The sequence below is a fragment of the Marmota flaviventris genome, chromosome 1, assembly GCF_047511675.1.
Source record: "Marmota flaviventris isolate mMarFla1 chromosome 1, mMarFla1.hap1, whole genome shotgun sequence".
Taxonomy (NCBI): Eukaryota; Metazoa; Chordata; class Mammalia; order Rodentia; family Sciuridae; genus Marmota; species Marmota flaviventris.
In genome coordinates, this window is record NC_092498.1 from 147,329,707 (window position 1) to 147,394,237 (window position 64,531).

The 64,531-nt window shown below is 45.9% G+C and overlaps 3 protein-coding genes and 1 long non-coding RNA gene across 7 annotated transcripts; 3 read left to right on the forward strand and 1 right to left on the reverse strand.

Moving 5' to 3' along the window:
• The first annotated feature begins 7,601 nt into the window (after window positions 1-7,601).
• Mlec (malectin) lies at window positions 7,602-22,432 on the forward strand. 2 transcript variants are annotated; one of them, XM_027923323.3, is made up of 5 exons: window positions 7,608-8,003; window positions 14,611-14,789; window positions 15,520-15,696; window positions 15,800-15,857; window positions 16,995-22,432. In XM_027923323.3, the coding sequence occupies exons 1-5, from the start codon at window positions 7,778-7,780 to the stop codon at window positions 17,222-17,224; spliced, it is 870 nt and encodes a 289-aa protein (XP_027779124.1). In that variant the 5' UTR covers window positions 7,608-7,777; the 3' UTR covers window positions 17,225-22,432. The 2 variants fall into 2 exon arrangements, with proteins under 2 accessions (XP_027779125.1, XP_027779124.1); XM_027923324.3 differs by lacking the exons at window positions 15,520-15,696; window positions 15,800-15,857 and having other exon boundaries at window positions 7,602-8,003.
• A 1-nt stretch (window position 22,433) lies between these two features.
• On the reverse strand, window positions 22,434-29,616 carry LOC114081840 (uncharacterized). 2 transcript variants are annotated; one of them, XR_003580858.3, is made up of 4 exons: window positions 29,438-29,616; window positions 25,933-26,119; window positions 22,712-22,824; window positions 22,434-22,576 (listed from the first exon to the last, which is right to left on the reverse strand). It is a non-coding gene; the product is annotated as an uncharacterized lncRNA (long non-coding RNA). The 2 variants fall into 2 exon arrangements; XR_003580859.3 differs by lacking the exon at window positions 25,933-26,119.
• Window positions 29,019-43,269, forward strand: Unc119b (unc-119 lipid binding chaperone B). 2 transcript variants are annotated; one of them, XM_027923327.2, is made up of 6 exons: window positions 29,019-29,304; window positions 32,213-32,326; window positions 35,489-35,563; window positions 36,103-36,214; window positions 36,334-36,506; window positions 39,756-43,269. In XM_027923327.2, exons 1-6 carry the CDS (start codon window positions 29,061-29,063, stop codon window positions 39,866-39,868), a joined length of 831 nt encoding a protein of 276 aa, XP_027779128.2. In that variant the 5' UTR covers window positions 29,019-29,060; the 3' UTR covers window positions 39,869-43,269. The 2 variants fall into 2 exon arrangements, with proteins under 2 accessions (XP_027779128.2, XP_027779129.1); XM_027923328.2 differs by lacking the exon at window positions 35,489-35,563.
• A 3,399-nt stretch (window positions 43,270-46,668) lies between these two features.
• On the forward strand, window positions 46,669-60,244 carry Acads (acyl-CoA dehydrogenase short chain). The gene is made up of 10 exons (XM_027923333.2): window positions 46,669-46,802; window positions 48,684-48,847; window positions 57,494-57,643; window positions 57,864-57,975; window positions 58,224-58,375; window positions 58,581-58,751; window positions 58,834-58,971; window positions 59,117-59,212; window positions 59,412-59,468; window positions 59,550-60,244. Exons 1-10 carry the CDS (start codon window positions 46,757-46,759, stop codon window positions 59,700-59,702), a joined length of 1,239 nt encoding a protein of 412 aa, XP_027779134.1. The 5' UTR covers window positions 46,669-46,756; the 3' UTR covers window positions 59,703-60,244.
• The last annotated feature ends 4,287 nt before the right edge of the window (window positions 60,245-64,531 follow it).

The window sequence follows — 64,531 nt, forward strand, 5'->3', positions numbered from 1 at the left end:
CAAAATGGTTAGAAACTGAACAATGACTTTGAGGCATTGTTGGTGATCTTGAGAGAACAAGCCAGGACATTCATGCACACCATTATGGTGGTATGGAATGATGGTACAAAGAGCCATTTCAATACATGTCTACCTGCTTAGTGTTTGATAGCCCCTGCTCCTCACTAGAATGTAAACTTCATGTTGGTGGCAACCATTTGTATCTTGTTCTCTGCAGTATCTCCTTGTCTAGTAGACATTTCCCAATTGCTTATTGGCTGAATGAACACAATCCATGAAAACACAAATATATATGTATACATTTGTCCACTTTCCTATCATCTGCCGTCCCTGGCTGAGGAACAGGTTCAGAGGGGACATGACTCTCCAAGCTTATGCATCTAGTAGATGATAAAGATTATCCTGGTGTTTCGGACTCCCATGAATTGTGTCCTGAACACATGGAAAAAGTCTGGGAGATGACTTTTCAGGTGACATATAAAGAGTGCTGCAATGTGGTGAAGTCTGCTGTCTGGTTTAAAGATTTTCATTCCCTTGTCACAGATGAGGAAACCAAGGTGCAGAAGGGAAGTGACTTGCCTACCCAGATGGGAAAGTGCTTGCTTTTTCTGTCCTCATGCTTAGCCACCATAGGCCTGGCTGGCTCTGTGACTCACATCCTTCTGGGGGAAGCAAAGACATGCCAAGTCCATTCTTCTTCCCCTGAAGTTGGAGACCCAGCCAGATTGCCCACTGGGGGCAGGGCCAGGAGACACCATGCGTAGGCTCCCTCCCTCTCTGGGTGGCTCTGATCTCCCTGTGGTTTAACTTCCAGAGGCCAGGAAACTTGGCTTTGGGACGAGACCACCCACCTTAGAGTCTCGGGGCTACAGGGCAGGCTGTGTAGACTGTCGGGCTGGCCCCCACTGCTTCTCTGTGTTTACCTTTTGAACTTTTATTGTAAGCTTATCCTTAAGGGGGAAAAATATCCCATTAGCTTAAAATAGGAAAGACTTAATTAATAGCATGCTTTGTTCTTTAGATTCTTATCTATACAGGAAGACACACCCCTTTTGAGTTTTGTGGGTCAAGGTGAATTTGCCTCTAAGGGCTCATAAACAGCTGCTCCATTTTCCACTTTTGAACTTTAGATCTTTTTGCCTTTTCCCTCCCTCGAATGAAAGGGTTTTCCCCAACTCTTTAGCCTTTGCTTTTATTACATTGTTTGTATTACATGTTAAAATTATTTCTTCCCATGTGATTAACAGCTACTGTGCCCTATGGACCTACTACAAGCCAGGTACTGTGTAAAGGGCTTCTTACAGAAGCCCACACACAGGATTAGTCTTTGAATTATATTTATTCTACAGATGAGGAAGCTAAAGCCCAAAGAGGAGAAATGACTTTCCAGAGGCCATACAGCTCTAAGAAGTACAACTAGGCTAGCTGGGTGCCCTGGCTCACACCCATAATCCCAATGGTTCAAGAGGCAAGTTCCAGGCCAGTCTCAGCAACTTCCTGAGGACCTTGTTTCAGAATGAAAAATAAAAAGGACTGGGGGGTGTATCTCAGTGGTAAAGCACCCCTGGTCTAGAACTCTAGTACAGGGGCAGGGGGTGTTGGGGGTGGTTGGGGGTGGACAACTTAGAACTAGGCTATAAATCTAGGTCTCTATGCCCCCAAACACCTATGACTATTATCTATTGAGCACTTAACTCTGTGCTCAATGGTTCCATAATGCTCATTTTAAAAAAAATATGTTCTTTTAGTTGAGCATGATGGCACACATCTGTAATCCCAGCAACTAGGGAGGCTGAGGCTGGAGAATTGCAATTTTGAGGCCAGCCTCAGCAATTTTGTAAGACTCTCAGGAGCTTAGTGAGACCCTGTCTTAAAATGACAAATAAAGGGCTGGGGGTGTGTAGCTCAGAAGCAAAGCACTTGCCTAGGATGTGTGAGGCACTGGGTTTGATCCTCAGCACCACATAAAAATAGGGATGTGGCTCAGTGGTCAAATGCCCCTGAGTTCAATCCCTAGTACCCTGCCACCCCCCAAAAAAGAACTAGGGGTATAGTGGTTCAGTGATAGAGCACCTCTGGGTTCAATGCCAGCACACAAGAAAATAAATAAATAAGCCAAAAAACTTCTCAGTGTGTGACTTTGGACAAATTTTACTCTCCTGAGCTTTAGTTTCTTATCTGCAAAATAGGGGCACTACCTGTCTTTCCAGCTTTTGCGGGGGAGGGATACTGGGGATTGAACCTAGGGGCACTTAACCACTGAGTCACATTCCTGGTCTTTTTTTTGCTGGGGAGGTACTGGGGATTGAACTCAGGGGCACTCGACCGACAACTGAGCCACATCCCTAGCCCTATTTTGTATTTTATTTAGAGACAGGGCTCACTGAGTTGCTTAGCACTTCACTTTTGCTGACGCTGGCTTTGAACTTGCGATCCTCCTGCCTCAGCCTCCAGAGCCAATGTGATTACAGGTGTGCACCCTTGCCCCCAGCCCTAGTCCTTTTTTATTTTGAGACAGGGTCTCAGTAAATTACACAGGGCCTCACTAAGCTGCTGAAACTGGCTTTGAACTTGCAATCCTCCTGCCTCGGTCTCCTGAGCCACTGGAATTACAGGTGTACATCCTTCCAGCTTCTTGAGGTGGCTATGAAAATCATATGGTTGAGAGCCAGTGGTTATAGAGAACCTGCTGTCAGAGCCTGCCTGGATTTATAAGTCTTATCTCAGTTTTGGGTGGAATTATGGTGAATTTTATCTTTTCAAAGTTCCTTTCAATACTGTCTGCATTTTTTACAAAAAATGTGTCTTGTGAGGTGGACCATCCCATTTGCATTTTATTTTATTTTGTTACTATTTATTTTTCAGTTGTAGTTGGACACAATACTTTTATTTTACTTATTTTATTTTTATGTGGTGCAGAGGATTGAGCTAGGCGAGTGCTCCGTCGCTGAGCCACAACCCTAGCCCCCATTTGCATTTTAAGTGAGAGGAAACTCAGAGAAAGGGAGTAATGTGGCTGGGAAGCCACTGAGAAAGAAACTGAATGCATTTGTTTCACCCCAAAACTGTATTTTCTATCATTCTGCGGAGAGCAAGTACTCCAACCTGACAGGGTGCTGGAGGAGTTGAAGAAAATGAAATTTTTGCATAAAACCAGCCCCAGCTGAAGGCGTTGAAAATACAGCTAATCAAAGTGATCAAAGTAATTTTTTTTTTTTTTTTTTTTGTATCAGGGATTGAACCCAGGGGTACTTGACCACGGAGCCACATCCCCAGCCTTTTTATTTTTAAAAAACATTTCTAAAGTTGTTGATAGACCTTTTTTATTTATATATGGTGCTGAGAATAGAATCCAGTGCCTCACACATGCCAGGCAAGTGTGCTACTGCTGAGCCCCAGCCCCCACTTTTTATTTTTGAGACAGGGTCTCACTAAGTTGCTTAGGGTCTCACTAAATTGCTAAGGCTGTCCTTGAACTTGTGATCCTCCTGCCTCAGCCTCCTAAATTACCAGGATTACAAGTGTGGACCACTATGCTTGGCTTCAAAGTGTTCTTGAACTCTCAGATGGAGATGACCTATAGCAGGCAGGAAACACTGTAAGCTGGCGTCCAAGGTGGTCATCATCTGTAAAATAATTGCCTGGGCCAAGGGCCACCTGGATACTAACATTCTTCTTAGCTTTCCCAGGGCCCAGACTTCTTGTATTCTGAACAATCAGTCCAGAGGAGGTCTGGGGCTATTTGAGGACCCCTTTGGGTTGGTGTTTTAGGAGATAATCCTGCTCTGAAGTCAGACCTTCCAGTCTGGCTTGGCAGCTGAGACCATAACCCTTTTGTCTTCTCCCCCAACCTCATCTTGGGCCTGATGCTTCTGCTACTAGAAATTTGACTACCCCACCCAGCACCCTTTATTCCCTAGAGATTGCCCTTGAACCAGGCTCTCTCAGATGAGACCATGTTCCGCAAACAGCTGGCCTCTACACTTCTGGGCTTCAATTTCCTTAATTATAAAATGCAGATAGTAAACTATGGGGCTTTCATATGATGTGAGAATCTTACACGATAAGGAAAGAGAAAGATTTGGTGAGTGGGGGGGCCCAATACTTCTGTCAGTAAATCCCACAAATTTTACTAGCCTCATGACAATTGTGTCTAGTCTACAGGAGAAACTGTCTCCTTCAAAGAACACAGGGTTCTTTAGGAGACAGGGGTTTGAGGAAGTTGGTAATTTTGGAAATTTTACTTATCAAAAGCTCTGGGTGCCAAGTGTGGTGGCACATGCCTGTAAACCCAGCTATTTGAGAGGCTAAGGCGGAAGCTTGTCAAGTTCGAAGACAGCCTGGGCAACTGAGTGGGACCTGTCTCAAAATTAAAAAAATAATAATAAAAAGGGTTGGGGATGTCACTCAGTGACAGTGTGCCCCTGGGTTCAATCCCTAGTGCTGGGGAAAAAAGAAAAAAAGGGGGGGCTGGGCAGCAGACATACCTAAAAGCACAGATCTAGCAACCTTTTATAGTATAAGATGAAGGACAATGAGGTCCAAGTCAAGTAAGCAGGAACTCCAGAGAACTTTTTATTTTCAGGATAATAACTGGTTGATTGCTTGGTTTATTATGCAAGGCACTATTGTTAAAAATAAAATCAAATCAAGTTAAAATGTTAAGAGTTTATTGTGCATACAAAAGAACAGTCCATGAATCTGTACACTGCAAATCAAGATTGACAAGTTTCAATTTATAGCAGCTAAAACAGTTTATAAAGCATAAAAGAGGAAGTATTTTTGACCTTTTGCTAGATTAACTGTCATATATTTTTTCTAAGACAAACAGAACTGTTTAAAGTGACTTGTCTGTAGCTTATTGGTTTAATTTCATCGACTCCTGCTATTAAGGACAAAAATCTTTATGCATTTTATTTTAAAAAATATATATATTTTTGGTTGTAGTTTGGCACAATACCTTTATTTTGTTTATTTATTTTATGTGGTGCTAAGGATCAAACCCAGGGCCTCACATGTGCTAGGCTAGCACTCTACCACTGAGCCACAACCCCAGCCCTATTTTTAAAATTTTTAAAATAATTTTTTAGTTGTTGATGGACTTTTATTTCATTTATTTATTTATATGTGGTGCTGAGGATGGAACCCACTGCCTCACACATGCTAGGCAAGCACTCTACTACTGAGCCATAACCCAACCCCAGCCCATATGCATTTTATTTTTAGAGTTATCATTTCTGGGGGAAAATCAGGATGACTTAAGTTTCAGCTCTGGGGCTAGAAGTGGCTGATCTTGAGGTATCTAAATTGTAGCCTGCATTTTTATTTAACAATTCTAACAACTTTATTATGTACATTGCTCCCTGGTCCTCCTCCTCTTCCTCCTTTGGTCTCATTATCTTCTTTAATCCTCACACCTGCACTTGGAATAGGAACAATTATTACCTCTGTTTCACAATTGAGGAAACAAACTCAGAGAACTATCATTTGCTCAAGGCCACACAGTGGGTAAATGTAGACCTAGATGTGAAACCCAGGAAGCTTGAGATCCCATGCTCATCCTGCCTCCAGGGTCTTATAATTTATGTTTTACAGAAAAGACAGCCTAATTCATGAGTGACTGGTTCTCAAAAAGGGGGCCAGGCTCCTTGGCATCAGGGTAGCCCAACCAGGAATGGAATTTGAAGAGCTCATTAAGGGGTAGTCACACATCTTACTTACCTTCTGAGGTGACTGAATATTTAGAGGACTGAGAGAAGGCTGAAGTTTAGAACTTTTGAGGCTTTCTCAAATGTTTAGCCCATTTTTGTGACTGCTTCTCTGGATGAGACTGCCTGGAAATAACATAAGCATGAGCTCCTGCAGGTAGTGTAGTATACAGCTAGAACAGTGGCTCTGTTAGCCCCTGCCTGGAGGGGTAACTGCATCACTTCTGTAACTCTGTTCCCTATTTGCATCATGCCCCTACTCTAAGGACTATTCAAGACTCTGTGTTGACAGGTTCCTCCAAAAATAACATTTTTAATTTTTTTAATTGAGAGAGGAGAATGGAATTAGAAATTCAAGTGCAGGACTCTAGAGGAAACAAGTCTATTCAGGAAGAATCAAGGGCAGATACTAGAATGAGACTAGGAGGTAATACATTCAAAAATTACCCCTGGGGCTGGGAATATTGCTCAGTGATGGAGAGCTTGCTTAGCACGCAGAGGCCCTGGGTTCTAGCCCCACCCCACTGCAACACACACAACAATCTCCCAAAAGTTATACCTGTGGAGTCTGAGAAAAGAATTCTGATGCATTTAAATTTCCCCTTATATTGTTCATTGGCACCCTTTTCTAACTAATTGGGTCATGGGTTGCTTAAACATCTATGATTCTCATGTGGGGCCCCAGGTGTGTTTTTGCAGCACTAAGCTCATTGCCTAGCGCATAACAGGTAGGGTCGTCAGATAAAATGCAAAGCGTACAGTTGTTTGAATTTTAGAAAATTGGTTTTTAATATGAGTATGTTCCGTTTGTTTATCTAAAATTCAAATTAAGCGGGGTTTCCTGTGTTTTATCCGCTAAATCTGACAACCTTATTAGTAGGGACTGGATAAGTACTTGTGGACGAAATTGTTAAATAGTTTTCTGCCTTGGTTTTGCACCTGTGGTGAGACCCCTTGTTGGCAACACAGCTTCTCTCTGCGCCTGTCTTCCTATTGGAGAAGTGGGAGTTTGGAGCAGTCACTGAAGTGCAGGGATCACCAGTGTAGGAAAGCGCCGGGTTAACTGCCAGAGTAGGAAGAGAAGTGGGGTCATGCCTGTGCCAGGTAACCCAGGTCCTCAAACTGGGAACTGGCGACTTCTACTCCGGCCAGGGCCGAGGAAGCCCCCGCCCAGTCTCCAGGTTCAGAGTCAGGCCAGAGGCTGTCGCCATGGAGACGCGGGCAGCCCGGACCCCTCCTTCACCTAGCCACGCGTTTCCGCTGCGTTGGAGCCTTCTGATTGGACGGCCGCTTGGACTCTACCACCCGCCCAGAGCCCGCTAAGGGGTGGGGGCGGGACCCTATCCTCGTGGGACTCGTGTGCTTCAGTCGTGTTCCTGTGGCCTCGTTGGCAAAGGCTGGGTCCTTTGTCTCACACGGAGAAAAGGCTGAGTCTCTTAGGTCAGGAGAGTGTCCACGGCTTCTCCTACTTGAGCTTATGCTCATGCCTCTCCCTGAGAAAAAAAGGGGGGAAAGACAGCAACGCCCCCTCCAGAGCTTATTCGGTCCCAAGATTTGTAGCACCGGAAGTGCTGGCGACGTGTCAGTGCGCCCTATACTAAACCTTCCCCCCCACCCCCCCAGGCCACCTTTCCCATTCAGCTGTGGGATTCCGGGGCCGCCTGGGCGCTGCACCCGCCACTTCCGCATCGGACCGCTGCTTCAACCGAACTCCCTCCCTCTGCGCGCGCTCCATCTCGTGCCCGATGGTTGGACCGGAGCCTGGGAGTGGCCACGCCTTTTCTCGCGTCTGATAGCCAATGGGCGGGCGGCTCCCGGCGGGGTGGTGGGTAATTAATAAGGAATCGGCGCTGATTGGCTACAGGGTCTTGGCTGGGAGGCTGGGCGGCGGGGTAGGTTGTTCCTGAGGTGGGAGGCGGCACCCGTGGCTGAGAAAAAGGCCTGAGAGCGACATGTCCCCGGCGGCTGAGGCAGAGCGGCCAGTGGCACTGTTTTACTGAGTCGGGGGCGGCCTGGCGGCCGGCCAAACACGAAGGTCGGCGGGGGCTGCCCCCGCAGTGGTGGCCGCCATGCTGGGGCCCCGGGTGGTTGAAGGAGCCGCTGGGGCGCTTCTGCGACTGCTGCTACTGATGCTCCTGCCGTCGCTCCGGGAGCCGAGACTCGGCGTGGCCGGCGTGGTTGGTGCCGGGCTGCCTGAGAGCGTCATTTGGGCGGTCAACGCGGGCGGAGAGGCTCATGTGGACGTACACGGGATCCACTTCCGCAAGGACCCTTTGGAAGGCCGGGTGGGCCGAGGTGAGAGCCCTTCGCCCGCGCTGCGGGATTCCAGGCCTGCGGTGCTGGGCGCAGCTGGTGGACGGCTGCGGGCCCTGATCCCGTTCCTCGACTAGGGGCCACGTCTCTGGAGTGAAGTTTCTTTGCAGTTTCCTCAAGGACCTGGTCATACGCCCAGGGCCTAGCACTGGCTCGAAGCTACCAAGAGCTATGGAGGCAGAGAGTTGGCGAGAAGTTATATTTGGACCTCGCATCCTGGATTTTCTCAGCCCCTCACCCCCACCCAAACTGGGAAAGTAAAGACCAGAGATGCCTCTTGCCCTTCGAGGCCAGGCGAGTTATAACTCATCAGTACTCCTGCTGTCTTATCGAGACAGTTCTTGGTAGATTCTTGCGACCCAGATATCTGCTGCTTTTCCTCCCCTTCTAAAGGAGCCGTGCTTGATTCTTAGCCAGAATAGCAAGGAATCTTTGAAGGGGATGGGCCAGGAAAGTTTGATTGTAGCCTTCTCCCCCGCCCTCCCTTGGAGCAAATATGTGTACTTCAAAGGTAGAAGTAGTTATATTGAAGCCATCTTGCACGTGAGTCTGGGGGCAATGTGTCAACTGTGTCATCCTGGGTAAGATCTGAATATCTATAGTGTGGTACCACCTACCCGGGGTGATCCTAAGAGGTTTGACTCCTGCTTTTAGGAAAAGTGTGTCTAAACTGGTTGAGCAACAGTGGCTTTTACAGAGCTGCAGAGTTCTCAGAGTGAGTGTAAGAATTGCTAGGAGAGGTAGTTAAAAATGAAGATTCCTGGTCCTCACTCCAGATCAAATAGATTGATCTCCCGCTGCTGAGATCTAGGTTTCTGTATCAGTTGCTGTGAGATACTTCATTTGCAGACCACTCTTTGGGGGAAATCTGCTCTCAGATTTCTTTATTTCTTCTGTAAGTAGAATTGGAAAACAGGCTTAAGAAGGAAGTTCCTTGCTTCATGTGTTGGAAGGAGATTTATACTATCTGCTGGGTTAAGAGGCTGCCCAACTGGCAATATGCCACTCTAGACAACCTAGGAGACAGACTTTTCTTTTTCCACGATGTCCATATCTGGCTCTTGCCTTTACTAAAGGATTGCATTTAGTTTCTACAAGTTAATTGCAGTTTCCTGGAAGTTTATTATATTAGAAGTTTATTGCTTTCATACATCTGAGGATCTTGGGACACAGGGCTTCTTTCTGAAGTTCTGTGTTTGTCTTGGAATTTGTTTAGCCCTGGCATGTAGATCCCAGTAGCCTGGGTTGAGCTGAGTCAGGGCTTCAGTCCTGCACAGCCAAAGCCAGACTTCATAGCAGGAGGTCATTGCTATCTCTATCCTGGACCCTTCCTCTTTCCCTGTGGTCTGGATGGGGAGGAAGGAGGTCTGAGGAAACTACAAACAGTTTGTGGACTTTGCCTCTTGAGATAACTGTAGTGAGGACAGTGAGTAAGTGGTTTCTCTCACTTAGCAGATACCAGGCTCTACATTGGTTACATTGTTCTAATAGGTCTCTTGGGCAGTGGATAAAGCTGACCAACACCACATAGGTTTAATCCCCAGGTACTGATCTTATTCAGAAATTCTGGCTTTAGTTTGCTGGTGCAGGTGTTTTTTTGTCTTTGTTTCGGTCTGGTCAGCAGTGAGCCAGGCTCGCTGTCCTTGGGTTATTGGCTCATGGTTGCAGTTCTTTTGGAGTTTATTGTAGCAGGTGAAATTACATGAGACCTACCAAAGCTCATGCATATTGGAGTCCTGTTTCCGATGTGAACCTTTGGACATTTTTTCTTTTTTTCAAATGGAGGTTCCCTGTCTTCCAGTCTGGGTATGAATTGAACAGTTTTAAGGAATGGATGGGGAAAAGGGTTAGAGTTGGACCACCTTGTTGCAACTTTGGGCTTACCAGATTCCTGAGAGTAGCATTTTTCTGGCATTAGGTCTGGGACTGAGATGTGTTTAAGCTTCCACTCAGGAATCATCTTTCTAATTTCTTCTTTACTTAGGAGTCAGCCCCACAAGGGAAGTGCAGCTGTTCACTCTGCCTTTCCTTCTTTGGCCCTGTTTGGATAAGGGTGTGCCAGGTATTTGGAGACCCTTGCCTTGTGCAGCTATTTACACTAATTGCTGTAGGAGCCGAAGGCCCTATTTCTTTTCCCACTTGCTTGTGATATTGTTTTCACCATGCTGAGGAAAGTTCATTTTGTGTAAAATGAATTCAGGTACTTGTTGCCAAGTTTGTCCAGATAAGGGTTTGGCCTGCTTTTGAATTTGCTGTTTCTCTGTAATTTCTTTGTAGTTTAGCATTCTTGTAACTGAGTGGCCCAGGGCACCTGGTGCCTTATGCATTCAAAGGCACTTTATAATGTTTATTGAATTTCATTTCTGCCTTGAGGATAACTAGTGCTCATAGCCTGGGAAAGGCATTTCAATCTGTGTGCTTCAACAGATAGAAGTATAGAAAGTAGTTCAGCAGTGCTTACCTTGGGGTTTTGGCATGCTACACGATACGGGTTCTTCTTGGTTATTCTGGATCCCTTTTGACTCTGACTAGGGAAAGACCTGATTATTTGGCCTAAGGGCCCAGAACTTGGCTTGGTTATAGAGGGAGGCTATTTCCGCTTCATAGAAAGATACTTACTAAACTTGTATGACCTTGAGGAACTTACTTTACCTCTCTGAGCTTTGTTTTCCCTCTTAATAATACTTCTCATACCTTAGAAATCTCTGACATGACTCTACAAACCCTCCTGTAGTAGGGTAAACTGTCACTATTTTTTTTTTTTCCTGCTTGATGACCTTTTACATGGAATTAAAAATAGGGCAGAACATGGCTGGAGGGCGGGGGATGCTGGCTGAGGATCTGAGCTTATCAAATTACCAATTCTGTTTTCCTAAGGAAGACCCTTTCCTGGACTGGGGAAGGATTTGGCCTTGGGAAGATAGGAGCTTGAAAGTTAGGGTGAGAGAGAGACAGACCGCTGTCTTTGATTTGCTTAGAATTCTCTCTTGTAGAATGTGTTTAGAATTGTCTCCCTATACTGTTACCTAACAGGCATGCTTCATCTGCAGGCCCTCTGAGTGCTGGAAGTTTACAGGTAGAGAATTAAGTCCCTGAATCACTGAGTTCCTTGCTTCTGACCATTGAGACGAATTCTTGAGGGACTAGTCTTACTTGACAAAGAAAGTGATTCAAAAGAATCTAGTGGTCAGGAGTCCTAGTGTTGAGGTGCTGAGAGATTTTTGCAGCACCAAGAAGTGCTTCATGGTGGTGGTCTCATGTAGAACAGGTTTCTGCTCATTCTGGCTTTTAATTCCTGTGCTTCCCAGCTGCAGTTTTCCAATTAGTTTGATTGCTTCTTTTTTCCTTTTAGTCCATTTTCTAAATTCTCTATAGAGCAGAGACATTTATTTAGGGCATATTGGGTGCATATCCTTTCCTGGCTCGTGTACCTTCTTGTCTGTCTATGCTTTTCTTTGTGTGAGGCACTGTATTAAACTCTTTACAGGTATTTTTTACTTTATTTATTTTAATGGTACAAGTGCTTTTATTCTTACCAAAACTCTGTTTTATAGGTGAGGAAACAGACCTAGAAAAAACAACTTGTTCAGCTTCTCTTAGGTGGCAGAGCCAGGGTTCAAATCCAGGCCTGCCTTATTCTAAAACCTGAGCTGAATTTGCCAAGGAGCCTGGCTGCTCTATTTTGTAGAACTAAGAAGCAGCAGACATAATGTAGGCCCTTTGGCCTCCTTCCTTTTTGGTTAACTGTCTTAAGCTGTATTCTGTCAACTTTAGCAGTGTGCTGACTGTACACTCCATTGTATTTTAGAGAAATCTATTTAGCTATGAAGACATGAAGGCTAAGGAGGGAAGACATTTCCTTTTTGCTGTTGCATCTCTTGGGACTTAGGCAAATGCAACTTTGCATGTGGCAAATCTCTTAGGACAGTCACTTGGGCTTTAAAGGGAAAACACTTAAAGGTAATTCCAAGGTTATTAAATAATTTTTGTTCACATAGCAATTTTTTTAACTGTGAGACTGAGACTGCCACAGATTACATTACTGTTGGTTTCTCACTTTTTCTGTTTGGCAAAGGAAAAAAAAAAGATTCCCCACACATGCACAAATTTTTCTGTGCATGAATAAGTCAAATCTAGTTAATGTTCCAAATTTGTAAGGATCACAGTCCTCATGGAAGAGGACATTCTTAGTTGGAAGAGAAATAGCAGTCTTTCAGTCTTTATAGGTTTGTGTCCTGGGGTAATGTGCTTTGAGGCTGAGAAGCATTTGGGGCTTTCTCTTTTTTTTTTTTTTTTGTTTATTGTAGTACTGGGGATTGAACCCAGGGGCACTGTACCACTGAGTGACTTTTATTTTTCCCAGGCTGGCCTCGAACTTGTGATCCTCCTGTCTCAGCCTCCCAAGTCACTGAGATAACAGGCGTGTGCCACCCAGCCAGCCCCTTCTTTAATTTCTTGAGGAGAAATAGGAAGAAAAATGTCTGAAGACAAAAATGCAATGAGTTTCCTGTTCCATTGTCTCATCAGTTCTTTTGATTTCATGGCTAATGTCATTTACAGGAATTGTTACAGTTATGTTTATTTTTTTAAGAGCTTGACCTCATCCACTAGGTCTTTTGGTTAATCTTTTACCTTTTGCCAGGTCTTCTTCCTTGAAATTTTGGTAATTCAGCTCTAGGGATGACACTTGGCATCTCCCAAAGGATCTAGTTGGCAGATGACTTCAGGGTCACCATGTGAGATTGGAAGGCAGTCTTGAAGTCTTTTTTTTTTTTTTTTTAAAGATGATTCTGTTTTGTTTTTTTTTTTAATGTCTTTATTTATTTATTTTTATGTGGTGTGGAGGATCGAACCCAGGGCCTCGCCCGTGCTAGGCGAACGCTCTATCACTGAGCCACAACCCCAGCCCCAGTCTTGAAGTCTTAATTCCATGCTGGAGGAAAAATTACCCTACCCTACTATCTGTCTGTAGTTGGGAAAGTAAACTATGGGACACTGGAAAGTATCTGTAGGATAAAGGAATCAGGCTGCTCTCTGAAGGAGGAAACAGAAGTATTATCTTTGGGGGCTGGAAGGTGATATTTTGTGGAATAGTTTAGTTTGTTGTGTGTGGGAAAAACGCGAATACACAACTTATCTTCTACTGAGGTTGGGAGAGACCTGGGGACAATAGAGGTTTTTGACTTTTCTGATACTGACCCCAAGGTAAACTTTGTACTTTTACTCTACCTTGTTCCTTGTTCTTTTTGTGAAATGGAAATGGTGTCTCCCCAGGACTTGGACATCTTAAGCCAGAGGTATCAGTAGGACCTTGGCAGATTGACTTCCCTGCAGATGCTCTAGACTCCTGGTGAGCAGGGCATGACTTCTCTGCTTTGTAGGTACTTCCTTTGTTGCCATTTGTTCATTCAGCAAACAACACTGAGTTTATAGGTGAGGAAACAGACCTATATTGGTCTGAGTGGCTACTATGTCAGGTGCTGTGGTAGGTGCTGGAGCTTTGGTAGAACTGTTTTCTTCTGTTGGTTTAATTTAGGAAATGTTTAAGAGTTGGAGTTTTATGAGTCTGTGGGTAGCAAGGTGCTTGAACCTATTGGAAATTAGAGAGTTCCATCCTTCTTTTTTGTGAGTCTTTTTTTTTTTTTTTTTTTTTTTTGCCAGCATTAAAACTTTTTGAATGAAAATTTGGGAAAAAACAAGTAAAGCTGGGATATTATTCATAGTAAAGATGATAAAAAAGTGACTTTTATAACCAGATAGCCCACAGTTTTATTTATTTATTTATTTTTAAAATTCTGTCTTTTTTTAACATTTATTTTTTAGTTGGACACTATCTTTATTTATTTATTTTTATGTGGTGCTGCGGGTTGAACCCAGGGCCTTGCACATGCTAGGCAAGTGATCTACTGCTGAGCCACAACCCCAGCCCGTCCAGTTTGTTTTAGATGCTTAGTTTTTCTTTTCTTTTTTTTTGAACCAGAGATGGAACTCAGGGACGCTTAGCCACTGAGTCACATCCCCAGCCCTTTAGAGACAGGGTCCCACTGAGTTCCTTAGGGCCTCAATAAGTTGCTGAAGCTGGCTTTAAACTCACAATCTTCCTGCCTCAGCCTCCAGAGCCACTGGGATTACAGGTGTACTCCACCGCACCCAGCCAGATGATTAATTTTTCTGATTAAGAAAAAACATTTGAACTCAGTCACCTTGATTAGAGTTCCTGGCCATCCCCTGGTTTCAGGGGGTTTTTCTGAAACTCTCCCTCTTCCGGAACCAGGCACCTCCAGCATAGCATTTTTCTTCACATAATGAGTTAGACTTGTTCTCATTCTCCAGATAGCCAGGGGAAACCTTCCCCTGTGAAGGTTAGAGGGGCTATTGGAATGAGTATTGAGTTTCTTTCATGTGCTCTTCCTTGGCAATGGCTATCTGATTCTTGCTTTTGTGTGAGCTCTGTTTGGAGCCAGGTGCAGAGGAGGTGGCTCCTCCTACTGAAAGGGTTATTAGCATTACCCCAGAAATGCCTCTGACAGTTCTGGGGTCTCTACTCTTTTATATCTTGCCTCTGATGTGCTTTCTGTCTGGTTCCCAGCTTCAGACTATGGCATGAAACTACCAATTCTGCGTTCCAACCCAGAGGACCAGATCCTGTATCAAACAGAGCGGTACAATGAAGAGACCTTTGGCTATGAAGTGCCCATCAAGGAGGAGGGGGACTATGTGCTGGTCTTGAAATTTGCAGAGGTCTACTTTGCACAGTCCCAGCAGAAGGTAAGGTCTTGACTTAGTGAGACATTGATACTCTTGGACATTCCTTTGCTATAGGGCCACAGTGTCAGAGCCTCCCAGAAGGGAGGAACAGATGAACTTTGAGGAAAAGCCGGATTCTTTCTGCATCTGAGAAAGCTGTGTCCCATTGCCTGTGTGACCACACTTGCCTTAGGGGTTGGTGACAGAGAGCATTGCTAGAATCCTAGTTCTTGGCAACTGACTGATCCTGTTAAGGTCCTCCTGGTTACTTCTCTTTTTTTTTTTTTTAATATTTATTTATTTTTAGTTGAACACAATACTTCACTCATTTATTTCTATGTGGTGCTGAGGAACGAACCCAGGGTCTCGCACATGTGAGGCAAGTGCTCTACCACTGAGCCACAACCCCAGCCCATCCTGGTTACTTCTCTTCCCTTGATTTTCAGTGCCTTCTTGTTTTTAGCCTTTTCCTTTTCCTCTGTGTTTTCCTGTGAATTTCCTTCTTTGCATGCTGAGATTTTTGTTTTTATTCTTTGTTTCTTGAGGCAAATATGCTACTGCCATGGCAATGACGGAACATAGTTTTGGCTTGGTTTGGGTAAAGGACTCTAGCCACCCCAGAGTATATCCAGACCCATCATTTTTTAAATTAATTTTGAACTTGAAGCCCAGGCAGGTGCATAATGTCCGATTCCTTGAAGAGGTACAAAGCTGATGGTTTTGACATAGTCTCTTTTTCTAATCCTTGAAGGTATTTGATGTACGATTAAATGGCCACGTCGTGGTGAAGGATTTGGATATCTTTGATCGTGTTGGACACAGCACAGCTCACGATGAAATCATCCCTATGAGCATTAGAAAGGGGAAGCTGAGTGTACAGGGGGAAGTGTCCACCTTCACAGGGAAACTCTACATTGAGTTTGTCAAGGTAATGCCCCATTCTGTCTCATGGTTGAGGAATGGCTCAGAAGAGTGGGTGAGGATAACATATTGGCTGCTGTGTGGATTGACCATTCTTCCCCATTTCCTAGGGGTATTATGACAATCCCAAAGTCTGTGCACTCTACATCATGGCTGGAACAGTGGATGGTAAGTTGTGCTTTTGATTTGCTTTCTGACTCTGGCTGAAAGATATGGTTCAGGAAACCCTCAGGAGATAATTTAGCTGATCATTATTTGTAAACACTTAAAGCCAGATTGTGGGGAATTCAGAGTCACAAGGATGAGGATGAAGTATTTCATGGTACTAGCCACAAGCTTTGAAATAAGATCTGTGTTCTTATGTTTACTATTTAATCAGCTGTTTGACCTTAGACAAATTCTTTTAAGTTTCCTATAAATTGGGATTAATAATGGTTCCCATTGAGGTGCCTGACCCCAATTTGCTATTGCCTTAAACTTGTCCTCATTTCAATTCGTGTTGACATTTATTTCTTAGGAGAAAAAGGCAAAAGGAAGACTTTGTTAGGATTTTGGTATGTTCTGAAGAACTCCAGTGTTGCTGGAGTACACTGGGACCAAAGTCCATTTATTCATATCTCTTTGTCTTTGGGATTCAGACTCTTGCTTAGGGTTTCGATTATCCTGGCTGCCAGCTTCCCAACTGATGTTTGCAGAGAAAACTTGTATCTTAGTGATTTTTCTTCCCTATCCTATCTCTGTGCCTTTACCCAAGTTGTCTTGAGTACACATCTTATCATCTTGTCTTGGTGTCCCCTCCCAAATTCTGATGTGATGGCATCTAGGAAGATGATATCTTACACCAGACAGCTTTGTGCTTGAGTCCCTGAGGAAGAGGTAGGACAGAGGGGAAGTGTGAGCTAGAACCCAGAACGCTGTAGATCAGCTTTTTTCTTTAGTCTTTGTGTGAATCTACAGGAAATGTGGGCTTGTGCAAAGGAGGAGGGATTTGAAAGGTTAAATTTTGGGTGTGAGATCATTGTCTCTGACCAGTCTAAACTTCTTGGGGCTCTGAAGATGTGGGACAGGAAGGGAGATAGTGAGCTTCTCTGTGAGCAGGGCTTTTCCAACTTTTTAGTTAAATCTGAAGACTAGTGTTATTGACACTCTGTTGTTCTTTAGGCTGGAGATCATCTGTGTTACTTCTCCTTCCTGTGGACCCTAGTTAGGTCACAGGAGTTTCTTTATTGTGGCTCATTTGCTGTTCTTAGGGTCTTACTTCATGCTATGGGTCTCACTTAATAGGCATTTTCTTTCTTGTGTTAGATGTACCAAAGCTACAGCCTCATCCAGGATTGGAGAAGAAAGAAGAGGAAGAAGAAGAAGAAGAATATGATGAAGGGTCTAATCTCAAAAGACAGACCAATAAGAACCGGGTGCAGTCTGGTCCTCGCACACCCAACCCCTATGCCTCAGACAACAGCAGCCTCATGTTTCCCATCCTGGTGGCCTTTGGAGTCTTCATTCCAACCCTCTTCTGCCTCTGCCGGTTGTGAGAACAAATGACCATCCTGAGCAGGGTGGAGGGGAGTGGGAAACCAAACATGTTGATTTTGGTTTCTGTATTTTTCATAATGATATAAAAAACAAAAAAACAAAATGAAACAAATCCAACAAACAAACAAAGCCCCCACACACAAAAAGTAAAGGTGATAAAAAGAGGCAGAGTGAGTGGAGAGCAGCCCTCATCCACTACTTGGTCCCAGGCCTGCTTCAGTCCTAGTCCTCTCTTTGTGGCTGGCCCCAGCTGTCACTTTTCTCTCTGGGGTACTTGGGGCAAACGGGTCCTTCCTGTCCAGGATCCTTATTTGTATAACGAGTGAAAAGGACTCTGAACTCAGAGTAGTTTTTTAGGTTAGAAATTAACAAATAGGGAAATGTCATCTAATTACCTGAGAAGACCAGCACTGGGAGTTGGGTATGTTCTGAAGTCATGTCCAGATAAGTTTTCATATGTCCTGGGATTGAAAGAATGTGTGTGTGAAGGTGTATAAATCAGATGGTAAAGGCAAAAAATGGGGGAATTGAAAAAGAAAGAAAAGTAAACGCTTCCTTACTTGGAAGCCTTTCTGGATTAATCCAATGATGGTTCCTTCTCAAATATTTGAGTTTGTCATTGCTTATCTCCCTGACATGTGCCAGTTAGAGGACTGTCTGGTATCCAAGACAATTAGTTCATATCAGGTCCTCAAATTGCCTCTGACTTGTCACCACAGCAAATCATTTTGATTTCAGTGCCTGTTGGGGACTTGATCTTTCAAATTTTTTTTTTTTCTTAATCTGGCTCATTTGGAATCTCTTCTCCCTTTCAACCATCCTCACTAAATTATTGCCAAGAAGGGAAGGAGACATGGGGATTTGGATTCTCTGTGCTTGAATGTCTTATCTTCTACCACCTCACCTTGTTGGTACCTCCCTCCCTGGATCTCTGAGCCAGCAGCCAGGAGGACCTGACCCAGCAGTTCTTTACTGGCCCCTTTGTAGGGTCTTGCTGCCAGGGGACAGGGATGCTTTCCAGCCTGCAGCAACTGAACACTTGACCTTAAAAGTCTCTTCTGGTCTTTGGATTAGAAAAGGCTTATGTTAGCATAACTTAAGAGCAACCTCAGAGACTTGAGCCCTACTAAGTGATTGACCACTGTTTAGAGTGTTTAGTATTTTGTGTTCATTTATCCCCATGTCCTCTGCCCAGAGCTGCCTCAAGGAACTAAATGGATTCACCATATTGGCCTAGTGATTTTTCTCATGAATCTTAATATTATGCCCCTCCATCTTCATTTCCCTATCCAAGTTGTAGTCAGGTTCTTGGTGTGATGGGGCTAAAAGAGTCTCAGTCAGCTTAGTCCTGGCAGCTCTGAGGTTAACCTTAACATCTAAAGTGTCTGTCTGGAATTCCCTAGAAAAATGTCTGCAGAAAATGAAATTTCCCTTTTCTCCTCCTTTCTGATCACTGTCATTCATTTCTCTGTTAGGGCAACAATGAGGGAGGACCCAGCTAAGCTAAAAGAAATTTTGTGGGTGGGAGGCAGCAGGATTAGCTTCAGCTTGAGCTGGAGCAGTACAGAATCTCAGGCCAGGCCCATCTTTTTAGAATATGTTTGATTTTCAGTTTGCCTTACTAGATGTTTTTTAAGAGTTTCGTATATTTGAACTGTTCCTTATGTGACAAAAGTAAGTGGTTCTTGGGTTCATGTCCTGACTTTGGCTCTTAATGATTACTCCAGGCCAGCGTTTAGTCATTTGAGAATTATAGCCCTTTATTTTCATTGTGACTTGGGCCTCAGTCTTAGGGTACTGAGTCAGGCAGCTGGATGGCTGGGGCCTGAGGTTGCAATCAGAGGAGCAAGGAGGTCCTGGAGTGCACCTGAAGCCCCCTTCTAAAGGTTGAGGTACTGTAGCCTTGGTCTTGGGGACCAACTTCCTGGACAGTGGATGTCCTTACTAATTGGGCTTCTGACAGTGGTGTTGGTTTCTGTTCTTTCACAATTCCTAAAGGTGTGAGCCACTGCCAATTGATTAGACAAGATGAAGGAGGACTTGTTGCCTCTATTTTGCCTTGTTTGTTAGTTTGCTTGGGTCTCCGAGGAAGGAGGGGTCCTGCCTCCTCACCTCAGCCCATCTCTTTAGTGACTCATTGTCTCAGAAGGAAACCCTGACTCCTGGGGCCATTTCCTAATGGTACTGTAAGCCAAGCAGCTTTGCTCTGCCTGTTTCCAGAAGCCTACTCCTTCCCCCAGGGACAGAATGGGTGCTTTCCTCTCTGGTTGTATCCAAAAGGAAGGAACATCTTTCTATGGCTGACAAAATTAAAGGGGAAGTGAGGAAACGGGGAGAATTATGGCAGGGGCTGGGATAGACTCCCCTGAAACCAAGCCCACCCAGCTAAAAGATAGCTGCCTAGTGCTAGCAACAGCTGGCTCATGTTGCTGAACTTGAAAGCTTTTTTTTTTTTTTGGCTCCTCCAAGGGATAAAGGTACATGAAGTTTAGGTTAAAGGGATGGAATGGGGCATGCTTTATTTTTATTTTTGTATTGTACATGTCAAGAATTACTCTGTTCATCTTTTGCTTTTTGCACTGTTTGTTCTCCATCTGTATTTTGAACTAGTGTAGGACTGAGGCTGGGCTGTACTGTAGGGAGTCTGCCTGGGGCTGATTGGGGAGGAGAAGCCAGGCTCTTCTATTCCATCACATGCCGTCCCAGGGTTTTAGGGTCCATAGAGCCCTACTGGCTAAAGAGCAGATAGCCAGGGTGAAACTCCTTTTGCCAGAAGCATGGCTCTAGTGCAGTTTGTAGAAAACCATGCAAAGATGACTGCTGGAAACAGGCTGAATCTGTAGTCTGGTCTGATTTGGGTCAGTGATCCACAGTCTCTAATTGGACTATTTTGGATCTTACTCATGCTGAGTGAAAAATTAAGAAACTGTGGGGTCCATATCCTGTAAATCAAATCCATTGTTTTTTCTGAAAAATCTTCCTTCCTAAGGAGAAGCTGCTCAGTGGATACCCTGAGTTCTGATGATTTAAAAGGTAACTTTTAAGCTTCCGTGGTATCAGACTCCCAGGAGGACCAGCTGTGACCTGCAGGGCCACCTTGTTGTTGAAAGGTGTGATCGAGTTCTCTTGCTCTCTCTGAGGGGATACAGTCACGCTAGAGGTCATGTGGGCTTTGATGAGGTGGGATAAAATTTGCATTAGGCTTACCTCCCCCTTTCTGTGCCTGGGAACTGTTGGATCCAGTTTTAGAAGTGTGGTTTGACTTTTGTCTTTTTTGGAGAAGCTTCTGTTTTAAGGAATTTCTCTTCCTTTTTGTTTTGCCCCTAGCCTCTCCTAGGGAGACCTGGCCCTGACTTCTAGAATCTCAGCTGAGAATTTCAGAAAACAGCAGCAGTATTTTCCTTGTCCTAGCACTTAGATCCCTTTCCCTAGAAATTGGTTCACCTCGGGAAGCCCAAGGAAAGAATCAGCAGGTTCTCTACCCTCCCTGGGGATTGAGGATGAACCTACCCCGGTCAGCACAGTGCCTTTTCCTCTCCTGCTCTGAGCCAGGGTGGGCATTCCCTCTAGATTCAGGTCAGGGCAGGGGTCTTACAGTCCCTGCCATGGGGCTGCTTCCCCATCCCTCCCCTCCCCTTTGCTGGCCTACTTTTCAAGTGTCTTCTTGCCTTGAGGAGCCTTAATGGCATCAAGCGACAACATGTAACATTGTCCTTCCTGCCTCTCCAAAAGGATATAGGAGAGTAGGTGAGCTTTCCCAAGTGAGAAACTTATAAATGGTCCTGTTTTTTTTAAAAAAAGACTGGGCCAGGGGAAGTATGCTTTGGGCCGCCTTCTGCTGTGGCCTCTGAGGAAGGAGACTGGGGTAAGGCTAAGTGAGAGTGTACTGAAGCAGAACCAGAAACACTCAGGATCTGTTCAGAATCTCAGAAGAAATCTTCCTCTCTTGTAGGGAAAGATATAATTAGGGATCAAAGAGCTCTAAGAAAATTGCAAAGAAGCCTTAATGTTCATGCTTCAGAGAGATCAGGGCAATTTTCTTTTTCAGTCTGAGCTAGGCTCTTTCTGTATTTGGACCTCTTCTGAAGCAAGAGGGTTAGATTTCCCCACGTTGTAAGCTTGGCATCAGTGGGTCAGCTGCCTAGTGAGGGTGGGTTTCTTTTGCACATGTGTGGTTTGCTGTTGATCTGGTTTGTCGTCCTCAAGCTGCCTTTGTCTCACTTGCTTTGGGTGGCCAAATCATCTTGATAAGAGCAGATGAGTTGGGGACTGGCTGGGTTGGCAGGAAAAGAGCAGGATGGATCTCTTGGGACGAGTTCCTCCCAGGAGTATAAAAACAAGGAGCCAGGATTGTGCTGGCAGCCAGGGAAACAGTAGTGCCTGTTCGAGTTGGCAGAGAGGGCCTTGGCACCACTCATATCCAGGCAGTCTTGTGAGATGGGAGCACATAGCACTGGGAAAAGAAGAACTCCATTCTCACCTCTATTTTGAGCTTCAGTGCTTTATTTCAGTATGAGGAAAAACAACAACAAACTGAAGTGCGCTTTCCGTCCTTTCAAAGGACAACTGTCGGGAAAGGAGAGCCGAGTTGCCAGGTGGGAGGGGAGAATTGGCAGGGAGAGACAATATGGCAAAACCAGTAAAGAGACTTTCTTGACAACTCTGTTTGGTGTGTCATGATCCAGGGAATGAAAAGAAATTTGACCCTGGGTTAGCTCCCTCCTTGGATTTAAAGAACATTACCTTTCCCTTCCATCAGTTTCTCCCAGGCTACCATCAGGTACCCATTCTGAGCTCATGACAGCCTCTTCAACCATTATTGGCCTAAGCTGTCTTACCTGACCCTCCAAATTAGGCCTGGCTGCTCTCTTTGGTACCAAGTATCGGAGAAAATGTGTCAGTTTTTAGTAGCCCTTGTAGCTTCTACTCTGATTTTCCATCCTCTCCCTGCAGATGCCAAACCAACTCTTTGCCTGTAGCCACAGTATGTACTTAACAGCAGCAGCACAGTGAGATGTACTTGAGGGGCTTTCAACCTGGCTGGCCAGGGAAGCAGTAGGGGTAGATAGAGCTGTCTTTCCTTCTGGGCTGTCTCCATCTGTCCCTGCCCCTTCCGTGCCCCACCCCACTCCCACCAAAAAGTAAAAAATCAGGATGTTTTTTCACTGTCCATTGCTTTGTGTTTTAATAAACAATTTGCAGTGACACTCGGGGTTGAATTTGAGCTTTATTGCAAAGAAGCGATATGATGGGAAAAAGGAGGCCTGGGGGCTTCACTGGCTGTGAAGACATCTGTGGTGAGGCTGGGAGCTGTTGTCCATGTAATCAGGTATCTCTTGCTTTTCTTCTTTCTGGGATGTTTGGTTAAAGGGAAAGATATGTAAAACCTTGCTTGGCCATTTCAACCAGGAAAAATAAAAATTATTTTGTTCCTACTTCCACTGAAACACCAGCCAGCCCCTTACCATCCCAATCCCAAGGCATACCAGGCCCATAGCTGCCTCCTTTATTGTTCCCTTAGCCTCTGGATGAGCTAAGCCACGGGATACTTTTCTCTTCGTCCCCTTTTCTGGTGTGTTGGCAGTGTTTTAGTATACATCTGGAATGCAGAATGCAGGAAGAATTTTTTTCCCTGTAATTTATAAGCCACGTTTTATATCTACAGAATATGAAGCTCAAAAAAGTTTAGTAATTTGCCCCAGGCTGGTCAGTAAACAATCAAGCCAGGGTTCAAAACTAGTCTATTTGCTATGAAAGCCCATGCTCATTCTAGGCTGTAAAAATAATTATAACTCTCCTGTAGTGAACCCTTGAAATGGGCCAGGCACAGTGCCGAACACTTTACAGACATTACCTATTTACTCTTCGTATCTGTGGACTCTTCTGCAAACCAGTTGATATTACTCTTTTTAAGAGGTGAGTGACTTGCCCAGGGCTACACAGCCAGCAAAGGCAGAGCTGGAATTTTAAGTCAAGTCTCTTGCTCTTAATAATTACTCTGCACTGCTTCCCACTTCCTCAGGATGCTATGTGACATGGCTCTAGACCCTACTGGCTGGCTATATTTCAAGCTGGAATGAAGGCTGCTTATTTAGGATTGGGGGTGGGGTGGGAATGCTGGTCTACCTCCCTCAGTTATCCCTTGAAGGACAGAATTCATTGCTCGATCCAAGAATGATGGAGTCTTTCCAGGGCCTGAATAAGCCACAAGGCCCACAGAGTGTCTTTCTTAGGTTGAGTCCACCTATGTAGCTGGAGTTCTTTACTAATTAAGACTTAAACTGTTGCTATTTCAGGTAGCTTTGCACAAGTTGCCAAATGGGGAAGAGACTTGAAGAAGCCCTGCTCTAGGGAGTTGCAGGGAGGGAAATTGTCTTGACAGAAAATCCCTGGGCCAAGTGCTGGGGGTTGGGTTGGACCACTCCATGGGTCCAGATCTTAATCTTACTAAGGAAATCAGGCTCCCGGTTGGCTGGAGCCGGTGTGTCAGACCTTTCTCCAGATTTAATACCCCCACATCCCCCATGGAGGAAGAGAGTTGGGATTTTCCAACATTTACTGGAAAGCTTGCTGTAGCAGTGAGGGGTCGGAAAAGAGGGTGGAGCACGGAGGACCTAGAACTAGTAAGTTCAAGAGTCTTCGTTTTGTTTGTTCCTAACTACTTAATGTTAGTAAAAAGTAACCCCACTTGCTTTTTGGCTCAGGCCTGATATTAAAGAGTTGATGTTCTGGGCTTCCTCACTGCTTCCACTTGAATCTCTGTTGCTTCTTCAAGTCGGTCCCCAACTTGCCTCCTCTCAGCCCTGACTTGATAGTACTCTCCCATCTAGCTCTGTGGTTTCTTCCTGCCCAGGGTGCCTGCAGAAGGGTCCTGGAAAAAGAGGTCACTTACAGATATTGCCATAGTGACTGTTCACTAGATACACTGGCCTCAGCATAGTACACAACAACCCTAGGAAAGGTGATGACTAGCCTGACTTAAAATGAGAAAACTGGCTCAGAGATCACCTGCCCAAAGTCACATAGCTGGTAAGTGGCCAAAGCAATGACCAGAATCTGACCCTGTCTGACCCCCAAACCTGTATTCCTATGCCATGATTTTTAAAATTTTTTGTTTTTTTGATACTGGGGTTTGAACCCAGAGGTGCTTTACCTCTGGGCTACATGCCCAGCCCTTTTTTATTTTGAGACAAGGTCTTGCTAAGTTGCTTAGGACCTCAGTTGCCGAGACTGACTTCCAACTTGAGATCTTCTTGCCTCGGCCTCCCCAGTTGCTAGATGAGAGGTATACACCACCATGCCCAGCATGATATACTCTTTAAAAGGAACTTTCCAAGGCTCAGTGTAGAATGTTGATAACCGATGAAGCGATGAAGCGGTGGTTACATGGGGGTTTATTATATTTGTCTTCACAAAAAGAAAGTAACCTTTTAAGATTTAGTGATACAAAACTATATATAATAATAATATATTTGTAATATGTACATAAATATTTTTTAAAAATTATATGGGGTATAAATTGTGAAAATCCTTTTTATCTTTACCCCTCTAGTCCTTACGAAGATAATGCAGGTGATACGTATCTCATTTTCTACGTATTTACATATACATGTACATATAGTGTTTTTAAACAAACGGGATTATGCTATACATAACCATAAGACTTAATATGTCTTAGAGAATTTATACATATAGATAGGTTGGTACATAGAGATTATCTTTAAAGGACTGCATAGTATTTTATGGTTAGATTGTAATTTACGTTACCATTTCCCTATTGTTGAACATTAAAAGAGTGCTCATTTTTTTGTTAGTACAAATTGCTGTGGTGAACATCTCATACTTGCATCTTTGTGCACATGTATAAGTGTTTCTTTAGAATTCCTTAAAGGAATTACTAGGTCAAATAATACATGCATTTAAAAATTTGAAAGTATTCCACTTCACAAGGCTATATGAATTTTTATTCCCCAATATTTTACTATACGACTTTGGAATATGCTAGAAATCTTTTCTCGGAACAGGTGGGATATAAATAATAAATTAGTGTCCTTTTTAAAGTTTTTTTTTTTTTTTTTTTTTTTTTGTGTGTGTGTGTGTGTGTGTGTGAGAGAGAGAGAGATACTGGCCTTGCACATGCTAGGCAAGTGCTCTAGTATATCTCCAGCCTTTTTTTTTTTTTTTTTGGAACCAGGGATTGAACTCAGGTGCACTTAACCACTGAACCACATCTCTAGCTCCCTTTTTTGGTATTTTATTTAGAGACAGGGTCTCACTGATTGCTTAGCAACTCACTAAATTGCTGGGGCTGGCTTTGAACTCCCAGTCCTCCTCTCTCAGCCTCCCAAGCCACTGGGATTATAGGCATGTACCACCGTACCCAGCTTTTAAATTGTATTTTGAGATAGGCTCTTGCTAAGGTGCCCAGGCTGGCCTCAAACTTTCGAATTCCTGTCTCAGCCCTCTGAGTAGCTGGAACCATAGGTATATGTTGCCAAATTAGTGCTTTTTAAAAAACAGTCCTTATCCAGGGAGTGAAGTGACTTGGGTATTGGGGAAATTACTAGCTTTCAGTCCCAGACCACAAGGCGTGCCTGCTATCCCAGCCATGACTTGCTGATTTGATACATGCCACCTTTAGAGAGGCAGCAGAAAGGACTTCACTTCTCAGTCTCCAAAGAGAAAAGCCCTCTGATGTCTTGCTTACCTTGGCTGCACCATCTCTGGCCCCACCTGCATGGCCTGATTCGAGGCAGACTGCCTGGCTACCTTGGGACTGTCCTGGAAAACAGCCGTTGTCACACCTTTTACTGTGGCTGGAGGGACTCAGACAGAGGGCCAGTCTGGGGTGAAAGGGAGGCCAGCCTACTGCTTCAGGTTTCCTGTGTCCAGCCCTGGAAAACCTTGGTGTTAATATTTAATGCAATAATGTTCTATTTTCCTTTTTTCCCCAGACTGTTAGTATATGTAATTAAAAAAAAATTTTTAACCAGGGGTACTATACCACTGAACTACATCCCTATCCTTTTTTATTTCAGACAGTCTTGCTAAGTTGCCCAGGCTGGCCTCCAACTTGCCATCCTCCTGCTTCAGCCTCCCTGTCAGCTAGAATTATGGGTGTGCACTACCACACATGGCTAAATAGAGCCTTTTTACGTACCTTAGGAAAATTTGGTGAAGAAAGGTAAATTGAGCATTAACAGCTCTAATTCTTCCTACCCCTTTAAAAAGTGAAATTGTTTTTTCTTCTGTGTGTGTTTTTTAGCCTTTTGATCTTTTATTACTCAAAGAAGCTTCATTTTTAAAATTTCACTTTATGACTTTGCTGTGCCTTCAACATTTCACAATAATTTTCTGCTCCTCAATAATGAAGACACACTTGTCACCAACACATGTAGCACACATGGAACCACCATAGGCCCTGCTGATATAGTTTTGTTTTAGAAAATTTTATCAGAACTTTAGGTCTCAAAGCACAAACCCCTTGAAGTCTGCCTGGATACACATCATATGCAGATTTTAATGCTTTCCCAACCTTCTTGGTATGAAGGTTAACAATTACCAGGGACTCAGGACAGACTATTTTGTTAGAGATTATATTGTCTGTCAATTACTAGACCATCTCTGAATGATCTTGCATTCCTGAGAGCTTCCTGCATTCAACTCCTTGGATGGCAGCCAATTTTACCTTTTTTTTTTTTTTTGGTATGCTTTCTATTCTAAATACATACTCTAATCCTTCTAATCATACTTCATAGTCACCAGAGAGAGTATAGGCCCCAACTCCCTCATATGACAGTATTTCGTTTTTTGGGTTTTTTTTCAGTTGAAGTCCCCCCCCCCCTTCCCTTCCTGCAGTGCTGGTGATCAAACCCAGGGCCGCCTTGTATATGCTGTGCAAGCACTCTATCACTGAGCTACACCCCCAGCCTTGAGGTTGCCTTTAAATTTTAAGAGAAAATAAATCTACTTTGACGTAAAGTCTGCCTTCTAGATACAGAACCTAAGATACTTTCTTATTTTTAAGAACTACACAAGCAGCCCATGAGCATATGCTTGTGATAAAAAAAGTACAGAAGTAGCTCTAAATAGTGTAAAAAGGAAATATATTCTCTTTAGTTCCTTCCAGTACTCTCCTCCCTAAAGGTAATCAAAGTTGACATTTTAATGTATATCCAGACCTCTTCCTTTACAATTACAAATACATCTACATATTCACATGCTTTTTATTTTAATCGAATAGATTCTGTGCCTTGCTTTTTTCTCAGTATCTCTGAGATCTTCCCATCAGTCTCATTCTTTTTAACAGCTGTATAACATAGACTCCACTGTAATTTGTCAATGTAACAAATAATCCTGCAGTAAACATCTTTTGTATACACTTAGGCAAAATTCCTGGATTGGACTTGTAGATGAAGGACTTAGTACTTTTGTCATGATCCCTAGAAAGAAAAAAACTAGAATCCAGGTAATTGTCGTTCCGGTGCTCTGAAATAAATGTGAGCTTGTGGGGAATGACCACATGCTAAACCACCCTCTTGGCAATTCACAATCAAATAGCATATTAAAAGTTCTGGAAACTCTTCAGTAGCCACTCACTGTTGAGTGGTTTAAAAAGATTATTTACAAAAGGAAAGGTTTTAATTTCTCTTATATTTATTAAAATCTAGAAGGGTTTGTAAGTGTCACCTGATGCTAATTTCTCAAAAGTTAGGAAGTTGGCCACATACTATCTCACTCAACTGGGCAGCTGGGGAGGGGGGTCAGGTTTGGACTTTGTCCAGGAACTAGGTGAGTCCTGGCAGCCCCTCCCAAACCCCTTACATCAAGTGAGAGGGACCCAGCAAATCCCGGTGTAAGTCAGGTCTAGAAGCCAGTCATTGACAGAGGATTGGGATTTCACTCTGGCCCAAGTTTGGCTAGTAGACACTTCACATGAGTCAAGTCCAGGCCTCCTGTACATCCAGAGTTTTGAGAGAAGGAACCACGTGGGGTATAAGAAGGCAGCCTCTCTCCTACCCACTTCCTTCACTAATGAAATAGTGGTTAACTGCCTAGGCTCAGAAATGTCACCTCTGTGAGGCCTTTCCCTGACACCCACTTCCACCCCCGCCCTCCTAACCCGACAGAATAAACCACTTCTGGGTGCTCTGGTATCACTTTTGTTGCACCTGTTACAGCCGGTGCCAGGCAGTTATCTTCTAGTTCCGAGTTTCCCGGCCTGTCAGAGGAAGTATGCCACAGTCTTTCTTGACAAAGTGGGGACTCCTTCATGGAGGGTGTTGTGAGACACTCTTCAGGCTTTCACTCATTTATTCAATCGTTGTGCACCTACCATGTGTCAGGCATTTGCTTAATTGCCAAAATACAATGATAAGGCATATCCACTCCCTCATCTTTATAGTTCCTGCAGTCTCGCTCAAGATCAGGCACAGCAGGGGTTGGCATGGCAATCTAGTTAGAAAGCTTGTCTTGAAGCTGCCTCTTTGCACAGCAAACACCATTTTAACTTACACTCAATAATAAAAACATTAACATTTTCTCAAGATGCTTTATCTACAGTTTCTAAGACAGAAATTCACTTGTAATATATATATGTGTATACATATATACACACACATATATATAACATCTGGGATGACTTTGGGGGACCTGAAAGAGTGTGTGGGAGTTCTAAGGCCCCACCCACCGCCGGACAGGACCAAAGTTGGAGAGTCTTCACTGCTCCCCGCAGACCCCGCCTCCAGGGCCCCGCCCCCAGGTGCCGCCTGGCCCCGCCCCCGCTCTCCATAGTTACGGCGCTGTGGAGGCGGCGGCCATCTTGGCTGTGGAGCTATGAACGGGTCGAACCCCAAGGCTATGGCCGCGGGGTCGGCTGCGGGGCCCGGGGGGCTGGTGGCTGGCAAGGAGGAGAAGAAGAAAGCGGGCGGTGGCGTCCTGAACCGGCTCAAAGTGCGGCGGCAGGCGCCCCCCCACGCGGCCGACGACGGCATCGGGGCAGCGGTCACAGAGCAGGAGCTGCTGGCCCTGGACACCATCCGCCCTGAGCACGTCTTGCGCCTCAGCCGGGTCACTGAAAGTGAGTGTCGCGAGGGCCGCGCCCTCCCCGCGCGACGGGCCCCCGGCGGGTCGGTCCGCTTGGCCCGCGCGGGGTCCGCCCAGGCCCGGACAGTCATGCAGGCCGCGCTGCTCTCTGTCCTGGCCGCGCTCACCTAGACCTGGTGGAGAAGGGCTCTCCTTGAGCTTCACTGCGTCTGGCCGAGTCCAGCGCCGCCAGGCTGCCCCTGGGTTGTCCTGGTTGAGGAAGGGTCTTCGTTCAGCTATCCGCTCCTTCTCAGCTGCTCCTTCTTATCGGACCCGGGCGGAGGTGCGGAGGTCCCCTTTGCTGGAACCTCGCCGCATCAGCGAAATTCCCGCCTAGCCCGCCCCCCCTCCCTCGCAATGAGTCTACCCCCTAGCTTCCGCAGTCCTCTGCCAGGCCAGAGCCCCTACCTGCTTTCTCCGCCTGTCCCTCCTCTCCGGCCCCCTGACAGCCCTTCCCCCATTCCAGCCTGTCTTGGCCCCCTTCTCCTCTAGGTCCCAAGCGTTCCCCTTTGTGTGCAGGTGCGCTTTTCCTTGGTATTTCATATAAATTTAAAAACTGCCACAGAAAAATAAAGTTTCAGTATATGTGCAGACTCCTATATGTGAATCTTACTCTTTTTTAAAAACAAAATTATTTTTTTTAGTTGTAGTTGGACACAATACCTTTATTTATTTTTATGTGGTGCTGAGGCTCGACCCAGGGCCTCGCACATGCAAGGAGATCGCTCTGTCGCTGAGCCACAACTCCAGCCCCGTTAATCTTAATCTTGATTTTTTTTTCCAGTGAATTAAGAATTGTCAAGATTTCAGAATTTACGTGCGGCCCAGGTTCGACCCTCAGCACCGCAATACAAAGATGTTGTGTCCGCCGAAAACTAAAAAATAAATATTAAAGATTTCAGAATTTTAAAAAAAATTTTTTTTGCATAAGGTATTTTCATTCATATAAGAAAGAGTGGGAAGAAATAGAATTGTTCCTCTCTCCCTCCATCTCTGTCAAGCCAAGCTATGACTTGACACCTTTTCCCTTGCTGTTGTTTTCCCCAGGAGTTTACAGTCACCTGGTTAGGCCTTATTTGCCCTGCCCACCGCCATCCCCCCCTCTCCCCCCACCGAAGCTGACTTGTAACCTTGCTGCCAGGAAGGATGCCCTGGTAGACACTGATTGCTGTGGTCAGCTCAGGGCTGCCCAGGAGTACCTCAGGTTGCTACTGGAGCTCCAGTGTTTCGGGAATGGGAGTTTGGGGAAGGTGGTCTTGATCCAGTATGAAAGGAAATCCTCAACTCCCTACATAGTTTTAACTTGGGTATTTTGATGTCCCCATTTTCTATCACAGTTGGAGTTGGAACTGTCCTTTACATGCCTCTACAGTATGGCTGTTTGGTTTCATTGAAACAATGAAAAAGCTGCTTCTGTTCTATGTCTTCATTTGAGGTTTTAAAAGTACAGAAATGCTCAGCACCTGATCACTTTAACCTCACATTTGCTCCTGACACCAAAGGTGACTTTGGCCATTCTAATGCCTGGCCCTAAGCAGTATTCACTGGGCACACAGGTCCCATTTGGGGGCTTGGGAATTTTGGTGTCATTGCCCAAAAACCTGTGTCTACTGCTCCTTGGAGAAAGTCACAGATCAGAGCTTGGTGACCTCTGAATTCTGTTCCTCTTCTTAGAGTCTCATCTGTTCTGTCTTGCAAGTTATTTATTGAGTACCCCCTAAAAGCACAGAACCAATGTCAGCCTGTTTGGGAGTTAGAGAATCATCAGTAGCTCTCAAGTTTGCATTCTACTGGAGACAGCTTATTAAATGTGAAACAATAACAAGCAATCTACAATAAAGTCATAATGAGTTGAAATGAGTCACAGAGAAGATGCTGTCAGGAGTTGTAGAAACAAATCAATGAAATTTTCTGTGACCAAAACTCTTGGTTAAATCCTCAGGTCATTGTAGGCTATGCTTCACTTTGACTAGTGCTGTCATTGCCAAATTTATCCTACTCTGCCAACAGAGTATATAGCCTGCTGTGTGATGTTGTGTAGTCCAAGAATTGAGAACAATTTTTACATTTTTAAAGTGGTTGAAATATATTTTAAAAATCTAGAAAATTTGTCAGTATCCATAGGTACAGTTTTAATAGATGCATACTCCTTCATTTGCTTATTGTCCATGGATGTTTTTGTACAGAGTTGAGTAGTTATGGCAGAGTCCATGTGAATATAAACCCTAAATTATTTATAATGTGTCCCTTTACGGGAAAGTTTACTGATCCCTGCCTTCTCACACTCATGGTTGACAAACATGCATTGTATTGTCTGTTAAAGCAGTATAAATATTTTCAATTTTTTTTCTAAAAATGGTTTCTAAAAAAATATTTTCTAATGTTGTGGTATCCAAGCTGATAAATATGGCAGAGTTATAGGTGTTTCCAAAGAAAACCATTCTTTCTATCCCTCTTCCTAGAAGTTTCATCCAAACTGAGTCCTGCTCTTTTTTTATTGGGTCTCCTGATTCTGTCCATACAACTTTTGCTTATGATAATATAAGAGGATGTTTGGGGAAGTATTTTAAGTAAATTACATAGGAAAAAATTCCTGAGTTTAAGCTAAGCACAATGGTGTACGCCTGTAATCCCAGTGGCTGGGGAGGCTGAGGCAGGAGGATCTGGAGTTCAAAGCCAGCCTTAGCAAAGGCAAGTTGCTAAGCAACTCAATGAGACCCTGTCTCTAAATAAAATACAATATAGGGCTGAAAATAGGCTCAGTGGTCGCGCCCCTGAGTGCCCCTAAGTTCAATCCCCGGTACAAAAAAAAAAAAAAATCCCTGATTTGCTTCAAAACTTGAGAAATAAGTGGTAGTTTTGGATGATTATTTAATAGCATTGGTCTCTTTCTCATTTTTTAGATTACTTGTGTAAACCTGAAGACAACATCTACAGTATTGATTTCACCCGCTTCAAAATTCGAGATTTGGAGACGGGGACAGTGCTTTTTGAAATTGCCAAACCTTGCGTTTCAGGTAGGCTTCAAAATTGTAGGGATCCCTTGACAGTTTGAAGAAAAGCTTAAAACAGAAGTTTGAACAGAAATTTGAAAAGTTGAATATTTGTGTGCCTTTGCTTCCTGTGTCTTGGACTCCAGTGTTCCACTTTTGGGACCTCTTCAGTCATGCCAGTTGAAGCTGCATTAGGAGGCTAATGTTTGAGTATCAACTCTTGGTCACTGCCACATTTTTCTGTACATCACCTTATCTAGTCCTCACGCCTCTGTGAGGAGTTCTTACCATCCCTATTTTACAGAAAAGGATCTGAGACCCAGAATTTTCTGGGACACTTTACTAAGGTCCTATACTCTTTCATTATATCACTTCTGATTAGGAAAGAAATCCTTGAAATTAAACTCTAATGAGGAAAATTCATTGAACCTTGAGGCCCCTTGAAGGAGGATACTGAGGATTCCAGTCTAGACCACAAGGCAGTTTCACCCCAGTCTTCTCATTTGTCTTTATAAATAGTACCTTGCATTTCTCAGGACTTTCTCATTTGGATTTTTTTTTCCCCTTTTCTTTTTGGTGCTGATGCTAGGAATCAAAACCTTGCATCACACACACTAGGCAAGCACTTTACTGCTGAGGTATTCCCCCAACCCTTGGATTTGTGTGTATGTGTGATTTTGGGGATCGAACCTGGTGCTCTACAACTGAGCTACACCACTAACTCTTTTTTATTTTTATTTTGAGACAGGAATTTGCTATGTTGCTGAGGCTTGCCTTGAATTTGTGATTCTTCTGCTTCAGCCTCCCAAGTGGCTGGGATTACAGACTTATACTACTATGCTCGAGATATATATAAAACCAGGGATTGAACTCAGGGGTGCTTAACACTGAGACACACCCCAGCCTTTTAAAAAATTTTTAAATTTTGAGACAGGGTCTCACTGAGAGGACCTCTCTAAGTTGCTGAGGCTGGCTTTGAACTTGTGATCCTTCTGCTTCAGCCTCCTGAGTAGCTGGGATTTCAGGGATTTGCCACCACACCCGGCAAGACTTTTTTTAAACACAAGTTTATTCTTAAATTTATAACAAGCTCTAAGATAACACTTCATCCTAGTAATAGGTGGCAAAATATGTTATGGAAGAGAATCCAGATGTTTAAATAGGAAGAAACCAAGGGTCATCACTTCAGGCCCAAGGAACAGCTTACTTTTGCTGTATTTCTTCATTCTATCTGTGGCCAGAGGCTCCTGCTTTTAGCTGCTTGAGTTTCCTCTGCTCCTCTTTTTATTTCTTTTTGAAGGCCTTGTTTTTCTCATCTCTGTCTGCATCTTGGGCTGTGACAGGCTTCATGCCACCTTCATAGACAGATGTAGCACCTGCCACTTCTCCCCCATATCCTGCCATTAGCAATCTTAGTTTGAGTTTTAATCTTCATCATTTTTTGAAAGAACAGACCCATGAACTCATCCACTTGAGATTCTTTAAATTAGCCTTCAATAAACCTTTCCTGTGCTTGTGATGCAGTTCTAGGGTGATTCATTTCTGGTCAGGGGACCACATAAGCCTTCAGAGCACATTACTGGAGATTTAGCGCCCTCTGGAGTTTGTTGTTTATTAGAACATGGTCACACATACTATATAGTATCAACCATGATCTGTAATTATAACTTGTTTTGCAAGGTTTTTCTCATTTGATTGATTTGCTAGTTGAAAAAAACTGCGAACTTAGTAAGGCAAATATTAGTATCCCAGAGTCAAGAGACTTTCCTGGGCTGACTTTCCAGTCACCTGATCTCATAATAGAGTGTTTGCCAAGTATAGAGGAGGCCCTAGGTTTGATCCCCAGCACTGGAAAAAAAAAACAAAAAAAAAACAAGATTTTCCTGAGAAAGTCTCAGCTTGGATTAGTTACAAAGCCACAAGTTTGAGGCCAGCCTGAGAAACTTACAGAGACCTTGATTCAAAATAAAGTAAAAAGGACTGGGGATTTAGATCAATGGCAGAGCATTCCTGGTTCAATCCCCAGTAACAACAATAACAAAAACTGATTAGTGGTAGTCACTGTTAATTGCATTTATTCTCCAGTATGGTTAAAGAGGGCTGGGGATGTGGCTCAGTAGTAGAGTGCTTGCCTAGCATATATGAGGCCTTTGGTTCCATCCACAGTATCACAAAAAAAGAAAAAAGAAAAACTGTACCCCAATGGCCAAATCCAATCAGTATGGTTAAAGAAGTCTGGACAATTGTCTGAACGAATGGAAGGTGTAAATTTAGATCCCCAAGGTAGGCACACCTCTGGCTAGTTCCCTTGCAAATTGAACCCTGGCTCACTCCTATCAGAATCTAATGCTGACCAGGGCAACTGAAAGTTCAAACTTGTAACTTCTGTCTTCCTGGGTCTGTGGTGTTGTCATCCCTAAGGCACATGTCCCAATACTTAGGACATTTCAGGAATCCCAGGATTATTACAGGTGTGTGGATCTGGATTAGATGGGGCTCAGAGTAGTGATTTCCATACAAAACTCAATTGTCTCAAAAAGGTGAATTGCAGCCGGGTGCACACCTATAATCCCAGCAGCTGGGGAGGCTGAGACAGGAGAAGTGTGAGTACAAAGCCAGCATCAGCAACAGCAAGGTGCTAAGCAACTCTGTAAGACCCTGTCTCTAAATCAAATACAAAATAGGGCTGGGGATGTGGCTCAGTGGTCAAGCGTCCCTGAGTTTAATCCCTGGTACCAAAAAAAAAAAAAAAGATGAATTGCAAAGTATCTGGATTTCCAACCTCCCTAGTCTTTACATTTAAGAATCTTGATTCACTTAGAATATCCTCATACTGAATCAGGGCTTTCCTATAACACTTGTTCTGATGAATTCGAATCCCTGAGATTTGGCTTGACTCTTTGAATCATATAAAAACAGCCAGGGTTCTTACCCTAGACACGAATTCCTGCTCAGCCTGGTTGCTCAGTGCTCTCGGGATGTCACAGAGATGTTTGATGCTAAAAGAACCCAAGGTCAATGTAGACTGGAGAAAATATCCTTATTGGACACTGGAGGCACTAACTCCTTATTCTCCAATTTGTTTTACAAATCTTCTCTTCGGGAATGTACTAGGCCAGAGACCAGCATTAACTTTGTGAGGTCTCACACATTGGTTCATTGCCCATATGCTTCACCCTTTCCTAGGTGGTCAGAGGGTTGGGTCTGGAATGGCCTGGAGTAGACATCAGTCCAAGGAAGTGCAGTACCTCAAGGCTGTAGGTCAGTGTCTTCCATTCAAATAACAATTATTTGTAGTGGTTTGTCTTTGCTGCCTGTCAGAAATGTTTGTATTGTTTAAAGGAAATCTTATCTATTTTCATCTTTTGCAGTATTATCCTTTTGGTTAGTGACTAGAAGTTCAACTTGGTCAACAGCAGACCTGGGTGCATAATATAGCCTGTATCAGGGGCCTGGTACCCAGCCTGTGTTTACTCTCAGGATATGGCTCAAGCCTCTAAATTAAACACAAAGAGCTTAGTATTTAAGAATAGTCATATGGACCTGGAATCAAATCCCTGCTCCCTCTATTTACTATTTGGGGACTTTGAACATATTCCTTATTCTTTCTTAACTTGAGCTTCCTTGTGTGAAATGGAAACAGTAGCATCTTAGAGAGCTGCTGTGAAGAGTTTGAAGTGTCACTGTAGGACCCAGCTTTCAGCAAGTGTGCAGTCGGTGTTAGTGTGTTAGCTGGTTGTTGTGCTATGTGGGCTTGTGGGGCCCAGGGGGTGCACTCAAGATTCTGTGTGTTCTTTCAGACCAGGAGGAAGATGAGGAGGAGGAAGGCGGAGATGTGGACATCACTGCAGGACGCTTTGTGCGATATCAGTTCACGCCAGCATTTCTCCGCCTCCGGACAGTCGGCGCCACGTGAGTACCGTTGTTTCCTGAAGGAAGAACATTCTGCTAATCCCAGGGCAAATGTTCTTGGCTCCCTTCTTTAGAGGAGGGAGGAGGCAAAGTGGGACTCACAGAGATTTATTTTGCAGGGTGGAGTTCACAGTGGGAGACAAACCTGTGTCAAACTTCCGTATGATAGAACGGCATTATTTCCGGGAACGCTTACTGAAGAACTTTGACTTTGATTTTGGCTTCTGCATTCCCAGCAGTAGGAACACTTGTGAACATATCTATGAATTTCCCCAGCTTTCAGAGGACGTCAGTAAGTATTCTCTGACTCTTAAAGCATTTGGATTCTAAGGGCTGCAAAAAATGAACCTTGAACCCCATCTGGTCCAGTAGACTTGTTTTGTAGCGAAGGGCAGTGGTGACATGATGTGTATACCAGTCACCTGATCTCAGGTTTCTAATTTCCTACTGCTCCTGTCTTTTGTGTCAAATTCTGACTCTGCTTATGGAGCAACAAAGGTTGTAATACTATAAGCCATCCTTTTTAGGCCTGTGTGGGAAAGAGAGTGACTAAGGATCACTAAGGTGACCGTCACTGGGACTCCAATTAGATACAACAACTTTCCTCTTCACTGTTGGTTATGGCTTCCATGGTGTCCTAGTCATTGATCCTTTACTTTTTCTGTAATCGGAGCCAGATGTGAAACTGCAGGCTAAATAGAATCAAAGGCTTGAGGACACTTCTTTCTTATTCTCCAAAATTCGAGGGTTTGATAAAGAAACTGTTAGAAAAGACCCAGTGGGAGCCAGGGAGGTTTTTGAGCAAAAGAAAGGAGATGATAAAAGCATGTTTTAGGAAAAAGAGTCCTGCAGTTACATGAAGGAGGAACTGGGAAGGTACCAGAGGGAGCTGCTTATATATCCCAGGCAAGGGAAGATACGAACTGAACTAGAGGTAAAGAATTGGCTCTGTCAGCATCTAACACTTAGGTTTAGCTATCTCTGGTTAGCATCCTTGGCTAGTCATTCAGAGAAATAGCTTTAGAACATATAAGTGGGCTGGGCATGGTGGCACACCTCTGTAATCCCAGTTACTGGGGAGACTAAGGCAGGAGGATCACAAGTTCAAGGCCCACTTAGGAAACTTAGTGAGACTTGTCTCAAGATAAAAAATTAAAAAGGAGGGTTGGGGATGTGGCTCAAGCGGTAGCGCGCTCGCCTCGCATGCGTGCGGCCCGGGTTCGATCCTCAGCACCACATACAAACAAAGATGTTGTGTCTGCCACAAACTAAAAATAAATATTAAAAATTCTTTCTCTTTCTCTCTCTCTCTCTCTCTCTCTCTCTCTTTAAAAAGAAAAAGAAAAAGGAATGACGATGTAGCACAGTAGTAGAGCACCTCTGGGTTAAGTCCCCAGTACTAGACAGACAGACAGACACACAAAATTATGTGGATGTAAGTGGAATCCTGTGAATAGTGATGGCCTTTGACCTTTAGTTACATTGTGGGGAAGGATCCACATACACTGACTAGTTTTCTCAGAACCACAAGTCTTTAAAGATTTCATATTCTGAAAACCAGGTACTTTTACTCGTGTGATGATATTGTTCCCAGGTAAAATAAGGATTGCTGAGATGTGGGAAGGGTATTTATAATAGCATCTAGTTCTTCCTGAGTCTCTTTCCCCAAGTTGGGCTGGAGGATGTCCATACTAGGAAGAAGAGAGTATAGATAGAATTAAAAGTTTTACCTGTGAAGCCAAATAAGCCACAAGAGTTTAGAAGTCAGTAATATGAGTGTAGCTAGGTGTGGTTGTGCATGCCTATAATCCCAGTGACTCAGGAGTCTCAGACAGGAGGATCACAAGTTCAAGGCCAGCCTCAGCAAATTAGCAAGGCCCTAAGCAACTTAGTGAGACCCTGTCTTCAAAATAAAAAAAGGACTGGGGGTATAGCTTAGTGGTAAAGCACCCCTGTGTTAAATCCCTAGAATAATAATAGTAAGTATGTAAACCAGATACCTTTGGCCTAGATAAGTTCAAAGAACTTTAAAGAATCAGTGTCACACACACAAAAAAAATTAGTATCACCTTTTGAAAATTGTGGTGAGCAATCATATTTCTTCCAGAAGACTCAAGGTGGCATGTAATCTCTAATTCAAAACCGATCAGCCTTGTGCCGGGGTTGTGATTCAGTGGTAGAGCATTTGCTAGCATGAATGACGCACTAGGTTTGATTCTGCACTGCATATAAATAAATAAAATAAAGGTCCATTGACAACTTAAAAAAAAATAAAATAAAACTGATCAGCCTTGGTGTGCACAGTGGTGCAATGCCTATGATCCCAGCAACTCAGGAGAGTGAGGCATGAGGATCACAAGTTCAAGATTGGCCTCAGCAATTTAGCAAGGCCCTAAGCAACTCAACGAGACCCTGTCTCTAAATAAATACAAAAGAGGGCTGGAGAAGTGGCTCAATGGTCGAGTGCTCCTGAGTTCAATCCCCAATCCCTACCCCACCCCGCAAAAAAGAGAAAAGGGCTTGGGATACAGCTCAGTGGCAAAGTGCTTCTGGGTTCAGTTCACTAAAACAAACAAAAAATGGATCAGCCTTGCATGGTGGCACATACTTGTAATCCCATGTACTTGGGAAGCTGAGAGAGGAGGATCATAAGTTTGAGGCCAGCCTGGGAAATTTAAAGAGACCTTGTTTCAAAATAAAAAAGACTGGGAATTTAAATCAGTGGTAGAACATTTCTGGTTCAATCCCCAGTACCAAAACCCTCCCCCACAAACCATAAAACTGATCAGTGATAGTCATTGTTAATTGCATTTATTCTCCAGTATGGTTAAAAAGGGCTAGGGATGTGGCTCGTGGTAGAGTGCTTGCCTAGCCTGCGTGTGGCCCTCAGTTCTATCCCCAGTACCACACAAACAAAACAAAGTAGCCCAATGGTCAAATCCAATCAGTATGGTTGAAGAGGTCTGGACAATTGTCTGAACAAGTGGAAGGTGTAAATTTAGATCCCAAGGCAGGCACACCTCTGGCTAGTTCACTTGCAAGTTGATTCCTTCGCCGTCTCTGAGGAAGGCTGACACTCATTCACATACAGGCTTCCTTTAGTTGTCAGGAGTACCCACAGGAAGTGAGCGCAGTGAGGCATGGCTTTCTGGATTTGCCCCATAATGTCTAGAGGTGGGCAGCAGACCAGAAGCCAGGGCTTGCTTGGGTCAGCAGAAAGCACTGGATAAATAAGTAGCTGTGGTCTTTTGGCAAGAGGGTAAGTACGTTTCCCAGGGCACTAACTGGAAGAATCCAGGCTGGGGATAACTGAGGAGTTGACTGCTTCTTTATGTTAAAGTAGAAATTACATTCAGTTTGGGGACTCTCTGGTTTCCCCAGCTCCAAGAACTGGCTCCCTCTGTTCTGACCATATTATTCTCAAAGTATACTCACATTTTCTAGAAGTGTTGGCTTGTGGATTTGGGGGGGATACTGAGTTTTGCTGCTTAACTGTGGGGCAAGCTCACATCTGCTTTTTTCCTTTTCCCCTGACTTGCAGTTCGTCTGATGATTGAAAACCCGTATGAGACCCGCTCCGACAGCTTCTACTTTGTGGACAACAAGCTGATAATGCACAACAAGGCTGATTATGCCTATAATGGAGGCCAGTAATTGCTAAGGAGTGGACAAGGGAGGTGCTTTGCTGCAGCCATGTAGTCCTGGCACACAAAGGGGATCGAGGCTGCTCTTTGTCAACACAGCTGGAACCTGGCCCAGGAAGCCAAGGTTGGGGTAGCAGTTTCCTGTGCTCCAGGGAAGTGCCAAACAGTGCTGTGTTTTCTTCCCTAATATTTTTTTTCCCTTCCCCCCTTCCCTCTAGGTCACAGAGGTATTATAGTAAAGTAAGATTAGAATAGGGCTCTTGGAATCCAGATAAAAAAGAAGTTTATTTTCATGTAATTCTAGCTGTCTGCTGCTTGTCCTGACAACCTCAGTCTCTCCAGGCACATGTGCTTGGGTGAGAAGGCTCTGGCTGGGCCAGCCTGTGGGTTAGCAGTCCATCTTGAGGTCCCTGGGTGCTGGGGGTAGCTGAAAGGTAGGCTTCTTCTGTTCACTTCAGTCCATCAACACAGCCTGCCCTCACCCGTCGTCTTAAATCAGCTGGAAGAAACCTGAAAGGCAATAGAGGGGAGAGGTGGGGTGCTGAGCACTGAGGCACTGGGGACAGGAGATGCTGCCAAACTGAAGGATCCATTTTTTGGAGAGGCCTGCTTGTCTGTCCGACTACAGGATTTTCAGCCAGTCCTCCTGGAGATGGACCAAGGTTTCGGCCCGGCAGTGCCTTCTCCTTCTGGGATAGATGAGCTTGCTCTGTCTCTCCTGGCTCCTCACTCTGAATATCTCCTGGAATAAAATGTGTCAGTTTTGCTCCTGGAGCATAGTATCTCGAGGCCAGAGCAGGCCTCCTTTTATTTTGATTTTTTATTTTTACACTTTGGGGAAGTTTTTACAAAATGTCGGTGGTATTCCCAGCACATGTGATGTGTGGTTAGACTTCTGATAATATTGATCAGCCTCCCGGGGCTAATCTGGCTCATGTAGCAGGAGGTAATTACAAACCAGCAGCTACTTTAAAGAGAGAGTTGGTTTTCTCAACACAGTGTAGCCGGGAAGGTTTGCTTTCGGTGGGGATTTGCCTCCAAAACTCATTGTGGATTTCTTATTTAGGGTTTTCCCAGCTGCCTTTCTAATGAAGTAGTTTCTGGGACCATCTGGCAAGTCAGACTTAAGTAATGAGTATTCTGATCCTTCAAGCTGCTAGTTGGAATTGTTTGGGGTATTTGGAAAGGGTGAGAATAGGCCAAGGTAGCCTGTCAAAGTTTATCTTCTCAAAATAGCTTCCTTGCACTTCCTGTGGGCTGCTTGTGTCCTCAGACCCTCATTGGACAGACCCCCCACTTCCTTAGCTCCTTATGGTTGTCTCTGTGGGTGACTTTAGGTGCTCAATTCAGACTCCATGACCCTCTGCTGTGGGTAGGGTCCATTTAGTATTGATAGAAGGTATCAATAGCAAGGGACCAGGTGGGGTGAGTCACTGTGAGACATCGAAGTGATTACCTGTGATAGTAACTGCGTCCCACAGTGATTAGGAAAAAACCACATGGGGCCAGGAAAAGAAAGGCCAGCACTTTGCCCCAGAAGGCCCTGTGGCCAGTGTTGCTCCCTGTTGGGCTTCTAGAGCATGAGAGGCCTTAAACCCTGGCCCAGTGCTTAGTACCTGGCTGAAGAATCAGCGATACCCCATGCTGGCAGCTTTCTCACTGAGGAAGCCATTGAGTACCCTGTGTGCTGGCACTGGATTCACCCACTGAGGGAGGGAAGAGATCTTGCGCCCTGCAGCATGGGTGCCTCTTCACCAGATTGGTGAAACTCAGAACTGGAGTCACTTCCAAATCCAGGTGCCTTAAGTGTGGCTGTGTCCCATATGCTGCTGGGGAAAGCTGCATCGCCACCATTCCCTCCTCCTCACCTGCGGACAGACATCAGCACTGTCTTAACCTTCTCTATTTGTGGTTCCTCTAATGGGATTTGTGTGTTCCTGGCAAGCTTCCGAACACTCCCTTCTCTCTGTAACAAAAGCCCAATTGGGAGAGTTTCTGCCACCTGAAATTTAAATATTGACTAGGATATGCTTTCTGGAGCTGCCCAGAGTTCTGCTGAACAGAGTGTGTCTTAAAGGTGTGTCCCAGGGCAGATTCTCTCCTGTGCGCTAAGCGGCTGTCTCTTTCCTGCCCTGTTAGCTTTTGCTAGGAAGATACCTGGAGGATGGAGAAGATGGGCACCCTGGCTTGAGTAGTGCTATATCCCCTTCCCTTTTAGCTTGCCTTAGTCTCACTGGAGACCATTTTGAGACCAAGTGCTCACCTGTGCCCAGCAGGACAGGAATTTGCCATCTTCTCCTGAAAGCCCAGAGTTCTGTCTGGGGCTCTCAGGGGTCCTGTGTCTAGCTGTTCAGGAAATCTCAAGAAGCATTACCACTCTAGGTGTTAACTGAAATGAATTAAAAATTTAAACATTTACACCTGAATCCAGGAGGGTATTGGAAGTCATGCTTTCTCTGAGAGTAGATGAACCAGTCCGAAGTAGAGCCAGGAGGCTGTGCTAAGTAATCTGGACTGTTGATAGCCGTTTTCTGGTACGTGACATAATATGAGGGAACAAAACAAGCTCTATGCAGGGGAGCCCGTGCCCTCTGTGAAGAGCTGGCATCAGAGGCAGCTCCTGGAGAGAGCTCACTCCAGCAGCCCACTTGGGGCAGGTCCTCTGCCTCGTCCCTCTGTCCCCTGTCCCTCTGTCTTGGAATCCCTAGAGAGGGCCTCTCCTTTCCTGTACAGACTTCAGGCTAAGTTGCCCTCCTGGGAAGATCCTATGGAAGATTCTGGTTTCCTTCCATGTTCTAAAGTGTATAACTAGAAGTGATTTGGGGCTTAAGGCTGTCATCTCTTTTGTTAGCTCAAAGTTGTCTTGTGGAGAAAAGATTCTCCAGGGGCATGGACTTCCTGAAGAGACCTGAGGCTTTGACACCTGATTTCTGAAACCTAGGGACAGTGGCTTCAGATGTCTGGTAATGACCATAGAAATGTCAGTGATTGGTAATCTTCAACTTAATTTTTCAGTGGAAGTAGAGCCCATTTCTGGACTGGATTAATAGATTGTGTCTAAGGTGCAGACTCAGTGAGTCTGCATTTAGTGTGTTCTGCCAACATGGTGAACTCCCAGGGTATTTTTTTTTTTTCCTTTGTAAAGTCACTTTCTTCTGGTGACCAATGTCACCATGATATCAGTAGTTGTTTGGGAATGGGAACAGTGTGTCTTAAGAATGACTGCATAGATCCTTGTCAGTGCACAGGATTCCTGTTGAAGAGGTGCTGCCATACCTAGTGTAGAAGCCTAGCTGTTGAACCATCTTATTACATTCCGTGTCACAGAACCTCCTAGCCACAATAATGGAGATGGATTTACCCTTTGATTTACAAAATATCATGTAAAGTCATTAAAATTGTGAAAGTCTATTTTTTCCCTGTAAATCTATTTTTCACAGAATATAAAAAATGTCAATGACCTGATCTGTCCTTCCTCTTCTTCCTCACTTTACCTGAGATCCTCATTCCTGTTTGTATTGTTTTTGTGTCCCAAGTAAACTAGGTGACTTATTTGTATAAAATGTTATTTTGCCACAGAGACAGTAATTAAAGAAAGATTTTCACAGTACCTCCACCCTGTCTTATCTCCTGACTGGGCCCTGGGCATTGCTGGGGTTCTGGGGTGGGGCAGGGGCGGTTTCCAGATTTCTCTTCTCTTGGTTATTACATGGGCTTTCTTTGAGTGAGCATAGCTGATTTCTAGGATGATGGGGGACAGTATGTGCTTTAGGTTGAATGATTTTGCTTTGTTTTCCAGGGTGCTTTGAGAATTGAAAATTTGCATACACGTTTTAAAGACAGGCTTTTTCAGGTATATTCAACAGTAAAATTCACCTCAAGAACACAGTCTGGGGGCTGGGGTTGTGGCTCAGCAGTAGAGCCCTAGCCTAGCACGTGTGAAGCCCTGGCTTCAATCCTCAGCACCACATAAAAATAAATAAAAATAAAGATGTTGTGTCCAATTACAACTAAAAAAATATATATTTTTTAAAAAGAATATAGTATGATGCATTTTGACAAAGGCAGTCTTACTGTCCCCACCAGTTTTGATAGAGGATACTTTCATCACACCCACTCCAGAGCTTAACCTGTTCTGCATGCTTGAAGGCAGTTCTTTCCCCCTGCCTCAACCTCTTATAATCAGTCTGATTCTGTCTCTATTAGAAAACACGTGTGTGTGTGTGGGGGGGGGGGTATTTTTGCTACTAGGAGTTTAAAGATGGGAACTATACCACTGAACTACAGTCCTAGTCTTTTTAAATTTTGAGACAGGGTCTTGCTAAGTTGTGTAGGCTGGTGTCAAGCTTGCAGTCCTCCTGACTCAGCTTCCCAAGTCATTGGGATTACAGATTTGTGCCACCACTCCCAGCAGAAAACTTGTGTACTCTTAAAATTTCTTTTCTTTTTTTTTTTTTTTTGTAGATGGACATAATGCCTTTTATTTTATTTATTTATTTTTATGTGGTGCTGAGGCTCGAACCCAGTGCCTCAGATGTGCTAGGCAAGTGTTCTACCACTGAGCTACAACCCCAGCCCTCGTATATTATAATATAAAGCTCACCTATATTTATTGTCATAGCCAATATAATTTTAAAATAAGAGGCTGGGGGCATAGCTCAGGGGTAGAATGTGCAGCACAAGACCCTGGGTTCAGTTCCCATCAACAATAAATAATTAAGGGTTTGGTTTAGATGGTCAGGGACACCTGAAGCAATTGTTGCCCCCTGCTCACAAACATAATTCTTTTTTCCTTTTTCTCCTGCTTTTTTTCTTTTTTCTTTTTTTTTGTCTTCTACCCTGAGGCTTGTGCCTAGGTGGGTAGGATGACTGGAAGATAAAGAAAACCTCAATGTTTGTCAATGACAGTCATTTGATTTTAAAGCACCGTGGGGGCTGGGGATGTGGCTCAAGCGGTAGCGCGCCCGCCTGGCATGCGTGCGGCCCGGGTTCGATCCTCAGCACCACATACAAAGATGTTGTGTCTGCCAAAAACTAAAAATAAATATTAAAAAAAAAAAAAAGCACTGTGGATTGAGAGACTTTTTTTGTTTTGTTTGCACTGGGGACTGAACCCAGAGGCTCTCAACCACTGAGCCATATCCCCAGCACTTTGTATTAAAAAAAAAAATTAGGGGGCTGGGGTTGTGGCTCAGCAGTAGAGCACTTGTCTGGCACATGCAGGGCCCTGGGTTCGATACAAATCAATAAAATTAAAGGTATTATATCCAATTACAACTAAAAAATAAATATTAAAAAAATTTAGGTGCACACAATATCTTTATTTCATTTTTATGTGGTGTTGAGGTTTGAACCCAGTGCCTCATGAGTGCTAGTCAAGGGCTCTACTACTGAGCCACAACCCAAGTCCCACACTTTTTATTTTGAGACAGGCCCTAACACTCCCTAAGTGTGTTAGGGCCTCACTAAGTTGCTGAAGCTGGCTTTGAATTTGTGATCTTCCTTCTGCTTCAGCCTCCAGAGTCACTGGGATTACAGGTGTGTGCCACAGTGCCCAGTGGGAGACTTGCATTTTTTAAATTCATTTTTTAAAACAAAATGTTAAATACTAAGGACTTTGCTTGATTATTCTCTAGGAAGTGGAGCACAGGGTTTTTGGCATGTTGGGTCAGTACAGGGGTCAGATGCCTGGCTGAGTTATGGGAAGAAAGGCAGCTGGGGGGGATGTGTGGTTTCCTCCAGGGAGGCTGTGAAAGTCAGGTTGACTGTGCCAAGGGCAGTCGGTCTTGGACAAGTGACACCTTTATTGTTTCTGGAGCAGAGTGTAGGTGTCCTGATAAGGATCCTAGGGATCAGATTCATACCTCTGCCCCCCAGGTGGGACATTGGACAGTAGAACAGAGAAGTTACACCCCACCTTCACCACCTCTGGGGGAAAGAACTCTCCCTGCGTATCCACTACGTTTCATGGGCCTAAATACTAACCACCAGAGAAAGACAAACCTTTGCTCCTCTTGAGGCCCAAGGAACTAGTGGAGGAGATGAAAAGATAATTTCAGATGTAAAGCATCAAGAATAAACGGATAGATGGAGAATATGCTCGGGAGAAAATCTGGCCTGCTGTGGACAGGGCAGCTTGGGTGAAAGGCAGGGGGACAGTGATTGCAAAAGCCCAACGAAAGAACAAACTGGAGTCTTAAGAGAAAAGCTGCCTACCTGCCTTCTGTGGCTGAAGCAAAGACGGCCAGGGAACTGTGGGGCTGCGCCTCAGAGGTGAGTGGGTAGGGTTAGGGCTTAGCGCGTAATGTCATGGGACTGGATTTTAGGAGAGATGGGTCCTTTGAAAAGGGGTTTTCAGGGGCTGGGGCTGGAGCTCAGCGGTAGAGCGCTCGCCTAGCACGTTTGAGGCCCTGGGTTGGATCCTCAGCACCACGTAAAAATAAATAAAATAAAGGTATTATATATATGGGGTTTTCAGCCGATGGCTGCTCTCATTTTGTCTGTTTGGAGGTGGGATCTCCGACGTTGCCTAGGTTGGCCCCTAACTCCTGGGCTTAAGCAATCCCCCTCCACCCCACTAGCTGAAACTACCCGGGCCGCCTCTGCACCCCGCTTTTGAGGGTTGCTTTCCTAGTATGCTTAAAAGACTACTGCGGCCTTTTTGAGAGATGCATCCTTGGTTCTGCCCTGTTATCAACGGCCAAAGGGACAGCAAGCTGACAGACTCGAGAACACTTAGCCTGCGCAGGAAATGATCATCCAATCTCCGGGCGCCTCGGCCCCTCCCCTGCCATCCGAGGGGCGTGGCCTCGGCGGTGGCGGCCCCGCTCCCCGCAGTCCGGAACCCGCGCGCTCACTGCCGGAGGTGGCGGAGATTCGCCCGCTTCTGTGCGCGTCCATGGCCGCCGCGCTGCTCGCCCGGGCCTGCGGCCCCGTCCGCGGAGGTGAGTGTGCCTGGGCTGCGCACGCCAGGCCGTGGCCCCGGCCCGCCGAGGCGGCGTAGGTTCAGTCAGCGTGTCCTGCCCAGCACGGGTGGACGGGCTGGCCACACCCGCTCAAGAAGGCCCGCGACCTTTGCCCCAGTTCAGCTGACCCTGGCGCCCGCCTGGCCTGACCCTTCCCCTGCTGCTGTCCAACCCCCAACCCCTGGAAGCCCCTACTTTCAACCCATTTCGCACAGCTTGCGCCTACACGCCTGCAGAGTCCCAGGTCCACCCTTCCTCTAGTGCCAGGCATGAGAACTACTTCATCAGTGACCTTGGACAAAACACTTAGTTCCTTGCAGCCTCAGTTGGCCTAAGTATGAAATGGCCACAGTGTATTACTACTATTCTCAGAATTGTTGGAAGGATTAAGTCACAGGGTTTATAAATTACTTAGTACAGTGTCTGGCACATAGCCGGTGTTCCTATGTAATGTTAATTGTTGACTATTTAATATAGTACCTTTCCCATCATATCATTTGTCTCCAGGTGTAGCAGCAGTGACACACATTTGGCTGAATCAGATTTGAACTGATCCACAGATCTAATAGATCTCTCCCTAATAACAATAAGGAGACCCCTTGATGGAGAACTATGCAAAGTGCAACTGTTAGTATTTCTTTAATCCTCCCTCTTGCAGGAGCTGAGGGTTATTGTTGCCCACATTTTATAGAAACTGAGGCTCAGGCTTAGTATGGTGGCTCATGTCTGTAATCCTAGCAACTCTGGAGGCTGAGGCAGGAAGGATCACTACTTCAAGAATAGAGCCTCAGCTACTTAGCTAGACCCCATCTCAAAAAGTGTGGGCGATATACTCAGTGGTAGAATGCTCCTGGGTTCAATCCCCAGTTCCAGGAAAAAAAAAAAAACAAAGAAAGAAAGAAACTGAGTGTTTAAACCCTCTTCTAAAGTCATGGAGTTGTAGTCTTATTATATTTGGTGTCATATTGAGCATTGAATAAAATGGAAGTGTCTGGAAAGTGTTTAGTTAGCTTGGGGTTTTTCCGCAGTAGCACTATTGCATTTGGGCTGACATTTTTATTTATGTATTTCTTTCTTTTTTTTTTTTTAAAGAGAGAGAGAATTTTAATATTCATTTTTTAGTTTTCGGCGGACACAACATCTTTGTATGTGGTGCTGAGGATCGAACCCGGTCCGCACGCATGCCAGGCAAGCGTGCTACCGCTTGAGCCACATCCCCAGCCCTTTATGTATTTCTTTAGAGAGGATTCTTGCTATGTTGTCCAGGCTGGCCTCAAGTTCTTGGGCCCCAGTGATCCTCCTGCCTCAGCCTCCTGAGTAACCGGGACTATAAGAGCTCTGTCACCACACAAGCATGTTTGTTTCTTTCTTTCTTTCTTTTCTTCTTCTTTTTTTCTGTACTGGGATTGAACTTGAGGCTGGCACATACTAGGCAAGTGTTCTAAACAGAGGTACATCTCTAGCCTTTTTATTTTTTTGTCTTGAGACAGAGTCTTGCTAAGTTGCCTAGACTGGTCTTGAGCTTGTGATCCTCCTGCCTCAGCCTCCTAATTAGCTGGAATTACAGGCATGTGCCCCCCTCCCTAGCTCCATAATTCTTTCTTGTGGGGGTTGTCATGTGCATGGTAGGAACTCTGGCCTCTGCCCACTGGATACCAATAGCATTTCTCCTTTAGTTGTAACAACCCAAAATATATCCAGACGTTGCCAGATGTCCCTTGGGGATCAAAATTTTCCCTGATGGAGAAGCTCTTAGTGAGTGGATCATGATTATTGTTATTAACAATTATTGTTGCTATTATTATTATTCAAGATCTCTTTCATTCTCTTTCTACTGACTCCTGCTATGCCTGCTGGCAGCTCTCCATACTCGGGTCTGGCGGAGGTTGCACACTATCTACCAGTCTGTGGAACTGCCTGAGACACACCAGATGTTGCGGCAGACGTGCCGGGACTTTGCTGAGAAGGAGCTGTTTCCCATTGCAGCCCAGGTGGACAAGGAACACCTTTTTCCGGCTGCTCAGGTGAGCGCACCAACCACAGCAGCCCATTTTGGCCATCTGTCCTCAGATGACTGGTTACAGTGGGGGAGAGGTGACAGTGACAGCCAGAGTCTCTAAGAGTCAGGGAACCTCAAAGGAAGGCATGGGACCCCAGAAATGCTCTGAGTTCACCATGAGGCCTTTAACCAGGATTCTACTTCTAGAACAATACTAATCGATAACAGGTGGTCAGTATGCTTTAATGCTCACAGGATGGTGGCCATGTGCCTTCCTCACAAGGGTCCTGTGGGGCAAAGGTGTTATTATTATATCCCCATCGTAGAGCTGAATGAGGCTCAAGTTTATGAGCAGGTTAGATAATGTACCCAAGGTCATGAAACTAATCAGCTGCAGAGTTAGGTCTTTGTCCCAGGTCTCACTTCTCTCAAGCCTTGAGAACCCCACCAATAAGTGCCTTCCCATGTTCTATTTATGCTCAGTCCATATGCAATGAAATGTTTAAGCTGTTACCAGTGCATCCCTTGACCTAGCAAGATGGCAGGAAAATGGTATAAACACTTAATAGGTACTTGTTGAATCAGTGGTTTGTGAAAGTACAAGTGTTGGGCGCTAATCACATGCCTGTAATCCCAGCAACCTGTGGAGGCTGAGATAGTGGGATCACAAATTTAAGGCCAGCCTCAGCCATTTAGTGAGACCCTAAGCAACTTAGTGAGACCTTGTCTCAACATAGAAATATAAAGGGCTGGGAATGTGGCTCAGTGGTAAAGCACCCCTGGGTTCAATCCCTAGGACCACCCCCCCCCAAAAAAAAAAAACCCCAAACAAATGTTTCTTGCCTGTTTTTCAGTCAGAGTAATTTCAGAGTTGTGGTCCCCATGTACATGTCCTGCAGGTGCTGGAGCTGCTCTTCCAGCTTAATGAATGTGGTCATTATATTGGGCACTGTGCCCGGACGGTGGGAAGACCCAAGGAGCTCCAAGCTCCTTGTGAATACACAAGTGGCATTCTGGGTACCAAAATCAGCTGGGCATTTTGTAGGTATTAGACATGTCAACTCCTTTAATCCTGAGGAAATCCCTACTTAATCTAGTCTCCATGTTGCTTTCTGGAATGATTGCCATGATGAAGTGAGATCACGTTTCACGGATGCCTGGTACCTGGTACTTGAACAATGGTAGTTATTAATATGATAGTTGTTATTTTCATTACTCTGCCACGCAACCAGCGCTGGCTTCATGAAAGAAGGTTCAGTTCATAAGTAATTGCTACGGAGTTTTAAATTAAAGAGACAAGACTCTCATTACCTTTAATACCAGCTCCAGGATGGCTTCTCCTAGCTCCCACCTCCAGCCACCTAATGCGGTGGCAAGGTTTACAGAAGAGACTAGTGAGAGAGAGAGAGAGAACACGCCAGGGAGTGGGCTTTTATTGGGGAACAAAAAATTCCAGGGAAAATCCCATCCAATGAAGGTTAAGGGGGGCAGCATCCCAAGGTCAGGGGCGACGATTGGGTCTTCAGGGCAGTGGCCAGGCACGCCTCTGCACAAGCCCTTGGACCTGGGAAAGGGTGGGGAATAGCTCTGACAAAGCTAAGTGCCTCTCACTCAGCCAGGGAGGTAACTCAGTTCACATGCGAGGATGACCTCCTACACATTACCGTTGAGAAAACTGAAGCCTAGAGAAGGGAAGTGACTTTCCTTCCAAGGTTTGCTGGTGTTGCTAGGCTTCACAACCCAAGTCTGGCTGGCTCCAAAATCCTTCCTTCACCATCCGTGTGGTTGTCCCAGAGGCCCAGCTGGCAGGCAGGGAAGCCCCATGCTAGTTGGGAATAGTGCCATCTAGACTGCCTGGTCCCTGCCCTGCCATACTCACCACACACATACTCTCAGTGACCTCGACTTTTAGTGCCTTTGTGGAGATGTGCAAAAAGGCAGATTCTTGGTGAGGGGAGATACAGACGGGCCTGGTGCAACAGCAGCAATTTAGGCCTTCAAGTCCTAGCTGTGTGTTGGAATCTTCCTGCCAAGTGACAGATGGCCTGGTTTATTTTTCCTATATTGTGCTCTCTCAAATTATTACCAGTATCACAAATGTAGATATTTGCTCTGTGCAAAACAACTGATGAGAGAAGCAAAACCTTTTACGAGCCTATTCTTAACTAGTTCTCTGGCTTTGTGCTCTCATGCTTGCTCTGTGGGGATGGGGACATTGCAAATTCATCCTTCCAAATTGTGGCAGTAATGGGGCTTGGAGGAAATAAGGGACCACAGCCTCTCTTCCTTCTGGCATGTGGGAGGGGACTCGGGAAAGATTTCCTCAGGGCATGAGGGTAGCTGAGTGGGTGATAGCATCCCTGTTTGGTTTTATTATGTACAAGGTGTTTGCATATCTGTGACCTCTTTGCTCTCCTTTGCCTCTGTTTGCAGGTGATATGTGTATTCTCTCTGGTTGTAGAGCTAGGGAGGAGGAGTGCCAGGCCTTCTGATCTGGCCAGTGTACCACATGAGCTAGGCACTTGTTTGGTGGCTGATGGATGCATGGGTTATTCCTCAATGTTTGCTTCTCTCATCTATGGCCTAACACTTTTTGCTTTTATCCCTGTTACTGTGTATGGTGCCAAGCGCCCAGTAATAGAAGGTAATTCAGGATAAGGCAGGCAGAAGACTCAAACAACTAGACACACAAAAATCATATGGCATATCTGCAGAATTCTATATTACACATGAATGTTTCAAAATCATAATAGAAGCAGCTGGTAGTGTGGCTCAGTGGTAGAGCACTTGCCTAGCTTATGCAAGGCCCCGGGTTCCATCCCCAGCATCACAGACACATAAAAACCAAAAAAATCATACAAAAACCCAAAATCATAATAGTAATAACATCGGTAGCCAACATTTGGAGGCTTGTATATTCCAGGTGTATATCCATATATTAACTTATTTAATCTTTAAGACTACAGGATAAGTAAGCACTTAATTATCTCCAGTTTTCAGATGAGGAAACTGGAGCCAGAGGGTAAGTTTCTTACCCAATAGTGGCACCGTTGGTCGGTGAGAAGCCAGCGACTGGCTTCGGAACCACCCCCTGCCTACAATTTCCTTAGTGATTTCTGGTATTTTTTCCTAAAGAATTTTTGTTCCCCCAGAAAAGGAGACTTATGAGGGAAGGGTCAAGGGGAAAGGAATTGCGAGGAGGTTAGTCCAAGAATTAGGAGAAAGGCTAGGGCCAATTGGTGATCAGTGTGGCTAGTTTTGTAACCTTAATTGATCTTTAGTCTTTTTATGTGCAAACCAACAAGTGAAAGAAACCATTATGAATTCATAATGCCATTTTGCTATAAAGGGGATTAGGAAACAGAATGGTATCCCCAACAAATTTTTGACTTCTTAACCTTGAATATGTATTTATGTGTATAAAACTGAAGCCACTTTCGTCTCATTCACTTGGTGAATTATGATTGAATAAAGCAAAACCTGCTTTTCCTCCTCTTGCTTTGTCTCATATAATGGTAAAGCCACATAGAAACTTCTAGATCACACTCCATTTTTCTTCTCCCTCCTGCCCACTGACTCTTATTAATTCCACCTGGAAATGTTGTCCTGCCACCTTCTCTCATTTCTTCCAACCAGAACTTATTTCTCTGTCCCAAGGGCATTTCATTTGTAATTCATAATCCTCTGTGTTCATCACATTACATGTATTTTTTTTGTTTTTTAAGTCCCAAGGATCAATCAAATGCATCAGTCTCTATCATTGAGGCAAATCGCTAGCCATTTTTATTTTGTATTTTGAGACAGAGTCTCACTAAGTTGCTGAGGCTGGCCATAGTCGTCATCCTCCTGCCTCAGCCTCCCAAGTTGCTGGATTACAGGCTTGTGTCACCATGCCCAGCTTGCATATGTCTTTTTTTTTTTTGTAGATAGACTCAATATCTTTATTTATTTATTTTTATGTGGTGCTGAGAATCGAACCCAGGGCCTCATGCATGTGAGGCAAGCGCTGTACTACTGAGCTACAACCCCAGCCCTGCATAGGTCTTTTAAAGAATATATTCTTATTTTTAATTGACACATAGTAATTGTACATAGTTGTGGGACACAATGTAACATTTCTATGCATATATGCAATGTACCATGATCACATCAGGATAATTGCCCCATCTGTCCCCTCAGACATTTGTTATTTCTTTGTGTTGGGAACACTCAAGGTCCACTCTGGTGGCTGTTTTGAAATATTTAATTATTGTTGTCGTCAACCATAGTTACCTGATCCTTCTGTGCTGTGTGTCCCACATCAGTTATTTCAGACAGCTTCCCGAGGGCAGAGTCCGGCACTTGTTCTTACTCTTGTCCTCTGTCACTGTGACACCTTGTCGGTAGTAAGTGCTCAGCAGTCAACAGATGCCTATAGGGTTTTGTTGAATTAAGCCAAATTGGGCACCTGTTGGATAAGCGCCAGCTCCTGGCCTCCTCATCATCCCGGCCTGTAATCCACACACAGAGCAGCATCTGGAGGAGGGGCTGGGGGTGGAACCCGGGCCTCTGAACTGCTAGGCAAGAGTTCCACCAACAAGCTGCATCCCAGCCCCTGGGTTTTATCTTGAATTAGTGGCAACTCTTCAGCAAGGTAGGATATGTTATTTTTTAAAGGAAATTAGTTTTTGCCAGGCACAGTCGCACATCCTGTCATCCCAGCAGCTCTCGAGGCTGACACAGGAGATTGCTAGTCCAAAGCCAGCCTCAGCAACGGTGAGGCCCTAAGCAACTCAGTGAGGCCCTGTCTCTAAATAAAGTACAAAATAGGGCTGGGGATGGGGCTCAGGGGTCGAGTGCCCCTGAGTTCAATCCTTGGTACCCCCCCATCCAAAAAAAAAAAAAAGATAATTAGTTTAGTGAATAAGGTGTGCCTAGAATTAATTCAATATTTTTAAAATGCCAGTTTAGATGAGAAGTGCCTTGAAGCATTGTTTTGATAGAAGTCCGTCCTTCCTTCCTTCCTTCCTTTTTTTTTTTTTTCTTTCTTCTTCTTCTTTTCACTTTATAAAGAAAAGAGGTTTGTTTAGCTCACAGTCCTGGAGATTCAAAGTCCAAGATCGGGTAGTGTTGTTTGGCTTCTGGCAAAGATGTGCCCAAACAGGAAGGTCGAGGGTGAAGTGCCCTTTAAACACTCCCAAACTCGCGGCAGCAGGTGCTGGAGGCTGAGTGGTATGTGGGCTGCTGGAGGAGGGCCTCCCCTGGTTTCTTTGGGGAGTGTGGAATCCGCCACACTGGGCACCCTCGGGGGCAATAGCCTCTCTCTAAGGTGCAGGTCCAGTTGCTGGTTCTCTGACACAAGGGACCAAGAGCCACACTGTGGCCGCTCTGGGAGGTTGTCCTTGAGAGGGCCCTGAGGGTCAGGCCTCTCTGTGAGAAATGCTGAAACCAGGGCTGCCTGGCCCGCCAGCAGTCACCCCACTCACCCGCTGACCCCGCGTCCCCCCACCGCACTCTTTTGTTTTGGTTTCTTCTTTTCGTTCATGTTGTCTCCTCTCTGTCACCCTCTCTTTCCCTCACTGCTGGTCTCCTGTCCCTTTTTCAGGATGCCCTTTAATGAGAGCATATTGTCAGCTGTATGGTTTCCATCCCCAGCTTTTTTTCTAGAATGTTCCTGGGGCTGGCCACAGCACGCTGCCTGAGATGTAGAGATCCATGTCAGATGGCGAGAGGCCAGGCAACCCGCGCTCCCTGATGAAGTGGGGTGGCTGGGTGGACACAGGCTCGGGGGTGGAGCGTTCTCCCTTTGGCCAAGGGAGTCGATGTTTGTTTGTTCTAGGGCAGTCTCTCTCTCTCTCTCTCTTTTTTCTGGTGCAGGGGATGAAACCCAGGGCCTTGTGCATGCAAGGCAAGCACTCTACCAACTGAGCTATGTCCCCAGCCCTTCTAAACAGCATGAGCTATTTTAGCCTCAGTCTCTTGCTGGGAGGCAGGAGAGAGAGCCTTTCAACAAGGTTCCTGTGAGGGTTGGACGGGAGTCTTAAGAGCCTTGCACATTCTAGAACCTAGAATGCAGGGTCCAGCAGCAGAGGCATTCCATAACAAACCTCTTTTGTCACCTGAAAAGAGGTTTGCTGGGTGCCTGAGTGTGGGCTAGAGAGGTGCTGTGTCCCAAGCCACATTTGTGTCAGCACTGTGCCGTCTCCACATTCTCTGCACAGTAAAAAAAAAACTGCAGAAACCATCCTTGACTTTGAACTTGCCTGCTCCCCAGTTGATTCCTGCCTGTTGAAATGATGTTCATTTCTGGCCAGGCACAGTAGTGTGCTTTTGTCATCCCAGTGACTCAGGAGGCTGAGGCAGGAGGATTGCAAGTTTGAGGCCAGCCTCAGCAACTTAGACAGTGTCTCAAAATTTTAAAAAAGGCTGGGGATATAGTTTAGTGGCAAAGGACTCTGGGTTAACTCTTCAGGCTCTCCTCAAATAAATATTTCTGAGTAGGATCATACCCCCTCCCCCAAGTGTTTGGTGGTCACAGAATGACCAGGGATTAGGATGTGGATATCTGTGGAGGCTGCCCTTGTGCCACCTGCACCCTGGCCATCTTCTTCCTTGCATGTGTCCACTTTGGGGACTGCAGAGCTTGATCAGCACCTGGGGTCAGCACAGTGCAGACAAGTTTATGCCCCACTCATATTATGCAGGGTAGACCTGAGGTGTGGAAGCCTCACCCCACCCCAAGTTTTGAGTCTTGCAAGAGAGTTTCCCAGGGAACAGTCCAAGGAAGAATCAAGCAGGCAGTTTCATAGAGGACAAAGATTGTCACAGAAGTCAATCCCAGCAGGTTGAGAGGTACCCCTTCTCCTTGTGTCATGGTAAATAAGAACTCTCAGCCCCCTGGTGACACTAAATGCTCATCAATCTCAGAACAAACCTGTGCAGTAAGTACTGTTTTTTGGGGGGAAGAGGAATGAAAACTTTCAGAATCCAGAACTAAGATTAATTATAGAAAAAGAAGAAAAGACCCACAGGCCTTGTTCTTAGTTTATTCCTTTAAGTGAAATGGTAAGAAAATGGTTATAAGAATGCGTCAGTATCCCTGGAGTCTGCACCCGTGGATTCAGCCAACCTAGGATCAAAAATATTCCAAAAAAGAACTCCGCCTCTTTCTGAACATGTCCACCTGTTTTCTTGTCATTATTCCCTAAATGATACAATATAACAACTGGGTACAGAGCATTTACATTATAGTAGGGGTTCAGAGTCATCTAGACATGGTTGAAAGTTTCTGGGAGAGAGCTGGGGATGTGGCTCAGGGTGGTGTGTGACCTGGCCTACACAAGGCCTAGCATCTGTTAGTCAACCCGTCAGTTTATCAGTCAACCCATTTCCTCCATGCTGTAGAGATAAGACACCATTTTATACGAGAGACTTGTGCTTCTTCGGGTTTGATATCTGCAGGGCGTCCTGGAACCAGTCCCCTTTGGATGCCAGAGGGTGACCATAGGAGAGGGTTCATCAAAGCACTTCCCCTTCCTCCCGCTCCCTGCGTCTCAGAGGCACCTGGTTTTGGTTGTTTCTCCGTGAAGTTAGGTAGGTTTGTTTGTGGTCCGCATCTCAGGTGCACAGCAGCCTTTGGAAAGGTTAAGGGATTTGTCATAGGTTAGCAGGGGCAGAGCTGGGCAGTATGATAAGCTAGTTAAGATTCTGTGCCTTGCCCAGGTTTCGGTCCCAACCATAACTTACATACTCTGTGGCCTGGAGCAGATTCCTTAACCTCTCTGAACCCAGTTTTTTCAGTTGTACTAAAAGGCTAACATGAGCATTGTTTCACATAACTTCTGAGAGACTCAAATGAAGCAGTACACATAAATCACTTAGGTACAGAATTTGGCATACAATAGGCACTTGATATTAATAATTACTATTATTATTATTGTGATTATTCCAAATAAAAAAATCCTAAACTCTTATCATCCCTTCTTTCCTTTTACTGGCATTGGGTATGTAGCAGTGAGGAAAAACAAAGTCCCTGCCCCTCATGATCAAAGAGAGAGGCCTTAGTCAGAACGAGCACATTGATAGACCTGAAATTCTGGCTGCAGAGCTATTGTGAGGGTGTTGCAAGAGCGTGAGATCAGGAGAGGAGAAGCCTGACACGGTGGCGCATGCTGTCATACCAGCGGTTTGGGAGGCTGAGACAGGAGGATCACAAGTTCAAGGCCAGCCTCAGCAACTTAGCGAAGTGCAAAGCAACTCAACGAGACCCTGTCTCTGAATAAAATATATTAAAAAAAAAAAAAGGCTGGGAATGTGGCTCAGTGGTTAGGTGCCGCTGGGTTCAACCCCTGGTACCAAAAAAAAAAAAAAGGAAGAAAAGAACAGAAGGCGAGGAGGAGAAAAGAACTAGTCTGTCGAGGGCGTTGCTGACGTGTGACTTGGGAAACAGCACATGCCAAGGCGGATGGCGGGGAGAGGAGCACAGGTGTGCGCTGCGCACCTCCGGGAGTGAGGGAAGGTTGGGTGGGCACAGTGCTGCCCTGCTCCTCACCTTGGAGTCCCCTAAAAGCTTTCTGTGCCTGGCGGGGGAGGCCCCTGCCTGGACTCAGGGACCTGGCCAAGTGTTTGCCCCCGGGCAGGTGGAGTGGGGGCTGGGGGCTGGCCTCACTCTCTCCTCCTTGCCCTGGGCCAGGTGAATAAGATGGGTGAGCTGGGACTTCTGGCCATGGACGTGCCCGAGGAGCTGGGTGGTGCCGGCCTCGACTACCTGGCCTATTCCATTGCCATGGAGGAGATCAGCCGCGGCTGTGCCTCCACCGGAGTCATCATGAGCGTCAACAATGTGAGGCCCTCCTGGGCTCCCGGGACCTGCAGGTTGCGGGAGGCTCCCGTGGGTGGGCAGGACCCTGCCAGGGAGCAGCGGCCAGTGGCCAGCCTAGGCTCCCAACCCTCGCCTCCCTGGAGTAGCCTCTGGACTTTGTCCTGTGGAGTGGACCTCTGGAGACCGCAGGCCACTGGGAGGCCTCTGACAGGCCTCTGACCGCTGCCTGCTGTCCTCCCAGTCTCTCTACTTGGGGCCCATCATGAAGTTTGGCTCTGCAGAGCAGAAGCGGCAGTGGGTCACACCTTTCACCAGTGGTGACAAAGTTGGCTGCTTTGCCCTCAGCGAACCAGGTACTGTGGGCTCACTTCAGAATCAGGTGACACCTGGATGGGAGCTGGGGGCCCCTGGGAGAGGCAGGGACAGAGCCTGTGCTGCTGGACCAGGTGCAGCTCCCTGTCCCACGGCCAGAGGGAAGGCCCTGTGGGCAGCGGAGGCCATTTGCCGGGGAAGGGAATGCTGCTGCCCCTGGTGTGCAGGGAGGACTTGGCTTGGGGTCCTTCCGGCTTGGAGGCTGGGCCTGAGTCTGTGTGTGGTGCAGGGAACGGCAGCGATGCCGGAGCCGCCTCCACCACAGCCCGGGCCGAGGGCGACTCGTGGGTCCTGAATGGCACCAAAGCCTGGATCACCAATTCCTGGGAGGCTGCAGCCACCGTGGTCTTTGCCAGCACAGACAGATCACTGAAGAACAAGGTGGGCCAGGCTGGCAGGGCCCTGGGCTATTGTCCTTTTGTTTGAGACCCTCCTGGCCTGTGCCTGCTCTGGTGGGGCCTTCCCTCCCCCTGGAATCCGCACCTCCTCCCACCAGGACAGCAGAGGGGGTGGGAGCCCCAGGCTGCGTTGGCTGTCTTGGTGCATCCAGCCTGGCAGCCTCACGAAGCCTCTTGGGGCCTTCCAGGGCATCAGTGCCTTCCTGGTTCCCATGCCAACTCCTGGACTCACGTTGGGGAAGAAGGAGGACAAGCTGGGCATCCGGGCCTCATCCACGGCCAACCTCATCTTTGAGGACTGTCGCATCCCCAAAGAGAACCTACTGGGGGAGCCAGGGATGGGCTTCAAGATAGCCATGGTGAGCCTGGCAGTGGGCAGTGCCCTGGGGCCAGGCCCTGGGCCCCGCTGCACAGCCACTGACAGGCAGGCGGTCCCCACAGCAAACCCTGGACATGGGCCGCATTGGAATTGCCTCCCAGGCCCTGGGCATTGCCCAGGCCGCCCTCGACTGCGCTGTGAACTATGCTGAGAACCGCCAGGCCTTCGGGGCGCCCCTCACCAAGCTCCAGGGCATCCAGGTATAGGTATGGGGCCAGGGCGGTGTCTTTCGCAGCTGGGTCTGGAGCCAGGGGCCTCTTTCTGGTCCTGCGTCTTCCTCCCCCTCGTCCCTGTCCTTGGAGGGAAGAGATGTACTTGCTGATGGAGGGGGCTGGGTTGTTGCAGTTCAAGCTGGCAGACATGGCCATGGCCCTGGAGAGTGCCCGGCTGCTGACCTGGCGCGCTGCCATGTTGAAAGATAATAAGAAGCCCTTCACCAAGGTGCGTGTGGGGTGGGGACACAGGGTACCCTCTGAGGGAGGTGTCGGGTGGGTCTCTGTTCCTTGGCCCCCTGTGGTCAGAGGGGTGGGCCTGTGGGGTATTGTGCAAAGGGTCTCCCACAGGTTCGCCCCTGCTGCAGGGCTGTGGAGTGGGGGGCTCCCATTCAGGGGAGGTTGCTGACTGACATCCCGCTGGTTAGGAGGCGGCCATGGCCAAGCTGGCTGCATCGGAGGCCGCTACAGCCATCAGCCACCAGGTGAGCGTCCAGGTGCTCCCCTCCTCCTGGGTGCAGGGCCCTCCCCATCTTCACCTCCTGAGCCCCTGCTTTCTGTCTTAGGCCATCCAGATCTTGGGCGGCATGGGGTACGTGACAGAGATGCCCGCTGAGCGCCACTACCGTGACGCCCGCATCACTGAGATCTATGAAGGCACCAGTGAGATCCAGAGGCTTGTGATTGCTGGGCACCTGCTCCGCAGCTACCGGAGTTGAGCCTCTGAGGGACCAGTGCCCAGCTGGCAGCGCCACGTGCCTCACCTTGACTCCAGGCAGACCGTGGGCGGGCACCTGCCTCTGCAGGCTCCCCGGCTCCCTGCTCCACAGATCAAAGTAAATCTCAGGGAGAGGACAGGCCAGCTGCCGTGGCCTGTGTCTGAGGACACGTCCATCATCAGCGTGGATCCTGGGTCCTGATGCCCCTTCTGACCGACTGTGCCTCATTTTCTAACCCTGAGTGGCCATGGCCTCCTGCAGGCAGGACCTTGGGGAGGGCTAAATGACACAGTGGCACCCCAGTGCCGTCCTGTGGACCCTGTACCTGGGCATGGAGACTCAGGAGGGACAGGCTCTCCCCAGGGTCAGGGCCCAGGAGGAGCAGGTGGGTGCCTTAGCAGCTGTGGTCAGGCCCTGGGGTCCCTGGCTGGGAAGGACTGCAGGGCTGGGTTATGGAGCCGCCTCAGGTCCGGGTGGGTACAGTGTGTGGCCTTCTGGTCGTGTGGGGACTGACTGCTAATAAAGCCTACCTGTGCCCTCCCCGCCTGTGTCCTTGTCCTCCCTGGTGAGTCTTTTGTCCGTGTGGTCCCTGCTGTCGTCAGCAGACCCCACCCTGCATGTGGTAGGCCACTGGTCTTGGAAAGCCCCAGGCTTGGGGGGTCGGGCTGCTCAAGAAGGCTCAGGAGAACCAGGAGCCTCTCTGACGTCACATCCAGTGCCAGCAGGGAGGCCTCCCAGGGATTGTTGGGGGGGTCCCTAGGCAACCCCTGTCCACAACCACAGATGAGGGAGGAGCAAGACTCTTGAGGGTGGGGGACCCAGGTGGGTGGAATCAGACTGGGAAGGCAACTTTTGGGGACTGGGGTGGTGGCTCAGTGGCAGAGCACTTGCCTAGCACATGTGAGACATTGGGTTTGATCCTCAGCACCACAGTAAAGGTCATCGACACTAAAAATATCTTTTTTTTTTTTTAAAAAGGCAACTCTTTTTGCTTAGTGTTTGAATGCTCCAGGCACTGCCCCCACTGAGCCAGCCTAGGAGAGGGACTTGCCAGGGTCCCAGTGCCCTGCTGGGCAGGATCTGGGCATGGGTGCCTGATTTAGCTGCTTGGGACAATGTTGTATGTGACTGAGAATCTGGAGAGAGAAGCGCAACAAAGCTCTCAAAGGAGGCGGGCCAGCTCTGCCGTGGGAAGGGCAGGGAGGCCAGCTGTCACTGCAGGGGGTTCTCTGGAGGGCACACAGAGGGAGAACGATGACCCTTTTGAAGCCTTTGTCCACGGGCTGCTGAGCACTCCAAAGCCCTCACTGCTTATGGACTGCAAGGGGCCTGCCTACAGTTCCTGCCCTTGGCCACCTGGGCCTGTGGCTCCCACGTGCAAGGCCTGCGCTGCACACCTGCAGCCCAGCAGCGGGCAGGAGAAGGCCTGTGGGCCAGGCCCGGGGAGGAGGAGCTTCTTGTGCAGATTTAGGTCCTGATTTCCCGCACTGCTCAGGTGGGCTCTGTGGGCAGGGCGTGCACCTTGGCTCCTGCGGGGTGCTTCCTCTCATGCGTTGAGGGCAGGCGGCCTCCTGGGGGCTTGCAGAAGTTTGGGGATCTGTCCTCCTCCTGGTTCCAGGTGAGTGCCCACACCCATGGGTCTCCTGTGCTTTTTTCCACTGGGCTCTACAGGTGTGGAGCAGAGGGGGCTTCAGGGTGTCTCCCAGAAGCCGCATTTGACTCTCCCGCCCTAGGGGCAGATGACAATCTGTCACTCCCTGGGTGGGGGCCCTGTGACCTGGGAACGGTGGAGATAGGGTGGTCAGAGAAGGCTCCTTGGTCTCTAGCGGGTGGTGCTGGTTCTTGGCCCAGGAGTGGTAGAGGACACGGCCTTGAGGGAAGCAGTTTGGGGGATGGTCCTCTAGGTGGCAGGGGAGGGGGAGGTGTGAGGCTCAGAGAGGAGCAGGGGGTGCCCAGACTGAACCTGGGCCCTAGGCAGAGGCAGCTGGTCTGGAGGCCCAGCTGACCTCTCTCAGGACTCTGGCCATACCTGATTGGTGCTCAGGCCCTGAGGGTCCTCAGGGTCACCAGCTCTACCCTCTGAAAAGTATCTTGAGTGTTGAAGGTGGTGACAGCCAGCCTGAACCAGGCTGTGCCCAGCAGGGAGAGGGCATTGTCCAAGAGGTGGTCGCAGGTTCCTACTTCCAGGCCTGTGTGGACCTCAGAGCAAAGGGCTGGCTTTGGAAGTCAAGTGTTGTCCATTTGTGGATGAAGGAATTGAAGCTCCAAAGCCAAGATCCAGTTGTGTGCCCCAAGGAGCCGTCCTGAGTCCCTGGTCTGTCCCCTCTCTTCTGGGAAAGAATCAACACACGATCCTGTGACTTCCGCCAGGTACTGGCCTGTTTGCTGAAGCTCCCGCTTAATTAAAACTAAGTTCTAGACTGCACCCCTGAGCCTGTTTGAACCTAACTATTGGAGAGTCAGTTGAGACATGCGCCTTGGCATGTGTTTCCAAGAGCAAGGACGCTCACCTGTGTAGCAATGGGACAATCACCCAAGCTGTCCAAGCTGCAGACATACGATCAGATTTTACCAATTGTCTCAATGTCTTCCAGGTGATGTTTTTCAAGGTCAGGCCCAGGCATTGCCTGAAGTTGAGAGGTCACCTGTCTCCTTCGCTCTAGGGCAGCTCCCCAGACTGCGACCCGTGTTCACGACTTTGGCATTTTAGAAATGGCCAGGCTGGTGGTTTGTAGACTGTCAATCTAGATTAGGCCGATGATGTCCTCACAATTAGCTGCACTGTGTGTATCACTGGCAAAAATCCTATAGCTGTGACTCTTTGACGCCTGACAGAGCATTTGGATTTTATCCTTAATCTCCTGAGAGCTGACAGTTTTATTAGTCTTATAAATTATATTCATCTTTGTAAAGGCAGTCTAATTGTTGGCTTTATTAACACTTAATATTTGGTTTTGGGGCTGGGGCTCAGTGGTAGAGCACTTGCCTAGCACGTGTGAGGCACTGGGTTCGATCCTCAGCACCACATGTAAATAAATAAATAAAGGTCCATCAACAACTAATAAAATCTTTTTTAAAAATTCAATATTTGTTTTTTAAATTGTATTCAATAGTTCTAATGCTTCCTTCTATGTTTTGTTTTTGTGGATTTTTTAAAAAATTTTTTTGTGGTTGTAGATGGGTTGCATGCCTTTATTTTTTTATTATATATATATATTTACCTTTATTTGTTTATTTTTATGTGGTGCCTGGAATTGAGCCCAGTGCCTTGCACATGCTAGGCAAGCACTCTACCACTGAGCCACAGCCACAGCCCTTTTTGTAATTCGATTTTTTTTTTTTTTCATGATTTTTGTTTTGGTTTTTGGTGGTGCCCGGGTTAAAACCAGGGCCTTGGATACGCTAGGCAAGTGCTGGCTCTGCCACTAAGCTGTCGCCAGCCCTGATTTGCTTTTCCTTTCCACCTTCCTAGGCTGGCTGCTGTTGATTGCTTTTGTTCTCTTTTCTAATAAATGAGTTAAAAGTTCCACATTTCTTTCTAAGTGTGACTTTCCCTTCATCTCACAAATTTCGAATGTCATATATTCTTTATGACTTGGTTTTCTAGGTTCCATATACTTTCTCCTGTATTAGTTATTTAGAGGACTTGAGGTATTTTTTGTTACTGATTTTTAAAAAAATTATGATGAAATTGATCACACACACCTGTCATCCCAGCAGCTCGGGTGGCTGAAGCAGGAGGATCAAGTTCAAAGTCAGCCTCAGCAATGGCGAGGCCCTAAGCAATATAGGCACTAAGCAGTTTAGAGGCCCTGTCTCTAAATAAAATACACAATAGGGCTGGGGATGTGGCCCAGTGATCAAGTGCCCCTGAGTTCAATCCCTGGTAACCGCCCCCCCAAAAAAATATTTATTTCTTTTTTTTTTAAATATATATATTTTTAGTTGTAGTTGGACACAACACCTTTATTTTTATTTATTTATATTTATGTGGTGCTGAAGATGGAAATCAGTGCCCTGCACGTACCACAACCCCAGCCCTCAAGTTTAACTATTTCAAAGTGCAATTTAGTGGAATTTAGGACATTTACAATGTCTAATTTGTCAAAAGGAAATTCTATACCCATGGTTACTGATGTCTACCTCGATTGTATTATGGACTCAAAACATTTTCTGCAGTATCTAAATTCTTCAAAATTCATTGAAATTTGCTTCAGGAGCCCAAGTTACTTTTCTATGAAAAGTGAACATGTTTCAAAGATTTTTTTTCCCATGTTGGTACATGTAGCTTAGTTCATTTGCTTTGATTGCTGCATGAAGTCCCCTCGTGTAAACATACCATATTGAAGTTATTCCCAGTTTTTCACTGTTCTAAACCATGAATATTCTGGAATGTGTCTCCTTGCTCATGAACTTCTCAGCATTTAAGTAGAAGTGAGCTCACTGTGCCATAGGCATCTGGCTTCTTTACCAGATATCACTAAAGTGCCCTCCGGGCTGATTAGACCAGGAGGGGTCCCTCTGACAGTGTTCAAGACTGTCCCTTACAGGTTTTCTGCAGTCTGGTGTGACTGCACATCGTCTCAGTGTTGATTGACCATTCTGCGGGAATTGCCATCCGTGTCTCGTGTTTCTTCCTTACTGATTGGCAAGTGTCCATGGGTAGACCTGAACTCATTTATCAGCTGTAGAGTTGCAAAAAGACCTAGAGTGTGGCTTTCCCTTTTTAAAATGTCTTTTTATATGTGAATGTTAACTTTTTAAAAAATTGTTTCACAAGTTTTTCTGTGCGCTGCAAATGTTTCAAATACACGTTTCATGGTTAAAAA

Bases quoted from the DNA above. Each gene is read 5' to 3' on its own strand.
- Unc119b (XM_027923327.2), top strand. From the start codon at position 29,061: ATGAACGGGTCGAACCCCAAGGCTATGGCCGCGGGGTCGGCTGCGGGG. The intron at 29,305-32,212 runs GTGAGTGTCGCG...CTCATTTTTTAG, and splicing joins CCTCAGCCGGGTCACTGAAA to ATTACTTGTGTAAACCTGAA. The intron at 36,507-39,755 runs GTAAGTATTCTC...CCTGACTTGCAG, and splicing joins CCAGCTTTCAGAGGACGTCA to TTCGTCTGATGATTGAAAAC.
- Acads (XM_027923333.2), top strand. From the start codon at position 46,757: ATGGCCGCCGCGCTGCTCGCCCGGGCCTGCGGCCCCGTCCGCGGAG. The intron at 57,976-58,223 runs GTACTGTGGGCT...TGTGTGGTGCAG, and splicing joins CTTTGCCCTCAGCGAACCAG to GGAACGGCAGCGATGCCGGA. The intron at 58,752-58,833 runs GTGAGCCTGGCA...CGGTCCCCACAG, and splicing joins TGGGCTTCAAGATAGCCATG to CAAACCCTGGACATGGGCCG.
- Mlec (XM_027923323.3), top strand. From the start codon at position 7,778: ATGCTGGGGCCCCGGGTGGTTGAAGGAGCCGCTGGGGCGCTTCTGCGA. The intron at 15,697-15,799 runs GTAATGCCCCAT...CCCATTTCCTAG, and splicing joins TCTACATTGAGTTTGTCAAG to GGGTATTATGACAATCCCAA. The intron at 15,858-16,994 runs GTAAGTTGTGCT...TTCTTGTGTTAG, and splicing joins CATGGCTGGAACAGTGGATG to ATGTACCAAAGCTACAGCCT.